A 72,089-nucleotide genomic window follows, 5' to 3' on the forward strand; every position below is an offset into this window, starting at 1 on the left:
TACCTTTATATGCCTTTCAATCATTTTAAGGTTTTTTAAAAACACTAATTCAATGAAGAGTCCTGTAGGACTTGATAAATAGACAACACAATATGTTGATAATTACAGTAACTGAGAAGGCTCTAATAATAGTGTATGTTGGGTTTGATTTTTTTAGATTCAATGTAGTTATAGTAACAGATTATAAATGTTTGTAGAGGAAGGTTCTGCCAGAAGTAGCTACAGTTGCTCATTGAGAACCAGGAGGTCAAAGGATTTGTGTTAAGAGCTGGCGTTCCTTCTTGCAACATGCCCCATCCAGTTCTTGTGCCTTCCTGAAACTTTGAAAGACGCAGAGGCCGTGTGCAGGCACGCATCTTACACCTCTTGAGAATGTGGCCCAGGATCTTAGAATGTGTTTTTTCAGTGGTCACAGTGGAAGCTTAGAAAACTTGCTTTGTTGAGAGGTTGCACAGATTAGAGGTGTGTTCAATGTAGAGCCTGGGCAACAAATGCCAGCCAATAAATAATCTTAGCTTCATTTTGTTCATATTCTCACATTTTATCTCCCTGCCTCTTGACTTCTTCTGCAGGGGGTCTGCTCAAGCATAATTTTCCTACAGACACCTTCCCTCTTGATCACCTATTTAGTTGGACCCGTCAGTACAGACTTTGTAAAGCACTGTATTCCATTTCTTCAGAATGCTTATAATGGTTTGTAGTTATATATTTACTAGGGTGGTTATTTGTTTAGCGTGTGTCTCTCTCCACCAAACATTAAATCCCATAGGATTGGAAGCAGGTCTGATCTATCCCTACGATAGGATATGATCAATATCACTGAGTGAATGAATGAATAAGGAATCCAGAAAGTAGATCCAGGCTCCCTTCTTCCTCCCCTAACAAATACTTGGATGAGCTATAAATAGATTCTTTGCAGATGAGTCAATGTAGGTGAGTCAGAAACCAGAAGACAACATTCTAGAACAGTTAGAAAATATTTATTGAGGTCCCGATGGGAGCTGGGACTCTTCGAGAGAGCTGCAAATCTAGAAGAGGCACTAAGGCATGCAAAAAAAAGCTACAACAAAAAACGGAAGTAATGACAACTACAAGTGAGAAACAGATCATGTGCAATGGGAATTTAGAAGAGGCAAAGTGACTTCCTGTGGAGGTTATCCTGCCTTATTTCATGAACCACCTTTGTTTATAATATTCCTCGTTCCCTCACCCCTCAGTCCCTTTGGTGCATCCATCTGTCAGATGGATGTGCTGTCTGCTGCTTCTGCGGCTGCACTGGGTCAGTGGGCCCTGGTGGCAGATGCCAAGGGGAGGGCAGACATGTGTCACTGTGTATAGGTCATGCACCCAGCTGAGGAAACGAGTGGGGCTAAATTAAAACAAAAACGTCATTATGGACCTAGCAAAAGTCCTGAAGTCCAGCTTGCCGCCCTAAAGCCAGGCCCCAGTGTCACTTGGTATTTCTACTGTTTTCCTGGATTGAATCCTTTCCCCAGTCTTCTCATGGATTATTTCAGAAATTCTTTATTCTCCTCAGGTCTCTCATAGTACCTCCTGCACCAACATTTCCTTCTTTCCTCTCTCAGCAGATGCTTCTGCCTCTTACTCCACAAAGAAGCTGAAGTCAAAGAATTGCCTCTGCTGAGAGAGTCCTCACTCAGGGCAGGGCCCCCTCCTGGGCAGCCCACTTCCAAGGCAGACCCAGGGCTGTAAAGACCTGTCTCCACACCCAGCTAGGAACAAACTGAACGAGCCTCAGAGCTCCCCATGGAGCTGGCCAAGGTCCTCACTGAGCCCACCCTGCTGCCAAGTGCCGCTTCCTGTCACAAGAGCACTCCCTCATACATGTCCCGCGTGCTGGTCTCCACGGCTGAGACTGCTTCCCAGAGCATTCATGGCCTACCAGGTCAGGCCCTCTCACTCAGGAGCCTTCTCTGCACCATCCTCCTTCTCCACCGGCCTCACCGCTCAGTCACTCTGGCCTTCGTGTCTTTGAATATGGACTGCTCGCTCCCTCCACGCGGCCTTTGCCTGCTGCTCTCCGACCCTCTTCACCTAGTTTCCTCAAACCTAACTTTCTCTTGAGGAAAACAGATCGGTTTCCTTTTTCACAACTTCTCATGGGACCCTATTTCTTACCTTGATAGCACTTAAAGCTCTGTGAATCTCTTCTCCCAGAATTCAAGCTCGCTGGCAGGGCTGAGTGTTTTTGCTCACTACCTCATCTTTTGTGTTTTGCACAGTTCCAGTTGGTGTGCAAAAAAGCTGGGCACATTCCCTAGAGGAGCTTACAATCCCCTGAGAGAGACAGTAATATGACAGTTAAAGAATGTACTAGACCTCCGTTTTACTAATGGAGAATCTGAAGCCTGTGACGGGCGAGGTTCCCCAGTCAGTAAGGAGAATTGGCATCAAATGAATGAACTCCAGAAGACTCAGGGAGAAGCGAGGGAGATAGGGAGGGGAGGAGGGAAGAAGGGGGAATTACTACCACCGTTAACTTACAAGTTGTTTCGGTATGGCCTGAAAGAGAGCGTTTCTTGTGAATTACAGAACATTTTCTCTGTGAATTCCTAGTGAGATAGAACTGTACTGCCCTGTGCAGTAGTCACTTGCCACATGTGGCTACTGAGCCCCTGAAACGTGGCTGGTCTGAAGTGAAATGTGCTGTAAGTGTAAAATGTACATCGGATTTCAAAGACTTAGAATGGGGACAAAAATGTGAAATCCCTCATTAATAATGTATACTAATCACATGTTAAAATGCTAATATTTTAGATATATTGGGTTAAGTAAAATGTACTATTAAACTTTTAAAAAATGTAGTAGAAGCCCTCTTACCTGACATTATTTGCACTCATTATTAATTGAGCAAAAACGGTCAATAAACTGGAGAAGTTCTACTAGCCGACGAGCTCTGGGTGAACGGGGAACTTGGAAAGAAAGAATGTGGGTCAATTAGAAGAGTGAATTAAGCAAATGTTGATTAAGAGAATATCAACACTAAATGAACAAGATTAACATATTGTGATATGCAGTTTTTGAGGTGCTCAGTAACCAGTAGACCACATTAGATAGATGAATATTTGGCAACAGGAAATTGGGTTAATATGGAGATTTCAGTGGAGTGGGAGCGAAAGCATGAACTTTGGGGTGAAGGCAAGAGGCTGAGCAAAGGTTCAGAAATGTAATTGTGAAGTATTTATGGGAAACTATCTGGCTAAAGATTTCATACAGTGGAGTAGAATAAACTCACACATAAAATTTGATAAATTAAGTATATGCAGCCCACAGACTATTCACTTATTTCATGTAGGAATTTAGCATAAATTTACTTTACCGGAAGAAATGGGTTCAACATATGCTAGAGAATAATGGTGAGAAGTAAGCATATGAATGCAATAGTTCAAGGAATAATTCGTTATCTTTTGCTCTGGCAGAGCAATTTTATTTTCCTCTTCTATGCAACCTAGGCTTAATTTTAAAAAACTTAGTATTGAAGCATAATATACATACACACAGCAAAGTGCACGTGAGAGTAGAGCTTGAATTTGTAAACTTAAACACATCCATAAAATCAGCACCTAGCAAGGAATGGAGCATTGTAGCACCCCAGAAGCCCCCCTCAAGGCTCCATTCAGCAACGCTCTCACTAGGGTAACCATTATCCTGACTTCTAACAGTGGACATTAGTTTTGCCTGTTTTTGTATTTTAATAGAAGTGGAAGCGAATACTATGTGTTCTTTTGTGCCCTACGCTTAATTTTAAAGACTCAACCCAAGTCTCAGATGACTAAATGAATCCCAGCTCAATTTAGACAAGCTTCTTAACCTAAGCCAGTTTCCATCCATGGAACTGGATTATAACAGTTTGGCTAAAAGAGTTGTTGGAAGGATTAAATGAGATAATGTATGTGACTGGTACGTGGCTGCAGCTGCTACACTGTTCTCAGACTTTTAGTCTGGGAACTTCCTCCTGGGTGGTGCAAGACCCATGGGTGGTGCTACCCCAACCAATTCTCTATAGGAGAAAATCCACACTACCTGGGCAGTGACCAACAATTCCCTTATTCTCAAAGAGCACCTACAAATAAAGTAGAAAACTCGGCTACTTGATCCACCTCACTTGTGGCCAAAGGAGAAGAGGTGCCATTTCTGTTCCATACTTACTCCTCTCTCTTTAGAGGAAAGGCCATGTCCTGTTTACCATAGTATCCCCAAGACCTAGCACCAGGTACTGTAAACACTCAGTTAAGTATTGGTTGCTAGTTGAACAAATAAATACTAACTGTATTGGGGCTTGGGAAATTATGTCAGAATCTGGTCCAATCTTTTGAGCTATGGTTGGCAAAATTACAGTAGTGAAAACCAGAGTAAAGTCGATCTCCCTTCCTCTTTTCCTGTGCTGGCCAGGAAAACTCACTCAAACCTAGCACATTCTGTATTTGGAACTTAAATAAGCACAGCGAGTCTGAGACCTTCAGAAATAAGGACAGTATACTACGCTGCTTTTAATACTGATTTTGCTCAAACTCAACAGCTTTTAATGTACTCATGCTAAGATACTAACAAGTTTTCAAAAACACTCTTCCCAAGACGTCAGCCATGAGTATTTTTTTCCTAGTGCATTATATCTTGGTTTTCTACCAATATATTTCACATATTCTTGACCATATCTTTTTTTTTTTTTAAGCAGGAAATGAGAAAGTGTAATATCCCAATGGAATTTCACTTGGCTCATTTTACCCTCTACTACTTAAAAATAAATTTTCACTTCTCGCCAAGTGAAATACCTCTTCAAAAACTACCATTTGTTTTACATTACAATTAAAGTTCTGATTGGCTGGCAAGCCTATCACTTTATAACTGGATAAATCAAGCAGAAAATTGTATGGTTATAAAATGAGCTAAAAGATTTTAACAAAATAGTTTGCTGACTATAAAGCAAAACTGGTTTCATGAAGATAATAAACCAAAGCTATTTATAATCCATTACATAAAATAAGTATGGGTAATAGTCCTTAAGTCATGACTAATTAAAAACAAATTTTGAATTTAACACTTACTGAGATTTTCTAAATACCATGCTAGACACAGGAGCTATAAATAACAATCCCTATTCTGCAAAACATAAAGTCTAGTGGGAAAGTTTTTGGAAGCACTAGGATAATCAGGAAATGATTCACAGACCTATGCCTTGAAGGCTGAGTAAGATTTTAACAGGTTAGGGAGACAAAGAAATGCAATCATGCAGAGAGCACACCGCAAACAGACATGGAGATGGGAGTGCGCACATGTATGTTCTTGGAAGATCCAAGTCACCAAGTCCAGATTAGAAAGTAAAGAATTATTATTATTTAGGCAAAAGACAACAATGGAAGGTCTTTGAATAGGATAAATATGACAGATGTTTTGTTTCTTTATGCTTAATATAAAGAGAGAACATGACTTGTCCTCTCATCAGTTATATATTTCACACTATAATTTAGTAGATTGGCATTCTAGTTTCATGTGTCAGTCTCACACACTTGATAGAAGCAGTCTACCGAGAAGTAAGCTCATTTCTGGTGGGTTAATCCATTTTACCTTGAACCTAGAAGGCTCGAAGTTAAATCTGGATGGTGATGAATTCACCAAACAATGTAATATTGCATAGACCCTGACTGGGTGACCAGTTGGCCTTGCCCAGATGACACCCTGATGTCACTAAAGTTTCTTAATATTTCTATAGAATGGAGATAGGAGTGATTAGTGCAGTAATCGAAGTAATAGAGGAAGGAATGGAAATAGAGCAGTGGCTTTATGCAGGCCGAGAATTTACAACAGATGTGAGGAGCGAAGGAGGGACAGGAGACTTTTCAGTGAATGATGAAGGGACGGCAACACCACTAAAAGAACAAATGAAGGGCAGGCCATGTTGGGAAAAATAGGACATGTTGCATTTAAGACTTGACAGAAGAGTCATACGGAAATATCTAGAGGCCGTTGAAAATATGACTCTGAATGCGGCTCAAGGGTAAACAGTAACATGTTAAATTGTGTTAACAGATAAAATCACCTGTGAAGGGAGTCTTAAAGGAGAAAAAAAGGGCTAAGAACAGAATGTTGGGTTCAACCAATACCTTAAAACACAAAGCCAAAGTGAAATGAGCAATGCCAAGTCAGCTTGTACACAGATGCTTTATTTTGGATGTTAACAGTCAACATTGTATGCAAGATTCTCTTACAATGGAAAGTTTTCCCATATATCAAAAAATTCAATTTAGTCAGGGTAATGGCTGTATTAATGTGAAAACCTTACAACGAAATGCAGTATTATACATGTGTACTCAGTTTCCATGCAAGTATGGCTGCTACATATATGTCTGGCATTTTTATAACACACTGAAATTCAAATGAACACAACAGTATAACAGTGACTTAAGATGCCTGACATGCTTAAGATTAAAAAACTTGCAAAAAGCAACAAAGCAGTTAACTGAAGGATTCAACCAATACCGACCCCAATATGTACTATGTCCAATAATCCCAGGCTTATCTGCAATATATTACCTTTGGGAAAATTTAATGCTCAAGAAAAATTATGCTTTATATAGCCTTCCAAGGTATTATACTCTGGTGATTGGAGACTATGTACATCCAAACCAGCTAAGGGCTATATAAATTTAAAAAAAAAAAAAGAAAAAAAAGAAAAAAGAACCATTATGTGCTATTAGTTCAAAGTTAACTGAAATTTAAATGATCCAGTATGATTTTACTACAATCATTGGCTTTACAAAGTGAAATTTCTGTGAGAAGTTCACTAATTAGGAAGCAATCAACATACTTAACATGCTAAGGAGATTTAATTGGTTCATCTATTTGTTATCAACAAGGCATAATCTTAATAACACACATTTTCTTCACTTCTCACTACATATAATATGCAAAACGAGCTAGTGAATTTATATAGCTTAAAACCCTTTTAGATCTACTGTTCAAGAGCTAGGCATTAAAATACTTAGTATCTCCATTTCTATTAACATCAGAAAATCTTAAGCTGTTTTTGTTTTTAAGGTAAATATTTTGGTATTTGCAAGAATTTGCCTGGTAATGGTTGATGCCATTAAGTTAACTTGAGAACGTGCCATCATTTGCTTTTTATCTTTTCACACAGTGCAAGCGGTGGTCGCTCTTTCCTTCTCTCATAGCAGCAAGCCGATTCTGCTGTTTTCTATAGCAGCATACTTCAGGGGTGGAGAGGGAGAGAGTGTGTCAGTTATAAATAATTAAAACTACAGTGTACAATTCTATTTAATCCTGTCAGTGTTTAAGTTGACAGCACACCATTATATGTCTCAAAAAAATTACATAAAATCTCTACACAAAAGCAAATACATTCTTTCAAGAAGAAATAAAATAAGTGCAAACACCTAAAACAGGCAACTGAAGCAACTGTTGTAACCTGTAGAGGAACACAAAACATTTATAAAAGGACAAAATATTTTTATAAATAAAAGATAATGTTCTCTACTTCTGAAACACTGAGTAAATATAATAAATTTCTAAGTGCAGACTGTTTTTAGGGACCCAAGTACCATTTTTTTTTAAACAAAATGCAAAAATTTCAAACACATATACAAATCACCAGATTAATTTATATGACCCCCTCCCCATATAATTTAAAAAGAAAATATTAAATTATTATTTAGTACATTTTTAGAACTACTTTATAACCAACATGATTTAAAGGGCATAGTGCAATATTTAGGTAGATGTGACATACAGTATAGTTATTGTATTCTTTGCAGCTATAACTTACTACTTAAAAGTCAAAATTGGTCTTTAATATGTTAGCTGTAATAACAGGAAACAACATTAGCTTCTAGACACTCTATATAGGTACAAATATCTACATTTAAGCTTTAAAAATGAAAATAAATTATAAAAACAGACTTCCTTCCAATTTACAGTTTTTCTGCTCCTACATACTGTACAATACATTCAACAAACTCTCAGTTCTTCTGAGATTTATGAAAATACTGACTCTTTATTAATAAGAAAAAACCCTTTTTCCATGTTTTTTGTTTTTAGTACTATGCTCAAATAAATACATTTAACACTGTAGTTAATTTTATTGTTTTTGAAAAAATACCAAAGATTAGTAGTGCAACTTTCTATCCTTCCTTCGACTTCCTTTACCTTGTGTTTCTTTGTAAATGGTAGTCTAAGTAAATCAGCACACAGGCAAAAGCACTTCATGAAACCATGTGTGCATCTCATACACAGACTCACTTCAGAAATTACATGTACTCATAAACCTAGTGACGTAAAACTGCAGCATTGAGAAGAGCAGCAACATATACCTTCTGAGGAAAATAAGTGAGAATTACTTTTAGAATACCCATGAACATTCTAATACAATTTTCCCATCTTGTTCTTTAAAAACAATTTTTTAAAATCTCTTCTTGTAAAAAATAAATTATGTAATTGTTTCCCTCTTACTTAAGTGGCTTAGCTTTCTGCCTGCCCGGTATAAAAAAAAGAGAGATGCAAACCATTTTAGGGCTGTATTAAAACTTTAAAAACAATTAATTGATAAAAATTTCATTGCAACCTAATTTAGCATAGAATATAATACGGGAGTGGGACATTTCATCAATTTTAATAACAACTACAGTATGAGAGCCCTTGAAGTGCTGCTGGTGGCTGTGTAAGTACTCAGATATCTTCTTGCTTGTTCAGTCATGATGAGTTGGTCTTCCGTCTTCCCGTAAACTACTGTCTCCCATTCACAATTTGACTAGGAAAGAAATATTAATAGTAATGTGAAAATTACTAAAATAATTATCCCTACTACTTGACAATTACACTTTTAAAAGACAATTATCTTAATTGACTGGATATCTGATACATAATTATTGTAAAAATGTTTTGATAATGGCACTGATTCTTTTTAATGATGCTATGTTTCAAAAATACATACTGAAATATCTATGATCAATTTTTTTTGGTCAATTTTTCAGCTATCTATATTGTTTACAGGCCTGTGGAGGCAGTTTAAAAGTTTTGTCTCCACAACTCCTCCCTAAAATCAAATCAGTCTTAATACAGAAAGAAATGTCAGTCTCTATTCCTTCAAAAATTTTACAGAAGATTGAAAGAGAAGATCTAATATCAAGAAATGAGCCGAGAATGCTTTGTCTTACAAATTAGAAAATATGGTCATAGCAAAAAGTCAAGCTTACATTTGTCTCATTTGTTTTCTGCCATTATATAGGTTACTACATTATAAGTATGAACCTGCCATGTAATAGATTTCCCTGCGAAGTTCTGTGTTAAACACTTGGAAATCAAATCATTTAAAATAGATTAAGAGACTGTGCTACATGGCTCTCTGAAGAGCAGTGGCTCAGGACAGAGCTGAGGCAGCCATGTCTGACTGCCGAAGATGTTTTCAAGGAAGGCTTAAATGTCAGGATTGCCAGTCCTGCCATCATTGGAGTGTAAAGAGAACTTTTTCCTCAATGAACTCCAAATTCTCTAGGTTGAATTCTTCAGATAATGTAGCAAAATTATTCCAGCCTTCATTTGCAGCTATAGAATGTTTGCATAGCACCCGAAAAAAGATTGTTTTACAACTTTTGAGGCCAAAAAGTTTACTGGAAATCATTATACCAACAAAATCGAGCCGAAACTGCTTCCAACCACTTACCCTTTCGAGATAGCAATTAGAACTATACTTACTTGTTATATGACAAGAGGTGCCACAAGTGGATTTCAGTATCTTTAGTTTAAACATGAAATAGTGCTTAGAAAATCACCAGGAGGGTCTGGCTACAACTACAGTTGTTTAGTTTACATCTGCCCTGATGAATGAGTCTCTCAAAAATCCATGTCTACTCTGAGTGACAAAATTATGGTGAATGTTTAGTTACTATTATAGTCAATGTCAAATTCAAAAAGAAAAGGCATAATTTGTGATCAGGAAGTCCAAACTGGTAATTGAATAAATAACAAAAATCACTAAAAAAAAATTATAAATTCATACCTGAAGATTCTTTTCCAATGTGACAACTTTGGAAGTGTTGGGGTTTGGTTTCTTTTTATTAAGTGTATATGTTTTGTTGGTTGAATTTGTATCTTGTTTTTCAGGACTCAAGTTGCACCTATTGTCATGTATTTCCAATAATGGTATCATTAATAAAGATGTTGTAAATACATTTTCTGACTAAGAGAGAAAAAAGAAAGAGGAAAATAAAATAACTAATTCAGAAATGGAGACAAATAAAGGGACTACTAAGTGGTAGCAGAAGCCCTGTTCGTTTCCCTCCAAGAAAGCTTTTGGCTCCAGTGAAATTTCTAGTAATGTAGTAAAATTAAATATTGCAGAAATGAACTAAAGATAAATATTGAAATTTAAAGTTTAAGAACTATCATTTTTTGACATCATACATGAGAGCCAACTCCTTTCAAAACAAAACAAATATAAAAAGCAAGGAAATAAACTATTCTCTACAGTTAATAGCTTCTCTCTGAATTAGGCACAATAATACTCAAGTAACTTTCTATGAATCTCTAATGATCCAACCATATAATAAGTATGAAATGAGAACCACAAGGACTTTAAGAAAACAAAATGCTTTACAAACCTGCATGTCTGAAATGTCTTCATTCAATAGCTGAGTACTTGGTTCTTCTTTTTCCCAATTATCTAAAACTAGTGATTTTCTGACTTTCTTCACAGAAGCAGTATGCTAGAATGAATAATTTGCAATAAAAACATTATGGCAAAGTCACTTGGACATGATAAGGCTTTTATTAAAAATATTGTTAAAAGATTACCTCTTGTTTGCAGCTTTTGTAAGCAGGTTCATCTTCCTCTTTGAGAAATATGTCTGTTCCAGTTTCTTCTTTTAAAACTTCCCGAATATCTTCTTCCAAGAAGGCAAGTGGCTGTGACTAAATTGTAAAAGGGTTTTTAATAGCCTTTTATAACAATTCCTTTTCTCTCCATATATAAATCCATTTTTAATATTTTTTCATTATTGGCTTAATTTTCTCCCAGTCCCTATAGATACATAACTCAAATAAATTAACCAACTGATTTATGGCAAAAATCATACTGCACATTGCAAGCACTGAAAGAAGTGTGGTACTGCACAATAAAGCTTTTTGCTGCAAAAAAAAAAAAAAAAGAAAGAAAAAAAAGTGGTACTTTCTTCACTCTAGGCTAGTAAACAAAAATTTTCCTTTTGGGGAACTTATTGTAGCTTATTTAATCAGGACCCTCAGAATGAAAAAGGATTATTTTCCAAGTATTTTTATATAAAAATAGAAAAAAAATTAGAACAGATCAGGACTATACTAGCTTTCCTTGCTCTTTTATTGTACTTACTATACAGTGTGTAATCACCAGTTACCAATATTTCTCTTCCCACAAGATATTTGAGTAACTTAAGAGCAGAGATTGCATCTTTTTCATCTTTGTATACATCTTTTCCATCTAGCCTTAAGCTGAGCACCGAGACAGTGTTTAATAAGTGTGTGTGTGCTGGTTAGAATACAGGAAGGTGTGTCTGTGTGTGGATAGAAGTGTGAGGGAGGAGGGTATGGAAAAAAACTTGAATATAGGCTGAATAATGAAATATTCTCAAAATATTATTCATTTAGTTTTCTAGAAAAAAAAAATTTATTATATCAAACACCTACCAAAACCAAGATGTGCTTAAAAGAAAAAAAAAAAAAGGATGGTAATCAAAGCTCCACTAAGTAAAAGAACAAACTGGCAGCACATAATGACCAGCAGCTTCTGTTCCCAGTCAACATAGGGAGAACAGCATGCATACATAAATGAGATTTCACAGTGTATGTAAAAACTTTAAAAATGGAAACACAGAATTTTAAAAGTGCTCTCAAATACAGCCTAAGACATGCTGGAATTACGTCAGTATTTCCGTGTATTCCTCCAACAGCTTTTGTTTTCAGGATATGTCACAAAAAACACAGATTTTGATGTTCTTAAAAAGAATTCTGGAATATGTGTGGTCTCCAATGAGAATACAAATGTCCTAGAGAAGTAGCTGAGATACTCATGAATTCATTCACTACACAGAATTATTCTCTTAAATTGTCCTAATGTGACAAAGAATTGCTGCATTTAATACTTCTCAGGTTTGATACTACCAAAATTAATGAATTTATATTTAAATGACTTTCTTTTGAGTAATTTTCAGTAATAATGTTTATTAATCAATACTTATTAAGAAGGCAACAGATATTTAAGATGTACCTGATTACAATTCCAAAGCCAATCTCTAAGCAGTGCTCCTGACTCATAGTAAGATACACTAGAAAGTTAAATGGTTAGGGATGGTAAGTACTCAGCAAGTAATTGGAGGAGGAACAGGAGGAGTGAAAAGTCAGCTTGCTGCAAAGAAATGTATGAGCCTTCAGATATGTTAGAAATTTTAACTGCTAAATCATCACTTCTGCTTTTATCTTACATTGCTGATGAAAATGATTTTGGCAATGGATAAATTCTTCCCAAACAAAAAAAAAGTGACAAGGACTTTAGGTGACTTAAAACCTAATTTCTCATGCCCAATTATTGAAATGATAATTTTTATTCAGCTTATATGTTGACCAAATGACTCTGAGGCACTATAGAATTTTTAAATGTCTTCAAATCATTGTTTGTCTAACTCCCAATTAGCCTACTCACCCCTATGAAGGCAAGCAAAAACCATACCTAACAGGTTCAGTATTACATCTCCAAATCCTAATCCAGTGGCTGGCACCTATTAGGCACTCAATGATGAATTTTAAAAATGAACAGCAAAATACTAAAGCAGATTGGTTAAATCAATTAGGTAATTCCATACAATGGAATATTACACAAACATTAAAAATTATGGGCTAAATATATACTATACTAACTTAGTTAAAAAAGGTTACAGAATAGTAAAGTATGATCTCATTTTCATTATGTGTATGCACATAAAGTCTAGAGAGCTCTAAAGAAAATATAATTGTTTACAGCAGTATATGGAGCTAAGTGACAAAAAGACTTGATCAGTCCTATTGACCCTCTAAAACAGTATTTCAAAAAAAAGAAAAAAAGATTTGAGAGTATTGCATGACTTTTGGTAGAAAATGAATTAGATCAAAAAACTAGAATTCATTAATGAATCTACCCCAAATATGACTAAAAATAGAAGACCAAAAAACTAAAGTACCCTAGAAGTGACCAATATTTTTTAAATCATATTTTATTTCTAATGAACTTAATTTGTCAGAAATCTGTATCTGACTAGAAATAGAGTGCCCATGACTCAGCTAAGGTCCTTCAAGATTGACAATATATATGTGAAAGCACAGATAACACTTCCCACCTCTATTCGTTAACTACTATTGCTACTTTAACAGCAACGACTTTAAGTACATACTACTTGAAACTTCGCACTGCCATATTTTTCTTTTCTCTCTTTTACCTTCACAAATAACCATCTGCAGTGTATTTTATGATATCCATTGAAAAGAGGAGGAAACTGAGCCTTAAAGACATATCTTGATCAATTTCAAATATACATACATATATATGTATATATATTATTAGGAAAGTGCTTATGTATATCTAAATAATAAAATCATTTTATTCCACTAAAGGTAACTGCTACTGAAACTACTAAAAGGTTGGTTTCAGTATTAGGAAAAGGGTTCCGCTGACACTTGATTTGCTTTCTCTAGATGATATAATATAAAGAAAGAAAGAATTCAAAACAAGCCAAGCAAGTTTTTATTTACAATTCAAGGAAAAAGATTAACACATACTTACAAACGAAGAGATAAAAATTTTTATCAGTTTCAGTGAATAGCTTTTGCAAAATGTTAAAAAAAAAATCAAGGATAAAAATCAAAATTTGTGTTTTTATTAAATTCAGGAAAATTCTTAAAAATAAAAAGAGTATACGTACCACAATTTTAAGAGGTCCATATTTTTTCTCTTGAGCAGCAAGAGCATTCTTAAAAGGAGTAGGAGTCCTTGGTGTGGTACCCAATATAGATCTTCTAATCGTAGGTGTTCTAAACCTATCCAATCATTTAGATATGTGTGTTAGAGTCAAAATTTGATTTCATACAAGTTAAGGAAGGTAACACCACAATAAGAGCGCACACTAAATTTTTCTTGCACACACATGTTTTATTTAAACATGCCAGGGTTATTTTAAACTATGCCTGCCTAACCCAGCTCTTATTCCAATCTATGATCTTAAAATACAAAAAAGAACTAATGTAGAAAAAAATATTAAAAATGTTTTGTTTGAGTTCAAAGTTTCACACTAAGTTTAGGTGATTTTCAGTCTCCATGGGATTAAACATCAGGGTATGATTTTCTTAAAATTCTAAATCCCATATGGATAGGGATTATGATTTATGGACTAGAAAGCTAACCTACTCTTGAAATTGTGCTTCCCATTTTTGTCTGATACAATTATTTAATACCTACTTACCCTACATTCTCCTTTTGATCTTTGGGGGTTGTTTCCTTATGAAGAGGAGTTGTAATGAGAACTTTCTGCCCACAAATAGGGGTTGATGTAAATGAAGGATTTTCTATATTAATTTGTTCATTTCCAGGGCATGTGTTGAAAAACTAAAAAAGGAAGAGTTTATAGATAATTTCTAGAATGTCAAAATCCCTAAACAGCTATTAAACTGATAAAGTTTTCAAATATTTTCCCATTTCTCTTAGAAAAGATTACCAATAATACTACATTTACATTCCACTCCATGAAAATTAAGCTCCATAAAGGCAGGAACGTTTGCTTTGTTCATCACTGCCTCTCCAGCTCCTAAAGCAGTGTTTAGCACATAATAGGCATTCAGGAAACAGTCGTTTAACAAATATTCAAGTTACAAAACAACACAAAAATTTTAAAACAGTATATTATTAAATACGAATCTACAGAAATCATAAATAGCTGCTGAGTTAAATGTAAGTTTTGTACAACAGTGTAACTGAAAAAGAGTTTTATTGGTTTATTAATAAATGATTTTAAGTGTTCTTTTCTAGGAGAACACTTTGAATTAAGAATATAATAATGCTTTGCTGATAAGAAATACAGCTGTCTGGCAAATTAATTTATTCAGAACACAGCTCAGAACCACTGAGCAGCAAAACTTGCTATCACAGTCCATTTTCCAAATGACACATTTTACTCATTGGATCTTAACTTACATACAGTTGTTAAATACTAATTTATTTTTGTAGCCAACAGATTAGAAGCAGTAGCAGAAAGAACTGGAAACTCCTTTAAGACTACTTATAACTAAAATGAATTTTAGCTCTATCATTTTTGTTTTCTAATGTTTGCAATATACTTAACCCTAAGATTAGCAGCCAAACCCTCTTAAAACTCTGTAGTGATGCCCATAAACCACAGAATAAAATCCAAGCTGTTTGCCATCAAAAATAAAGTCTTTATAATCATGCCTCACCTTCTCAGCCACTTTCCACCTTAGAATTCACATTTCAACAAAAATTGCTAGTTTGGAAAACTCCAAAATAGAAACATGCTAATGTGCCCAAGCCTGGTTCACCTTCCTCAGGAGGCTTTGTAACTGACGGGTGGGATGGGAGTGGGGGGCGCACTATTTCCATGTTGTCTATGTAATGGCATCCCCAGAGAACACAGTGATTATGTACTGCCAGATCCTCATCTTCAAACATCTAAATACCTCTAATAATATCTCAGCAACCTCTAAGTTTATCTGACCATTAAACTGTCTTCTTCTCCCATAAAACTTTATAACCTCTGTCAGGACACTTTCAGCAAAAATCTCTAGTTCTATCTCTTACTAACTGACCTTGGACAAATTGCTTAACTTCTGAATTTCAGTCCACCTACTTTCTAAGTTTTTTGAAAGAAGAGTAACTGAGATGCTGTAAGAAAAGTTTTTAGCACAGCCTGGAATATAGTGTTCATTAAGAGAGCATTATAAAATAAGAGGTCCAGCTTGCCCTAATAAGTATCTGCTACCCAGAATGTAACTATAGGAAAAAGTAGATAGTTCCTGACATCCCTAGAAAATCTTCTGACACATAAAGTTCTTACAGTGAGCATACATACACGGATATATACCTAATATCTATTGAACAGTTAGCAGAAAACTGGATATCAGTCTACCTCTGCCATTAGATAACTTTGGGAAAATCATTTTACCTTTCTGGGCCTATTTCCTGATAAGTCCTATTAAAGATTTGGAATTACATGTCCAAAACATCTCTTTTAGCTCTTAAAAATTGTAAGACACTAGAACCCAAGTCTATACTTTGTGAGATACCTTCTGACTTAGCATGCTCATGTATACATTTAAATACATTATCCATTTTTATATGATATCGAAGCAACGAACTGCTAATAAAGATATTAAAGATGTAATTTAATCTAGCTCATCAACATTTGGAAACAGAAACAACACTACTACCTGTGAAGGAGAAAATGGTAGTGTTTTCACTGGTGTGTGTTTTAGTGCTGTATTACCACCATCATTGAATGTGCCATCACTAAGTTCACTGCCTGGGGACTGACCCACTCGCATTCTTCTCTTCTTTCTGAGAATGGTTGGTGGAGTGCTAAACTTGGCCACACTTGGGGATGTTAAAGAAACAGCCTCACTGTCCGCACCATGACAACCATTTTTTTTCCCTTCAAGTACAAGACTGACGTTAAATTGACATTCCATGGCGCCTTCGTTGTGTTGAATCCGCATTAGTTTAACTGGAGTAGATTTGACAGGAGAAGCAGCCGCATCAGAAAGATCAAAACTGGTAACGTCACTCCATGCTACAGGATCCTGCAAAAAATTAAATTCTTAAAGTTAATGCTATAACCTAATTAAATCTGATCTTCAACACAGGATGATTTCCACAGTTAATTAACTACTCATTTTTATCAGTGGAAATAGGCTTTCTTTGTTCATCTTTTTATTTTTTTATTATGGTAACATTAGTTAACGAAATCCAGTAAGTTTCAGGTGTACAATTCAACAGTAAGGCATATATATGTAAATAGTGTTTATCTTTTTTTAATCAAGACCATTTGAAAAGAAGAGATTACTATGGTTTTACTACAACTCCAATCTGCAACATCTCAAAATAATATTTCCTCTAATTCAGTAGCTGAAGCTTATTGTCAAAGTATTTTAAATAAAAGGAACAAATTATTTTAGGTTATTATCCAAGAAGATAATTCATCATAAAACTTCACACACTATTTTACATCAGAAAAATACTATCAAATTCTATGTAATCATTAGTAATGTGTATGAAACATCTTCAAAATGGTCATATACTTTGATCCAGAAATTCAATTTAACTGAAGGACATAACCATGATTTTGCAGAAAGCTTTACATAATACATTCTGCAATCTGTAATACTGAAAAACTGGACACCACTTAAATAAATGTCCGATAGTTTATTATGTAAATAAATTTTGTTACATTCATATGATAGAATACTATGGAGCCATTAAATTTCAAGTTTAAAAAACAGTTAAGAAAATAGAGAAATGCTCACGATATAATGTGAGGGGAGGGGAATCCACCAACAAAATACATACGTGTATATTTGACTTTAAAAACATATTAATAAGTTTGTTTTATATTCATAGAACACAGCCTGAAAGGAAATACTTCAAATTATTAACTCTGGGTTTATGGTATATTTGTATAACTTGTATAATAAAAAACAAATTGTTAAATTTTTAATTTATAAAAATTCTGTACAAGGTACATACTTGAGAAAGATTTATATGTACCTTTTTTCCAGAAGTCACTGCCAACTATTAGAACAAAATTAAGCATGATGTATAATATAATGCTTGTCAGTGTCCATTAAACTGTGTTTCTGAACATGAAACCATGTCGCTAAAATTGAGCTTTCTAATAATCTCGCAATTTCAAACTTACAGATTCAATAAGTTCTAGAGTTTCTGCAAATTCCGGGATGGTCTGTAGAGAGGACAGCACAGCATTTGCCTCTACGGCCAGGAACTTTGTGGGTGAATTCTGCTGAGCGGACATAGTCTGATTTTCATCCATACTGTAAAACTCACTAGTGTGTTCCTCGAGGCTATTTAGAGTATTAGCCATGCTATCATCCATGAGGAAACTACCAGACCAGCTAGAAAAGCTTCCAGGCTGCTAAAAGTTACAAAAGAAATTTGAATATTATTTGTCATTCTCAACTTAAACATAAATTTGGATTTTAAGAGTTTTTTCTAGAACAACATACTTCACAACATTTCAGCTAAAAATATAGTAGCAAATATACTCTTTCCTCAAAATTGATATATTTTCCATTAAACTTCGTATCTTGACTATATTTCTTTATTCTAACTAAATTTGTTTTTAAATTTATAAAATCATAGTAAGAGTAAATAAGTAGAATATACAACATAAAGCCCAAACTCCTCGAATCCCGCCTGTACCTTTCAAATTTCATCTCCCAGCACTTCCTCCTCCCAGGGAATACCCACACCCAACCACACAGTACTTGCAATTCTCTGATGAGCTGTCTTTACCCTGAAGTGCCTCCGCACAGGCTGCTGCTCCCCCTATCTAGAGTGCAACCCAACATACTGACCAGGGAAAACTCCTATTCCTCATTTAAGACACAGTTCAAACACTGGAAAATACTCCGTCTGACTATACACTTTTACTTGTTCCATTTATAATAATGAACTTTACTAATATATAATCATAGCCTGTCTTTCAAGACTGAGCTCAAATGGAAAATCTTCTAGAAACCCTTCCCTGACTACTTAAATCCCAATTAGGCACCTCTTACATTCTCCCATAAAACTTTCTGTCTTGTTTTTATCACACTATATCCCATTTCTTGTTCCTGTTTACATTGAAAAGTAAATCCTTTGAAGTTGAGAGCTGTGTCATTTTCCTTTCTCCCTCTAGAGATATACTCTGGGCAATTTACTTATCTTTTGAACTAGTTTCCTGGTGTCTCACAAAAAACAAGAAAAGAGACCCTGAAGATCATGATTAAGAAACAAAATGTAATTGAAATCGTTAAGAGAGTAGATTCTGAGAGTTATCACAAGGAAAAAAAATATTTTCTTTTTCTTTTTTTTTTGTACCTATATGAAATGAGAGATGTTAACTAAACTTAAGTGGTAATCATTTCACAACATACGTAAGTCAAATCATTATGCTATATACTTTAATAAACATATACAGTACTGTATGTTAATTATATCTCAATAACACTGAGGGGAAAAATAAAAAAAATAATATATAAAGTGTATAGCACTATGCAAAAGATCTTTCAGAGGTGATAAAAATGTTCAACATCTGAAGCTGCTCAATATGAAAGCCACTAACCATATGAGCAACCAAAATGTAGCTATTACAAATGAATTTTTAAATCTTATTTAAAATTAAATGTGACTAGTAACTACCGTATTTTAGAGAGCACATTACCCCAGTCTATAGGAAGCATTCAATAAATGGTACCTACTACTATTAAACATAAAAATTGCTAGAATGTACTAGAGTCATAATAACAAAATGTTAAGTTTCAAGTAAGGTGAAAAAAAACAAGTTGTCAACATTGTTGCAAAAGCAAGTTCCACCTGTTTTAAAATTTCCTGAAAATAAAAGAAATTAAAGCAATCTTATTTCATTAGCGTAGAGTTTACAATCAATTCCTGGAAAAAGCTTTCAAACTATATGCATTTCAACTGAGATTGCAGGTAGGAAAATGATTCAAAAAGAGAGATCACTGGGCCCACTGGAAAATCCACAGGTTGCAATCATACACACCTGAATCTTAATCCCTAATGACAAACCACCTACTTCACAGAGATAATGTAAGGATTACCATGAATTCATATAACACATCTACAGTAGTAGAACGTAATGAGCATTCACTAAAATGGTAGTCAATTACATAATAGTTAAGAATAAATACTTTTTATGTGTATAGAGTCTACTCTGTTGGGTGAAGCACCTTCCCTCTAGAATCCAGACTCTCCAGTCTCTTGATTCAACCAGTTCTTTATGGGAGTGGATTTTAGACAACAAATTCTAAAAATAAAATAAAACACTAATAAAACACTAATACCTTCCTCTTTTTTTAATGCAAAATGCCAATTCTTTTAGCTAGTTATATTTTATTGTAGCTTCTTAATAAAACCAAAATTAACTTTAAGATAAGTACACTTCTGGTCTTCCTATCTGCCCATGGTTTTTGCAGTTTCAAAACAAAACTACTTTTCCTATGGTGTGTATCTCACCTATTACAATTAACAAATTTTTATTAATTCTCTCTGAATGGTATAAAGACATCAGTTGCCTTTATTTCAAGATCTCAGGTTTTTCTATTTAGTAATTTTGTATTAGTTCCCAGTCCCTCTAAATGTTCCCTCATTCAGCCCCAAACCAAGAAATACTCTTTCTAAATGCAAAAAGTCTCAGGTTATTAAACTTTTACAACTGTCATTTAGTATAAACTTTTTTTCTTTTAATCCATCTAACTAGAATGATTACCATTTATCCTAATTTAATACTCCTAATTCTGATAAACTAAATCTCAGACAATAGTTTTCACACCTGGTAACCCAAACCCAATATCCTTATAAAAATTTCTTTAGAGCGCATAAATTCTAAATATTCCTTTTCTCCATATTTTTAATGTTATTACTTTTTTCAATTTACTGAATTCACATTCTAAATACAGTGAATAGGGAAAAAATTTCAAAGGCACAATAAAAACAATTTTAGAGCACACAAATCTCTACACATGTATTTATTTTTCAAGCTTTTTTTCTATTAAAGCCATTATTACATGGAATGTATAAAATAAAACCAAAGCCCACTCTAAAAAACATATTATTTTCGCAAGTATATGTAATGAAGATCATACCTTTAGTCTGCTTGACATTTATGACTGGAGAAGCATCTTGATACAGAACATTGTAAAATATGCTCAGAGATGCATATCAAAATCAAACAACCTCAAAGTTGCAAATTAGCATATTTTTAGTCCATATGAAAATCCGAAGTCATACTGAATATTCTTTCCACTTATTTACATACAAAAGTCAATGCTGATGAAAACTAGAAAAGCATGTGACATATAGGTTCTCACAATCAAATTTAAATACTTATTTCTTACCGATGGAACTCGCTTTCTTCTAACTTCATTCTCAGCTGACATAAGAAGCAACTCAAGTTCCTTAATTTTTTTTTCCTTATCAGGATCTTCATCAACAAAGGGTTGCTAAAACGAGTTTAATAAGAGAGAAAACAGACCACCTACATAATTGCTTATTATTAGTGTTCTAATTTTTATTTTCTTCTACACAATATGAAATCTATTTTTTCTAATAAAGCTTAATATTACTAAATCCCAAATATCAAACATCACAACCCCTCTGGTATCTAAAGAGGTGCTGATAAGTATTTTCAATTTTTAACTGAAAAGATTTGGAAAATATAAATGTATTTTTAAAAACTTACATTGCATCATCTATATCAATTAAAAAATTTATGTCTGGAGTATGTTTTACTTAATTGAATCTAAATACATATTTTCTATCCAAGTTAGCAAAAAATATGTCCATTCACAACCTGCATGCCTTAAGCTGGAAGAATGAAACCACCAACTTACTTACGTTGTCATCAATCACCTTGCATTTGTACAGTTCATGCTTCTCAAACCCACTCAACGAACTTTCTCCTTTAATGTTATAATACTCAAACAGGACAGCCAGTACTGTTTTTGTCTTGGTTTTATAGATGAGGAAAGAGGCACTATTAGACTTTCAAAAACATGTTTGAAAGCGTTTCCTCTGTTTTATTATAAATAAAAAGTTACCTGAATAAAAGCAGAAGAAGTCTGTACATGTTCTACACAATTGCCTTCAGGTGACACATACTGATAGCCTGGGATCTAAAAAGTAATTCAATCATTAATGTCGTACAAATAACACTATATAAATATTAAAATTTGAGGCAAAGCACAAACTCTTGAAATATTAACATTAAAAACTTAGAAGTATCTGTTAACTTTGAATATTCCTACAATAGTTTCTTATCTAATGACTATATCTCTGTTCTTAGAATCTACTGATTAAAAGTCAACACTTACAACACTTAGGAAAGACCTATCTTCTCTTGGTTGAAATATGAGAATTACTTGGCCTAGATTTTTCAGCCAATCACTCTATCTGTTAACCACAACATCCACCAAATATTTTTTAAGTCTGCTAGTAGGATTGCTCTATCTCCTGGAGAAGACAAAGTAACTGTATTGCTATCTTTCAAAGGTAGCGGTTAGTCCATATGAAGCACTCACAAGGATGAAGACTAAAGCAAATTTTTCAACATTCATCTCTCCTACTCCTACCACCACTCTATTGCCATCTTTGGGTAGAAAGATATGAAAATAGAGTCGTCTTCTATTACTTGTCTTAGAAAAACATCAGAATCACTCATGTACTTTTTAATACTCTGACAATAGACTAAGAATTATTCTGCTTCTTTTTCTAAAGTATCTGTAGTAAGAATTTTGAGTATTTTTATATGCAAATTTAGTGTGCAGTGACAGAAATATGAGACGCTATGTTTAAAAACCTTAAAATTTAATAAATATATTGTATGTTTTCCATAATGGCCTATCTAAATCACTATCTAATGCAGAATCATATTTCTAACACAGTTCTTAATTTTCACAATACTTGATTAGCATCAGTTATCACTGAACTTGGTAATGCCAATGGATTAGAAATGTACTTTTTTCAAATTTTTCATTAAAATCTGTGACAGTATTTCAAACCAATCCATTTTTTCTTTCAAGTCAAAATTAGAATGATTTTTTAATAGTTTAAATGAATTGAAATATGAATACATAGTTCAGGAATTAAGTAATTCTTAAAGTACAATACCCTTATCTTTCCAATATATTCTGATTGAGACAAACATTCACTTCCTTGGCCTCAAATAATTTCTAAAATTATCTTTCTAAAGTATCTTTTAGAAAAGTATCTTTCTATGCTACTGAAATCTAAGACTAATGCAAATGTAAAGACAGATAATAAAAACTTTAAGGTACTGAATATTGGCAGATAACTGTCTTCTTCACATGTTTCTTTACATTGTATGTGACAAGAACCAACATGAAAAATGGCATGTCAGATAGCCAGACAGAGAAATATAAAACAAACCCTGTGAAAATTCCTAAACTAATTTCTTATAGGTAGGAGAACACACTGTAAGGAAAATAGAGCTTGTTGCCCTATTACGAAATTGAGTAATCTCTACTCTCATGAATATTTCTAAACAAAAATTGAAGTCATTCATCTGGTTGGGGGAAAAGCAAAGTTGAATGCCATAGAAAACCAATTATTTACCACATCTTCCAAAATGATGGCTTGATGTTTTACTTTTTTTTTCCTTTAAACTGTTTTATATACTTATATCTTAGAAATAAGGAATAAAAGTTTTTTTAAAAACTATAATCGTTAAAACACAGATGACCATTAGCTTTGAATCATAAATGAAGATTCAAAGAGTAGTATTTGAAAATGTACATACCAAGGTTTTTAACCAGATAACGTAAAAATTACATACAAAAGAAACATTAGTTTGTTCCCAAAATATTTATCGAGATAAAACCTCCACTAATTAACAGCTAAGTATGAAATATTTTTTCAGCTTGAAAATTCAAATGTCTATTCTCCTCAATACACGTTGTATTTGTCCTATTAAGAAACTCAAAGACCATATAGCAACTAAAGAAATTTTAAAAGTAATTAAAAATATATGCCTGAACAGGTATGTAAAACTGATTCTGGGTTTGCAAATGGTCCATTGTCGCACAAGGTTTATGTTGAAGCTTAGATGAAGATCGTTCTGATTTTATTCCATCTTGTAAGTAGCCTTCCTGTTCCACTTTTCTTCGCATAGTAGAATTCCAATGGTTTTTGATAGAATTATCAGTCCTACGAAATGAAAGTGTCTAATTTTAAAAGAAAAAGAAGATTCCACAAATTCTAATACTGTATAAAATGTACAAAGTACTTAAAACAAAGTTTACGACTGGTGAAATTAGATACTTTTCTTAAATTAAAAAGATAAACTCTATGTCTGTATGTCAGGCAGTTTTAAGCACTGGAGATAAAGCAGTGAACAAGAAAAAGAAACTCCCTCTCTCATAGAACTTACATTCTCATTGGAAATATGGCAGCAGGGAAGGAGAAAAGAATAGGAAAACAAAAAAATATGTAGTAAGAAAACTATCAGTGCAATGTAGATCATTAAAGTAGAACAAGAAATATGAGTTACTAAGGTAAATTTGGTTAGGTGTTCCAGGAAGCGCTCTGTGAGGTGACAGTGAAACTAGGATCTGAGTAACAAGGTTGAACCAGATGTACAAGAACAGAAAAAAGGGCATTCCAGAGTAAGGGTATAGAGAGGATCAAAACCTTGAAGCCAGCAACAACAAACATGGTCATGAAAAGCAACTCACAAATTAATTACAAAATCTCAATATTCTTCTTCACTTCTTAGAACAAAATACTTATGAAAGAGTTCACTAGCTCCCTTTTTACCTAAGTTCCTTTCATATAAATGTAAATCTTCAAACTACATCTACTTCATAAAATATACAAACATTTCCTGAGAAGCTAATTTATGTTAAGGCACTAAGCTAGGTTCTATGGACGGAAAAAAGATGTACGAGATTAAAAATATCAAGTTCCTAGACTAGGTTCAGTAACTGGGATAAAAATGAACATTGTGTTTTAATTTTCTTATCTATGAAGACAGCAATGTTTGCTCTGCATATTTCACAAGTATATAAAAATTAAGGAAGTATGTAAAAGCATTTTATAAACTATGAAGTACTCTACAGATAGAGATTACAACAATAAAAACAATGTGTATCTTCTAAGTGAGGTATGGATTTTCCCAAGGTTGTTGGTCTACTTACTGTACTATTAGAAAACATTTGAACTAGTGCAACATATAGTATATATAGCACATCCCCGAGGGAAATTCTGTATTTTAGCCACATGGCTATATATACTACTCCCATGATCTGAATCATACCATAATTAATTAAGAATTGAATTTTCTCTAATATGCTTCCATAGCAGTTATTTCAGCTGGTGTATCTGTTATTCTCTGGACTTAGGCATAGAATCTGATACAGAAGAAATCTCTGATTTAGATTCCATTCCAACAGAGTTTATATAAAGAAGGTCTGCCTGGCTGGCACTGATATGTAAACATAATTTTGGAAGGCAGTAAATTTTCATAATCCAAAGGTCTATCATTTTATTGCACAAATTACTACTATAAAATATTTCATTAAAAAAGTAAGTATATCTCTTACCACAGAATATATTGTAAATAGTCCCAAAAGGTCACTTATAATATACAGTGTACATTTTCATTATAAATAAAATTAAAGTCTTGGAGTGGTTGCAAATATATTTAATAGTAACATAATAAAGGTCAAGTTTAAGTACAGAAAAATGTATATACATTTCTATAAGCACCTTCCAGGAAGTAGTTTGGCAATTTCTGCCCAACGATTTCCCAACCGTTTATGTGCTTCATAAATGATCCTGTCCTCCTCTTCTGTCCAGGAAGATTTCTTGACCTCAGGATTCAGATGATTATGCCATCTTTCTCTACACTGCTTGCCTATTCTTCCTTTTAAATGTTTTGCAATTAAAGACCATCTTTTTGGCCCATACTTCTGAACTAGTTCAATAACCTAAGAAACAGAAAAAACAAAGTTTAAAAAAGTATTACCCTGACGACCCTGATGGACGTTAAAACAAAACTCGAGAATACTACTTTTTTAATGCATTAAATCCAAGCCACAACTACAACTTAAAAAAACAATTTTACCAATAAATACTATTTCAGTATTTGCCAAGTTCAGAAATTGATCTCGAACTTATCTAAATTACAAGGTGCTAATTAAAGTGACTTGTAAGTTAAACTGTTTTCATATAAAATTAATTTAAAATAACAGTAAAAATGTTGAGACTTAGGCATTTTCTATTTCTTACATCCTAAAAACAAAAAAACGCTTTGGCTGAAAGCCAAATAAATCAGTTTGGAAGCAGGAAGGATCTACAGTTACTGTCTTTTCATTTCTTTCTTTCTCAAAGTAAAAAGATATAGATCACACATTTTAAAACCTATCATTAGTCATCTAGTAAATCAACTCAGTTCTCAACTTAATGAAGTAACTTTTTTTTTGAGTGACAATAAGAATACCCTAATTCCACAATTATATTAACAAGTTTTATGCCATAAAGGACATGAACGAAAGGGCAATTCTAAGTGGACAATAGAAACTCTTCCATTCTTCTCAGACTTTTATAACACAAAATATTATCTTGATTTTTAAATCATCCAACCCTTCAGAAACATGATGTTCTGACACCTACCTCATTTGGGGGCTTATTATAGGTCAAGGGGTAATGTCAAGAATGACTTCCTTAGATATGTTATCGGATAAAATAAAAATTAAATTGTTTTTAAAATGTTTACACAATTTTCAAAAAGAAACTATACCCTAAATGTTGCTAACCTAAACGCTAAACAAGGTGACTAAACTAATAGTATTTTTTCCTTCTGCAGACCAAACTCTCAGAAAGAAAAAGCTATACAGATGTGGTTTGATTTAATTCATTAAAAACTACATCTCAAGACACTCAACTTCCAATTCTTATGCAAGCAGCACCCGGAGAACAAAATCATAGTGCTTTAAACATATACTTTATCTTCCAAAACAATGCGCTAGGAAGAAAAAAAACTAATCCACCTACACAGTGAAAATAAAAAAGAATATGATGAACATTTTACCCTCTGATCTTCTTCTTTAGTCCAGGGACCCTTTATCAATTCTGGATTTAAAACTTTCTGCCACCGATGCTGGCACTGAAAATCAGAACGATTCTAAAAGAATTTAGATGATTTTGTTATTGAACAATTGTCTTCCAGAAAGCAAGTCAGCCTCAACTTATGGTTCACAATCTTAAGAATGAAGTCTTCAAAAATAATGCATTCAACAGCATTCTTTAAACATGTAATATTTATTTTACATGTCTGTGACCCAATTCTTTTTTTTATTAAAGTTGTTGGCAGGGCTTAGAATACAAATAAAAACAAGATATATTTGAAGTTAAAGTATTTGTCTCCATGCTGTGCCCTATAAAATAGCAAGAGCAAAGCTATAACACAAATACTGCCCATAAAAAATGTCTATAAGGTTGAGAAATAAAAGGAAATAAATAGAAAACTATACAGAGCAAATAAAAGAACTCAAACAGCACAACAGTCTAGATTCATCTAACATAGCGGTACATCACTCTACAAAAAACTGTAAAGGCATTACTAGACTATTGCATGGTATTTAAAGGATGGTTACAAATGATAACCCAAAAATTATCAACAAAAAACTAAACACAATATACAGAAGATGTGTATTAAATATCAGTTAAATTATTTAACTGTTGAAGCTTAAAAGAAACATGAATTTACCAGAATAAGAAAACCTTATGTAGAAACATCTCAAACTCCAAAAATGACTAATAAACAAAGCCTTATTTTAGTCAGTCAATTCGTGACCTAGTAACTCCGATGATAACAATAATAATAGTAACTTTTCATTAGTGACTTACAGTTTACAAAGATATTAATTCATATACAGGGTTACAAATAATTTAAAAAGATATAAAAGGATAGATACAAATATTTTGTTTGCTAATAGCTCTATCTTTGTGCCTAATGAACTTCAAATTATTTTTATTCAAACTGAGCTTCTTCATTTACGACTTCTATACATCAATGCTGATCCATTTTAAGGTTATCACTTTCTTCAAAATAATCAGGTTGATCCTGTATGTTCTTATAGTATTTCTGTTTAGGTCTCTAGATAAACTAATTTGCTGTTATACCTCTTAAGTTAAACTAATACAGCTAATGTAAATAACTTTTCTAATTTAGTGTCCATTTATTGAACATCTGCAAAATGTCAGGAACTGTGCCAAACATCCTATATGTCATTTCTAATTCTCACAAAAATACTACGAAAATGAGTGTTAGTATAGATAAGAAAGCTGAAGATCAAAGAGGTTAAAACTTTTCTAAAACCAAACAGAGCTGACATTTGGACACAATTCAAACTGACTCCAAAACTTATGCTCTTTTCATTATTTGGTCTCAATTTTCAGGTTTTGTTGAAAGGCATAACAATATAGAAAGAACATAGGTAACGTGGTTTCTGAAACCCAAAGTAGTTAGTACAGAAATTCAAATATGAGTATTTTGACTCGCTACCCACAGTGTAGTAAGAGACAAATAACAGTATATGGAAAATATTTTGTAAAAATCACATGCTAATGAATAGAATATGAATAGTAGTATGGTGAACAGCAAGTATAATTTTTTTAAAAAAAGAATTAACACTTTATAAGGTAAGCATTTTATGACAAACTTTTCAACAGAGCCTTTTCTGATTGTATTGCTATTAAATATTTCAATATATTTAACTTCTTTTAAAATGTTTTAACATTTATCAGAAAATATTTATAAAGCTCTACCCAAACTTTGTATCGTTTGTTTTAGATTAGCAATCTTTTTAGGCCTCTGGATAAACTAATTACTAGAAAATCAGACTTCCTAAATCATTGATAACTATAAGAGGACCAGAAGGAGAGATGTTTTTAGGAAGGAAATCTAAATCTAAAATGTAGATTTTAGATGTTTTTAGGAAAGAAATCTAAATCTAAATGTAGAGACATTTTTTAAAAACAGCAAGTTAAACCCAGTGACTTAAATCATCCATTACATATAGAAATATGTTTTACTTACTTGAAGATGACTAGCAATTAAAGTCCAATCATCAGTTCCATGTTGTTCAACCAACTTCTTTAACTTATCATCCTATTAAAACAGGTATGATTAAAAAGCTTTCCCCCACCCTATTCCTTTAGCCCTGAATATAGATAACTCTCCACTTCTTTCATGTCTTTTCTGGTGGCCATTTTTAGAAGGACTGAAGCCACTATAATACAACTTCTCTCATTTACTACACTGTTTCTGTCAGTCTCAACATCAATACACTATTCATGTCTCTTGTTGAAGAAAAATAATGTGCAAGTTAGTCAACTTTTCTCATGTTTTGTGTTTAAATATGTTTCATATCTATAATACTAATAATACAAATATGAAATTGGTAAATCTTATCAGATAATCACCTCATCTCTTGTCCATTTTACTCTGTTCCAGAGTTTCTTCAACCCTTTTTGTTGTGGTACTTCATAATCATGATCAGCATACTGAAGGTCATCATCCTCATCCTCACTAAAAAAAACAAACAAAAAACCACAATTGTGAAACCAAGAATTTTATTTAAATTTGTAAATTCAATAATTGAACCTGTGTATAAATATATGACCGAAGCCACTCAGATTAAAGAACATCCAATCATATTGTCAAAGTACAAAAATATTTAAGAGACATGCAATGGAGAGGAGCTATAGTTCTTACGGACACTAGAGAGATGAAGGTGGATATCCCACCAGGGTCCAAGTGATGACCTTTGTAACATGGTAAGGAGTTTGGCCTTTGTTCTTTTGACCTTTATCCTAAAGAGTTAAAGGACTTTAAGAGAGTAAAAAATAAATATCTTGTGTTTCAGATAAATCACTGGCAGGAGTGCACAGAAATGGAGGAAAGAAGACCAACTAGTACGCGTTTACAATAATCCAAGAAAGAAATTATTAGGGCTTGACAATGGTAATGGTAAAATACAAAATACAGTAGTGAAAAGACACAATGGAATAAATGACCCATTAATAATACCAACAACAAAAAAATAAAAATATGTAGAAATAAGTACAAGATCAAAGTATAGTAGGCAATAAAACACTATTTTTAGACACAGAAGACTTGAACAAATGGAAAACATCCAGATCACATTCTTGGATAGGAAAAGAAACAGATGTCCATTCTCCCTAAATTAATATCAAAATATACTGTAGAAAAACAATAAAACAGAATAGCACTGGCACAAGACTTGATATATAAATCAATGGAACGGAATAAGACATTCAGAAAAAAACAAAACCCATATGGGAATTTGGTAAATTATAACAGTAACATATCAAATCAGTGGGGTAAAGATGGAGTTTTCAATAAATAGTAAGACACTGAATAGCCATTTTTTTAAAATAAAGCTCAAGTCCTACTTTCAAATTTAAAAATTCAGATGAAGCAATATTTTATATCTTTTTAATAAAACCATAATAGTACTATGAGAAAATAAGGTAGAATTCCATTTTTTATATTATTGAATAAAAGAGATCTAAATGTGACAAAAATCAAGAAGCCATAAAAGAACAAATTGACTTTTTTCAGGTAATAATAGTGACAATGGGAAGAAGTACATGAAATTGAGAAATACTAAACAGAACAAAAAGACTACAACTGATGGATATGAGAGACATGGGAGAAGGAAGAACCAAGGTTGATTCCAAAATTTCTGGCTTTGGGAGAATAAATAGAACTATTCACTGAGATAAGGAATAGAGAAGGAGAAACAGAACTTTGGGAGAGAGAAGGCAATGGGGAGAGTAAGCAGTTTTGGACTGATTTCAATGCACTTGAGAAATATACAGGTGTATATATATAAAACAGTACTGTCCAAAGAAATATAATGCAAGCCACATATGTAAGCCACATTAAAAAGACAGAAACAGGTGAAATTAATTTTAATATTATTTAACCCAATATATTTGAAAAATTATAATTTCAACACATAATCAACATAATCATCAAATATTTTACATTCCTTTTTTCTTATTAGTCTTCAAAATCTGGTGTGTATTTTATAGTTACAGGACATTGCAACTCAGACAAGCCACATTTCAAGAGCTCAACAGCCACATGTGGCTAGTGGCTTTCCTATTGGGCAAAGCACATCTAGAAGGCAACTGAGCACATGGATCTTCTGCTCAGGTAAGAAATCTAGGGTAGACACACAGTTTTGGCAACTACTAGCACATGGAGAATAATTAAAGCCATTTTAAGTAGCCAGAGGACTAAATAAAGTTATGAGCATCTGAAAATAAAAGGAGTGAATATTTATTTAAACTTTCTAAGTACTAGACATTGTGGTAGTCTATAAAATTTCTCTCCTAAAACCCTACAACAATCCTACAAAGGAAATATTATTATTATTTCCATTTTACAGAATAGAAAACTGACTTAGAAAATTAACTTCTTGCCCACAGTTACACCAAGTATAGCATGGCCGAACTCCAAAACCCACTACTTAACCACTATATTTACCATACTGGAAAAATAGGAAAGAGGATACCAAGAAACTAGACTATATTAAAGATGAAACTCAAGTGCCTTTTGAAATCAGAACAAGGTTCTAGTTCTAACTTAATTACTCATTTTGTATATGTGAACATATTAACCTTTCAGAGCTTTAGTTTACCTGTTTGTAAAGTGAAGATACCATCTACCTTATAATACTGCTTTAAGGATAATGGAAAAATATATAAACACCTCATAAAGCACGTGGCACAGAGAGGTAACTTAACATTATTATGTGCAGTCTATGGCCATGCTACTCTGAACAAGCCCGATCCCGTCTGATCTCAGAAACTAAGCAGGGTCAGGCCTGGTTAGTACTTGGATGGGAGACCACCTTGGAAGACTAGGTGCTGTAGGCATAAAAAATTAAAAAATAAGGGATTGTAAGCAGTCAACCAAGGGTTGCCTCGTCTTAAAAAATACACACACACACACCCCCACACACCCACATATACATACATATATTATTATGTGCATAGGCTAATTGCCTAACAACATTCAAAATTATTTTTGCTTTACTAGAGTCAACTCTTTTCCAAAAATTCATTTTGATGTCAAATAGCAAAAGTTCAATGACTTAACTTCACTATAATATACTTAAAAACATGTAGGAAGTTCCTAATATTTACATTCGGTTACAAAACAGAAAAATGAAAGCCTAGATTTCATATCTATAAATCCTTTGCAGGAACTTCTCATTTCCCTTGATTTGTCAATTCCATAGGACCAAAATTCATATATGACCAATCAAGACACCAAGAGCCCCTATTTCCCTACCTATATTTATTTAGCTGCTTCTTTAGTTCAACACGCTCTAATACCCAAATGCTCTCTCCTTCAAGCCAATGTCTATTTGTAATAATAATCTGCCAGTCCTACTTCCATATACACCACCTTGTTTTATTAAACTATGCCAAAAATAAAAACACAGGTTTAATTAAAGAAAATACCTGCTGTTTGCAGCCACTTTCAGATATCAGAAATATCACCTGATTGTTAAATTAAAGATGGGTCATAAATTTCTAAGGTGGTTACAATCATATAAAACACCATACTGAACCTTTCTGTCCAATTTCTATATACTTAGGGCATCTACCCTTCCTTCTTAATGCTCATCACACCTACCAACCTTCCCAACCAAATAGTAAGCTCTGGAGTTCAAAGACCATGTCTAATATGTTCACCCCTCAGCACCAAGCACAGTACCTGCCATTCAAATATGTATGTGTAAAATTAATGAATGTACTTACTCTTTCACCTCCTCCAAGTACTTTATATTCCAAAACTACCTCACCCCCCCTCCAACCTAATCAAAACTTTCACCTCCCTCAAGATGGCTGATCTAAAGTGGACACGAGAAAACACTTTTTAACAAATGAAAATACCTTTAGGAGGTGAAGGGCATTCCCATTTGTTAAAAAGGACTTTCAAAATCCAAATGCACATCCAAGTGGTAGACTATAAGAAGCAGAACCTGCTGAAACAAACATTACAAAAATATTCAGTATAGCAGAAAGGGTTCTTTGGGGTATCTAATGTTGCCTAACCTTTCCTAAAACTGTTTCCAGCAACCTTTCCACTTCCTGCCATCCCAAACAGTTGTACTTTTCACAGGTTTCCCTCTTCCTCTCTCCCCTCAGATCCCAACAGCTTCCACAACAGCATTTTGAGACTGCTTTAAAAATTAGGTTATTTACAGAGCAAAACAATTTTTAACTTAGGGACTTGCCCATATAAATCTTGAGTATTCAAAAAATATCTACCTCATATCTAATCTGTACAAAATTCACCTTTAGGATCTTATCAAAATATTTTAAGTAAGGATATGAGTCCAAAAATATTACTAGTTCCAAGGGGTAATTTTCCTGAAAGCTTGTTCACTTTAACTTTAAAATTCTCCCTTATTTTTTAACCACATATTTGGTCACTGAGAAATTTCTATTTCTACATGAGGTTTCATTCTCTGTTTTGCATCAGTATGGTCATCAACTTCGGGCAGAGTTTAACAGCCTGTCAGTGTTCAGGAAGCTGGGTTTTTTGAGTGGGTGACTGTGAGAAAGGATTAAAGCAGAATTCTTAGAATTGTATATATACTGGGACTTTCCTAGAGTCTATCTACCTTGCTGCTTCTTAGTTTTAGTATTGTTATTTCTATATTATTTAAGTGATTGTTGAAAGGATGTGATTTTTAAATAACTGTGACACAAAAAGATCCTAGAAACTTATCAACATCACTAGCTGCAACAGAAAAATGCCTGAGAATGCCTACAATTTGCCACGAAAAAAGGGAAAGGATAAAATCTCACCAAAAAACCTCACCAATATTCCACTTTCACCATTAACAATGAAAAAGTCCCACTGCTTAATAATCTGCTCACTTTTCTGTTTATATCATCTTTTAGTATTTCTGTATTATAGCAATTAATGATGGTAATACATATTAAAATCAACTTCCTACTGTGTAGATAAATAAACCATTTCTAGCCTAGGGTGACTAATCTAGAAGACAGCAAAAATAGGTGACATTATTTCTACAGTCACAAAGCAACAATAGAAGAGAAATTTTGTTGGTCTCTGAACCTCCATCCAGGACATGGTTTCTAGAAGCATTGTGAGTTTTATTTTTTAAGTCAAAAAAATATGTATGCTATAATTGTCAATACATTACCTAAGTACTATATCAAATGAAGGGGTTTTGTAGATTATGAATGAACAAAATGATTAGGGTGATTACGAAACAGCAAAATGAATCACTCACACACACACACAAATATTATGACTCATTAAGCAAGGAAAATGGTTAAGAATAACTTCACAGTTATCTTTTGCCTGTGAAATAATACACAAACTATTCACAGAACATATTAAAACAGAAGTTCTATTTTAAACTGCACCAATTAATACCACCCAAAGAGTAAAATGAGGCAGGCAAAGGGAGAATTTGATAATTATTTTAAAATTTATTTTTATTTGAGAAGAAACTACTGGTTTGAAATTGGGAAAAAAAATCAGTAGTTTTATAAAATCTGCTCTAATAAAATAACTTCAACTTGATCATATTTTAAATCAAACTGCATCGTCTGAAATTTTTACCATAATCAAAAAATACATCTTAATTATACTGTCTTGACATGATAACTGCATGTTTTAAAGTCCAATCAAATTCAAGGTATGAAAATTTACCAGGTTAATTTAATATAGTGAAATCAGGCCACCCAGTGGTTAACATGATGTACTGCATACCTGAATATTTTTTCCAAATCTGGACTGCAAACTAGCATATTGTAGTAAGACAAATTTGACTTCATTTGACCATTATTAATAACAATACTGAAACAGAGTTTTATATAGCTACCTATAAACAAAAACAAAGTGAGAACATTTCTATTTTTGTCCATTAGTGTGTATATATTTTTAAATGAGAAAAGATTATTACAAAAGGGTTCAAAATAGGACAGATATTAAATTATAAGTTATCTTACAGACCATAAGACTCAAACTCCTTATAATAACAGATGAAAAACTGGGATGCAGAATTTATTTGCGTTCCCAAAAACAATATTGCTAGTTAATGGCAAAGATGATTTAAAAAATTAGTTCTCATATATCAGTATTCTTTCACCCGTAACAGCCATTTGCTGGAGACAACATAGTAAAATTACTTCCTACACACACACTCCCCACTGAAAAACATCTTCCAATTCAAGAGCTGGCTTTTATCTTTTCAGTTTAGTGTAGTTACAGGTCATCTCAAGTGTAAATACCTTAATCTTACTACTGAAATAGCCTTTTGGCTTCTAAATGACATTTTTTAAAGTTTATTTTTAAAAGTAGAACTGGCTTTCAAAACTAAAATTAATTACTTAATATATATATGTTTAAAAATCAAATACATGTTAATAACATATATCATTTTTGGTACTGCCTGCAAATTATGTCATTAAAACTCCCAGTGGGATCTAAAACTAAAGTCACAACACTAAATGAGCCCTTTCCCTTATGTAAATACAGATCAGATACTACAGTTATCTTAAAGATCAAAAAAGCTAACATTCTTCACCTGTTTCACACCTGAGATAAGTTTTACTTTTTTTTTCAGATCATACAGAAGTGTATTACAGAATTTATGCCTACAGTCTTATGCAAAACTTTTATACAGCAAAGTATAATCTTCACTCAAATAGTTAAATGATTGTCTAGTAGAGATCCTAGTGACTGAATTATTTCCTTTATCTTTCAATTATAAATTAGGTTCATACTTAATATTAAGATATTGAGCCAAAAGAGACTAGACTTTGCCCCATAGATTTTCTCCTTCAAAACATTTCACATTCTATTACCTCCTATGATAAATAAGTCACATTTACATATACGAGAAATGCAATTTAGAACATAAAACATTCAAGCATGAAGACCCTAAGAAATACACCATTCAGAGATGATAATTTCTCACCACATCCTCTACCTGAATACTGCCATAGGGAGTGTAACTTCACTCCACTAAGTTTAATTACTCCAGACTTGACTCTTTAAATCATTCTATGTTTCAACTAATTTATATAGTGAACAGGAATAAAAGTCAATAGTACAGTTAATGTTTAGATCTTCAAGCTCAAAGTATTGTCAATAAAAGGAAACTTATACAGGCAAATTAATCATTAAACCAATTCTTCTTTCTTAGCCTATTATTATGACGTACATACAAACTATGAAACAGACAGAAAATCAATTGGAGAAGGCAGATTTGGACATTCAAGCATCCATGTCTAACCATAACTAAATACTGACGACAGCATTAGCCAAGAAACTATTCTGAATAAGATTAACATCAATACTGATAAGTACATAATGCCACTTACAGTCACTCACCACGTTACTTAATGAAGTTTATTTTAAAAATTTTGTATATTCAAAAGGAAAGGCCTAAACCAGTACCTCAGTAACTATAATTACAGGAGCTTTTAAGATCTTTTCTGAAGTTAGAGAGATTAACTGGGTCCTTGACATTCCAGAGCAGTGATTTTCACCTGGGTATTTTTGCCCCCCCCAATAGACATTTGGTAATGTTTGGAGAGATCTTTGATTGTCAGGAGTAGGTGAAATGAGGTGTTACCGGCATCTCCTGTGTAGAAGCCAGGGATGCTACTAACCATCCTACAAAGTATAGGACAGCCCCCCACTACAAAGAATTATGTGATCCAAAATATCAATAGTGCCAAGGCTGAAAACTCTGTTCTAGAGATGTGGGTTTATGTGTGTGCATGTACATTTGTTGCACCTCAAGCCCTGACCTACACTGGAGTCGCTACAAAATAATAAGCTAACAGAGACTTAAATACATTTTATGCTTTCTGCAAAAACATCTTACATACAGGAGATGCTTAATAAATGAATAAAGTGACAAATATTATGTGTATTATTGCCAATTTTAATAGAAATCTGCAATTGATAAATCCTGATACTAAATTTCAACTTATATACATCTCTAATTAAGACTTTGAGGCTGTGGATCTAGAAATAAAACCATTTGGAAATTGTGCCAAACATCTTTTCAGTTTTATTAATAACACAATTAAAAGACACCCCAGTTTTTAGAGTAGCTACTATAGTGACATAAATAAAATTCAAGGCGCATAAATTCATCCTAGCAAGTTTTCCGACAAAAAAATATGCCCCACCTCTGTGCAACACTTAGGTAACAATCAAAATCAAACATGATACTCAAATTATTAAGTGAATGAAACACACTGTTTCATTTTAAGATCAAGCTACTAGTGTGACATCTTCCCAATAGAAGATGTATACATAATATATACATATATGTATACACAAACCTGAGAACATGAGTACGGTAGCTACAGAAAACATCAAAAAGGTCCTCTTTCGGCTATTCCTCAGTAGATTTTCCATAACTTTCAGGCAGCAAGGATGGCAGAGGTGTCCCCGCCCAGATTTATCTCGGAGTTTCTATTTTAACTGGTACAGTAATTCAGAAAAAATGAGTCCCTTTGAACACCATTTTCAAGTTACCCAGGCAGAACTCTACCACTTTTCTCTGCGTAGCGTATTCGCCAAAGCGCACAGACTTACCTGGCAAGACACTCCCACCAAGAAGTGACTGTAAGAGATTATGGGGAGAATCAATTCGAAGGAGCAACCTGGGCATGTTACTCACTTTCTGTCTTAAACACCGGTCTTAAACATACCGGTCCCCAACTCTGCGCACGTCACGGCTGCGCTCCGGCCAGCCAGACCGAGTTGGCTGTGGAGCAGCGGGAAAGAAAACCTCTGCCCCGGCCGGGGAAGGCCCGGCTGGGAAGCAGTGGGAAAGGAAAGAGAATCTGAGCCGAGACGGTGCCGACCGGCCTGGGAGGAAGGAATGTCACCCACCTGCGCGACCTCTTCGCCATCCTTCAAGTACCGCATAGGCGCGGGCTGGGCGGGGACGCAGTTCAGCCTCCTCCAGCCTCAGGCGAAAGCTCCTTCTCCCCAACCCTCCCGCCGGTTCTCTCGTTCCCTCTACGAGGCGACCGAAGCGAAACGCAAGTTCCTGGCAGGGCAGGACTGAGGGACAGCGGGGCAGATCGCGACCCGCCCCCGGCCCGCAGCGCCGCTCTTAGCCCCGGCCCGGCCCGGCCCGGGATGCCCCCAACATGTCAGCAGGCGCGCTCCCGCCCTCGGCCGGCCCCTCCCGCCGCCTCTCAGCTTCCTCGCCGCGGGCGCCGACCCCCGCCCTCTCCCCGCAGCGAGCAACTCTGCAGGGATCGCGGACTCCTGCAGGGTTTTGTCCGCACCGCCGAATCTCGCGCCTAGCCTCCCTCAAGAGCCGCCGTTTGAATCTGCGCACGCGGCCCCGAACCTCATTGGCTGCGGCGGCCGCACGCGGGGGGTCGGGGGCGGGGCGGAGAGAGCGCGCGCGGCCGGGGGCGGGGCTGGGGAGATGGAAGCCGGGACTGGAACTCGCGGGACTCCGGGAAGGAGCTGGGAGACAGGGGGTGGGGCCGCAGGCGGGGCTCGCGGGTCCGGCTGTGACAGGCCCCGGAGCGCGCGGAGCCGCGCACTGAGAGGAGGCGGGGTGCCAAAGGCCGCGCGGGGCCTGCTGGGAAAACGAGTTCCAGCCTCGCGCTAGGCGCGTCCGGAAGCAGCGACCCGAGCCCAAACTTCCCCGGGCTTCACGGGCCGTGTCCCTGAGCAACTGGGCAGTCTCACCGGAGAACGGCCTTACATGCTCATCTCCGCCACAGCCCCTCACTCTTCGGGTGTACCCCGCCTCACTAGTTGGGAGGCGCTGTCTGCGGAGACAAATCTAGCCATCATATTTGGGCGGCCGTTATTGTTTAAGCAAAAACGTGAGCTATTTTTGCCCAGACAGCGTAACTACTGGAGTAGCGAAAACTCTGTGGCAGGAAACTGAATATCAAGAACGAGCAGGAGTGTGACAGGTGAAAAGTTCTTAGCTAGAGACGAGTTTAGAACGGAAAAGGGAAATAATCCAGGTCTTCAGATGCTTAAGCTCCTATCCTACCTCGCTCTGCGGGAAGTAACTGAGGTGCTCGGGGAAGGAGCCCTGATGCAGGAGCTGACTGGGAATTTCGCCCAGGTAAATGAGGACTGTAGTCAACTGTAGAAGGTGACCTTCCTTCCTAGGAGAGAGGGGAAACTGTACCGGAGGAGCTTTTAGCAGTTGCAGATACTTGAGAGGTTTCAAATCTAATAACTACGAACTTCTCAATTCAAGTTACATTAAAGTGGATTACATGAACCATTAGAAATGATAAAGGATCCAGATTTTCAAGGTAACATGCTCTACTGCATAGAGAAGTAAACCACACGCTAATATTTTAACAGACTTACATTTTGCTATTTTGAAATTTTACGCATCAACTTTTGCAAATCAGAGATGCAGGTGCAAATGTGACTTAGCGGAGCTTGTATGCACTACTTTGAAAACAGCTGCCTTTTTATAGTTCCTTGTTCTCAAGGTACGGCTTCTGGGCAGGTAGACGGCTTTCAAATCATTCCTTACTATGTGGCTGGTTCACTGTAAAACAAAATCTAAATTAGAAAGTAATGTCATTTGAAAACTTTTCTTATTTACTCCTGGGTCATGGAATACTCCGCTTATTTAGTATCCTAACAGGAAGCAGAGTTTCTGCTATATTTTAGGCTCAGTTTTACATAGAGTACCTTTTTAGAGATTGAAGGCAGGTATTTTAGATTTTTGACAATAAACTACCCTTCATTTTAGAGATAAACATAATTCCTCAGAAAGATAACATTGCAAATTTAGGTAATTATAAAAAGTGTGGAGTTAAAATGGTTCACAGTCGTTTGAATACACATACTCAAATATATCAATGTCTGCGATTTGAGCTATTTTTAGTAAAACATTTAATAAAGAATTTTTAATCAGTATATACAGAACCCTCAAAACTCACTGAGGAAAAAAAGCAAAAAAGGGCAAACGATTAGAACAGAGACTTCACCAAAAAAGATATACAAATGGCAAATAAGCCATATGAAAACATGCTCCACAGCACTAGTCATTAGAGAAATGCAAATTAAAACCACAGATACTACTACATATCTCTTAAAATGAGGGGGAAAAAAGGCATACAATGTTGGGAAAGATGAAGATGCTGAGCAAATATAACTTTCTTATGTTGCTGGTAGGATTGCAAATATTTATAGTGGCTTTATTTGTAATCACCAAAAACTGAAAACACTTAAAGGGACATTCTTCTCAAAGCCAGAGTTATTTTGAATATTCTGTTATTGCTTCTCAAGTTTTTCCACTGAAGTATAGAAGATTGAATACCAAGGGGAAACAGGTTGGGGACAAGTGTTGGAAATTTCTTTGAAAACCATTTTTTTTAAACCCATGTAACATTTCTTTTGTACTCCATGATGAATGTATTCATGTTTTTTTAATTATAAAACTGAATTTTAAATTATGTACTAATTTACTTGTTTGCTCCAAATCTTTAGGTAAATTGCTTCATTATTAGTAAATAGACGAACAAGAAGGTACACCTTGCTCATCCTTCCCATGACTGCACCTACTTATCCTCCTGCAAAAGCCAAATACTCCCAAGGTTTGTCCGAAAAGCTTATGCTAGTTTAATATGGTACCTATTACTAAGAGTCTATACTTTTAATAGAGCTGTATCAACCATTCCTATAAGTAGATATTTGTCTATTTATTGCTAGACTAAATAGTCCCTAGAATAGTGATACACCCAGATGTTCAATACATAGAATAACTGTAGATGAATGAAAAAAGACAAATAATAAACAAGTACATAAGTAAATATTTACGCTCACAAGGACCAAAAAGTACAAGCTAAAATAGATTTGAAATACCATTTTATGACTGCTAAGGTAGCAAATTTTTCTAAACCCTGACAACAATGTTAGCATCGAAACTGGTATAATCCTTTTGGAAAGCAATATGAGCAAAAGCCATAAATATGTGTGTAACCCTTGACATTTTATTTTAAGATATATCTTTTAAGAATATAATTCAGTACAAGTAAAAAAAAAAATGTGCTTGAATGCTTAACTTATTCTGTTCAAACCCGTTTGGAAGCATTCACATCTTGAGACCAGTTTAAATGGTTCATCAGCAGGAAAGAACAATTACACAGCCAGTAAAAATAGTATAATATTAAGGAAATGCTATTAAATAGCTGTTACACTGCTAGGCCCTTCTAGGCGCTTTGCATGCATTCAACTTAAATAATATTTACAACTTCTATAATTGTAACAACCCAAGGAGGTAGGTACTATTATTTTCATCAACTTTATAAATGAGGAAAATTGGTACCAAAAGTTTAACTTGTCTGGTGGCCTACAATGGCAGAACCTAGATTAGAATTAGAACCCAAGCTCCCAATCACTCTTCTACCTTAATATCTATGGGCATTCAACTCTATGTTTGGCATATATGTATAGAGATAGCATGGTGTAGTACAAAGAGCTAGTAGCGGAATTGTATGGTTAGTATGATGTCATTTATAAAAACTCAGGGTGTATTTGTATGTGGGTGTCTAACATTCTAGAAAATGTTCTATGGAATATACACCAAACTGTTTAACAGTTTTTTGTTTTGGAGAAAGGAATGAGATGGAAACAGGGCAGACTTTAACTTTTTACCCTGTGTACTTTTGTATTATTTGACTTTTTTTATAGCACAAATTCATGTTTATTTTTTAACTTAAAAAGATGAGCTGATGCTAAACTCCAAAAATTGCTGAAAATTCTAGAAGGAAATAGCACATTATGGTATATAAAACTTGGCCAACATCAAAAATGCTACATAAATATTCCTTTGGCAGAAATGATGAAATAATGTATATTCAATCTGAAAACAAAAATAGGTTTAAAACTATATCCGGGAAACATAAATGCTTGCTCTAATCTCTCCCCTACACCAATATATTTTGCTAATCTCTACTTTGCATTTAGGGTGTTATTTTAATTTGATGAAAATTATAAATAGAAATCATACTGTCTAATATAAGCAACTATAGAATTCTTAGTTTGGCTTTTAAAGGTGAAAATAAGAGTGAACTGCAAGAAAAAGAACTGCGAGAGAAAAAAAGTTTCAAAGTGTACCTATTTCAACCCAATGTTCCTTGTTGTACCCTTTTGTGGTAGATAGAATAATGGCCCCCAAAGATGTCCATGTCCTAATCCCCAGAATCTGTGAATATACTACCTTAATGGCAAAAAGGATTTTGCAGATGTGATTAAGTTGAGGCTCTTGACATGAGGAGAGCAGCTTGGATTATCCAGGTGGACCTAGTGTAATCACAGGAGTCCTTAAGAGTGGAAGAGGGATTTGAGGATGCTGCCCTGTTACCTTTAAAAATGTAAGAAAGCCATAAGGCAAGGAATGCAGGAAGCCTCTAAAAGGAGCTAGATAAGTCAAGGAAACGAATTCTCCTCTAGAGACTCCAGAAAGAAAACAGCCCTGCTGATACCTTTGATTTTTAAAATGTTTACCCTAGGGAGATACTTTTTTGCACTTCAGACCTCCAGAACCTTAAGAAATTAAGTTTCTATTGTTTTAAGTCACGATGTGCTAATTTGTTATAGCAGCAATAGGAAACTACCGTAACTTCTCTGAAATGTTCAATATTTTTGGCCTGTTATAATAAAAGTAGTGCTTTCCCTTTAAAAAGTGATCTTTAGTGTTGAAAATTTAGCCTTTTTTTTTTTTTTTTTTACAACAAATGAGCCTACTAACTGAGGGTTCAAAATGAAAAATAGAAACTCCAAGTTAGGAGAGAGAGGACTCAGGACATTAAAAAAGAGAATTGACCAGCATACTACAAAATCCTTAAAACGGGATTATCATTCATCTGTGAGAAACGTAATATCCTCCAAGATATGAATGTGTGTGCTGCTTCTCTTAAATTTTAAACTTTCTACTATCAGTTTTATCACCTTTCACTTTTTCAGGGACAGTAATCTCTCTTGCCCTTTTTTCAGCCTCCCCTTCTGGCCTAGCATGTCCAGGCATTCCCAAAGGGAAAAGTGAATTTGGGAAATTTCAGGGGAATTTGTGGTTATTGAAGGCTGTGTACTGGCATTCAGTATGCCAGTTCTAGGAACCTAAGACTCTGGCGATGTTTGAGACAGTCCTGCACAAGGCAAAATTCTCCTGAGTGCCATTCAGTGTTCAGCCAGACAGTAAAGTAAGTGAAAAACCTGATTAATTTATTTAAGCCCAGAACCAATTCCCTTTTACATATGAATACAGTGCACAAGTTTTTTTTTTTTTTTCCCTCAGTTTTAAAACATACTATTTCCAAGCATGTGACTGCTCCATAAACCAGGGGAAACTTGTATTTTATTTTTTTCAGACTTAATCAAAAGTTGTTTCTCTATTTTAGAAAACTCAAACCACTGAAGGTAACACTGCTCAAGGTTTTAAGACAACCCACCGATATCTGACTGTATTTGTAGCTACTGAGTCCAAAATGATTCTACATATATGTCAGCTGGGTAACTTGTTCCTGAGAGTGGCTTTATTATAAATCTCTTCTGTTTCTCCTCCATAGTATAGGTAGAGCATTAAATTGATTTTTTAATTGTTTGTAAGTTATCTATGAATTTCATTTTAGTAGAGTCTAGGAAGTAGAATATATTGTTATAAAAAGAGGATATTGGCTCCAGTAGGGTTGAAAATATTGATCTAAATATATCCATCCATCCATCCATCCATCCCTCCCATAATGCTATTATCTGCTAACTTCCCTTCTTCCCTTTCAATCAAACTTTTTCAAAGGTATAATGATTTCACTACACAATCAGTTTTAAGTCCTCTCATGATCTAACTTTTACCATCACCATGCCATTGAAATTGTGGCTGCAAAAGTCATCAAACCCTGTTAAATCCAATGGACATTTGAAGAAAGAAATCAGTCTTCATTTTACCTGAACTTCTTACAGCATTTGACTTCATTACTCCCTTTTATTTGAAACTTTTATACTTTGTTTTCTGTGACAACAAATCCAGGATTTCCGTCCCTCAAACTCTTTTACAAGCCTGCTCCTTAAATGTTGACACTCCCCAGTATTGCATTTTTAGCTCTCCTCACACTCTACATTCTCTTCCTGCACAAACTCATCCACTCCTATGATTTTAGTTTTCTGTGATTCACAGATCTTTACTTCCAGTTCTAGCCCCTCTCTTGAATTTCATCTCTCTCCATCTGAAAGCACTTAACACCCAAAATTCAACATGTCCCCAAATGAAGCTCACTTCCTACCCACCAATCTGGAATTACATCTGGATCCTCTTCTAAATTCATAGCACCGCCACCCAGCCTCTCAAGTCAGAACCTGAGGATCTAGATCGACTGTTTTACTCTTTCTCCATCCCCACTGCCAGTGGGTCATTTTAGGCTCTCATCTCTCACCCAGTTATAGCAAGTCTTTTAACTGTCTCTGGTCCTCTAGTCTTGTCCAATCCAATATATTCTCCACTTGGCCACCTGAGAGATCTTTAAAACATAAATCTGTTTAAATTACAATATCTGCCTTGGGAAAGATTCAACTTCTAGTTGGCGTCTCAGAAAAAAAGCCCTTCTTACTTGGCATTTGAGGTCACCTCAGCGTTTAGCAGTTTAGTGAAACTATAGAACTTTTAAAGCAATTACTGCTACAGAATGTATTTTGAATATCACAAACCTTGATGATGTAAAAGTAGTAGTATAGCTAATAAAAGTTAGGAAGTACCATAAGACGATAAAGGATATTAGGAAATATATAATTCCTCATTTTATATGTGAGTTAAGACAATGTTTAAAATTGATGGCTGAATAAACAAATATATAAAGTTATAAAGATAACCTAAGAAGGGCAAGGGAACTCATTTCATAATGGAGAAATCAAATACTGTCTAAAGTTGATAAATCAAGAGGTTAGATCTATAAGCATCTTATTTAAGTTATGGAAGTAACCATCAAAAGAGAAATGGTTGGTTTAACAATTGAAATAAGGGAGCTGGTTGTCTTTCTATAGTTGAATTTTTTAAACCACACATGCATTGCTTTGAAAATAACTTTTAAAAAGGAAAACAAGGCCTATTTCAGTGAAAACTTTAGACTTTTTCAGAATTTTCTTTAATTTTTCTAATCACTTCATTGTACCAAAAATAAATTTATTTTTCAAGTGACTTAAATTTTTTCCAAAAATTAATTTAATAGCATTGTAAAGTTTACTATACTGAAGAAAAAAGCAAATCACTTGCCATTAGAAAGATTATGAAATGATCATTTTAACTTGAAAATCAATATTGTAAGCACAACTTAAGGTATACATTGGTTACTAGCCACTTAGGCAGTGCTTCTACTTAACGGAAACAGAGAAGGTGACAGATACTGGAACAGGGCCATAAGAAGCTAGAAGAAATGTAACTAGTCATTCTATCATCCTGGTAATGTTGAAAGAATTCAGAATAATTGAGAGATTCTAGCTCCTAATTTGAATCTTCTTTTACTATTTTGCTTACATTTTTGTTATATATCTATGCATCTAATTTATACTGGTTATATTCAGTGGCAGAAATACCTTTTATTTTCAAAAGATAAGCTCATGTTTCTGAACTTGGTTTGATACACTGAATTAAATTCATTTACAGTTGGCTTCTCTTTCCTTAACAACCCTATTTGCACAATCTTTTTAAACCTTTTTCATCCTTACCCATTCAACTGGATCATCAGTCTCTTAACAGGAAAGACTTGGGGTCTACAGTGTGGCAAACATAAGCATCCTGCTTAGTTTTGATGGGCTGGCCTAGTAAATAAAATGTTTTTGAAGGTGCTTGATCTTGCCAATTTGATTTTTAAATGTCCTATGAATTCTTTGGGTCTTAGCAAAGTACTTGACACATGATGCCATAGAAATAAGTTTTCTAGGTGATATGCATGTAGCCCATGAATGATACTTGGAGAAACTCATCACATTTAGGGAACCTTCCCACCAAAGCAACAGGCCCACGTAGTAAATGACAATAATTATTCCAGGTTTTTGAAATAAGACAAATTGACTTTTACCTAACCAATGATTATCAAATTTACCCAGTTTAATCATTTAAGACATTCTGAAAACCTTCCTAAAGCACCTCCAAATTGGGAGGAAGCAAGAAAAACCCAAGGAGGGAAGAACTTGTGGTACAGGACTGGGGTTCAGGAAGGAAACTTGTAGGAAGTGAAATTAAAGGTAGGTACTCTACATTGAAGTCAGTTCAAATGAGGTTAGTGTATCTGAAAACGAGATAGATTTAACAGTAGATGTTTGTGAAGACTTATGTGACCAGCAAATTTTACTCCTTTGCTAATGAGTAAAATGTAGCACTGAGGTTAAGAGCATAGGCTATAGAGTTATAAACTTCTTTAGGTTTAAATCCCAGCTCTGCCACCTATTAACTCCAGGACCTTGGGTAAACTTATCTAACCTACCTAAGCCTGTTTCCTAAAAGATGAAGACAGTGATGGTACCCAAGCACAAAGAATTGTTTGAGAGTTAAACTAATTATTGCATGTCCTGTTTTGCCTATTGCCTAGATATGAGGAAAGGGTCACCAAATGATAGTTATTATGAATGTGATTATTGCTTGTCCCCATCGTTGGGATTTAAATCAAATGTCATAATTTTACAGGTATACCTCATACTGTTTCTCTCTATACATGGAACTGACAAACAGAAATAATCCCCCGATTCTCACACAATTTATGATTTTAGATAAAGAATTATGTGGTATGACAAATGAACCAAAGGCAGGTTTAGTTCCAACAAGAGTACAAGTTCAGAAGCCCATAAGTTTTTCACCTCAGAATACCATATAGTTTAGAAAATCAATTGAAAACCTACTTCAAGTTTTCTATATATATTTTTAATGATTAGAAACAACTATGTACTCAGAATTACAGTTACTGGAGTTTGAAAAAACTAGTCAATAAAATAAAATCCATACTGAATTGACATAAGTAGAATGTTCATCTTACTTTATTCATTGAAGAGTTTTTGAGAGCTCTGAATTATATGGTGTGTACCAATGGCATGCACATACAAGACCTCAAGTCCAAGTTTGGAACAAGTGTAGCCAAAACATAAAGCAAAGCTACTTAATTTTTAGTTTTCTTGGGTCTCACACCCATGCCACTGGTTCCATCAGCACTATGCTGTCAGCAAGTCAGACCATGATGACATGATCAAAGCAAAACAAGAGGGTAACAATTGCAGAACCACACGGTTATAGTAGAAATGGAGGCCTTGGAAGGCTCCATGACTTGCCTTAGGTCACAGAACAAGTTAGTCACAGAGCACAGACCGTCAGTTCTCCACATTTTCAGTTTTGCATGTGGTCAGAAAGCTCTTGTGTATTTGTACATACAACCATTCAGTTTTCAGTTCATTAATTATATACCATAAGTAAAATTTTAATGTAGTGAAACAATTTAAATAACGTGTGCCCTATATATGAAGATTTATCCCACTTAAATGGTAACTAAATTTCATAATTCCATGGAATTATTTTGATATATAATGTCAACAATATTAAACATTTGAATGTTTACTATGTTTCAGGCACTGTTCTAATCATCTGATATGTATTCATTCATTTAATCTCACAACCCCAGGAGTAATGTCATTATCACCCTCCCAGAGAGGAAACTGAAGTACAGACAAGTCACACAGTTAGTGGTGTGCCAGGACTCAGATCTAGTTAAGTCTGATGTCTGAGGCTGTGCTCTAACTACTAAGTTAAACATCTAATAAAATGGGTATAAATATATATATTAAACCTTAAAAGTAAATATGACATGTTGATTGCTGAACTATGCAAATGTAATTTAGTACTATTTTCTGTATTTCTCTTTATCTCATTATCTCTAACCAGTATTTTTAAAAAACTAGCACAAAAACAAGTTATTAGAACATGTCTTTGTCTTTAAATACTCAATACACATTACATGGCCCTATTATGTAATATGTCTAAAAAAATTTTGCTTACTCTTTTCTAATTGGGTCCATTTCATTTGCATTGAAATCTGCATAATGGGGAGAAATTACTGTCCCTATATGGTATGCCCCTGAAGTAAGTTTTTTTAAAAAGTTTATTATACTAAGAATTTCTTTATAAAACTAAACTATATTTTCATGCAATATAACATTAAGGTGTAATTCCAGGAAACTAAAGAATAAAAAATATTATTTTAAAAAGCTAATGTGGAGAAGTTGAGGGGAAAATCAATATGTATTATTTTTATTTTATTATTGATATAAAAGAAAATTTCAAATACTGTACAGTGAGGTGTATTGTAGAACACTATACAGTTATAATACACTATTACCAATTATTTTTTACTCAAATGTAGTATATACAGCAATCACAAAATCAGAAAATAAAGGGTAACAGCCAGTGCCTTAGGGATGATGTAACATCTATACTATTTTATTGAGCAGTTAAAGCACTTGATATTTTTTTCCAAATATTTACACTATTACCACTTATTTTTACATATTCTAAATAGCATTTCCCTCCAAAAAGTAGACTCTCCAGCTCTTGGCACTAATTTTTAAAGTCAAATAAACCTGAAAATATTGATAACCTTTTCAGTCTTTTATTGCTCTACCACAGGCATAAAGGCTCAGGAAGGAACTTGTGCATTCTAAAGAAAAGTATGCAAGACCTTAAAATTTTAAATACTAAGTAATTGATACAAGCAGATAACATCAACTAAAACTTTTTTTTAGTAGTTTGCCTTTCTTTTACAAGAGAATAATTGTATTAATATTATACTACAAAAGCATGTAGACTCCATAATTTAAAAAACTGAATGTCAGATATACAAGTAATGGCATTTTCTCCAATAATTCACAATTTTTACAATTTCTGCTATTTTGGAACAAACGTTAAAATTCCCACGATTTAAGTATTAATAATATGAACTGAAACACTTAGCATCTCAAAGAATTATTAGAAATGGCAGAACTTACAATTAACTATAAACCTTACATTGGTGATATAGCTCCCCTTTGTTATTTCTTAAGTAAACATTCAACTATATAGTATGTTTTCAAGTGAATAGTTCTGGTTTGAAAAATAATTTTTATGTTACTTATAAAGAGCCTTGAAGTTGTGCAATTTTGTTAAATTATATGATAACCTTGAAATGTAGGGACATGTCTACCTAACTTACTTAGAGCATGTATCTCACTACTACTATTATTAAAAGTCATTTTAAATCTATATTGAGTGGAGTTTAATCTGATTTTGCAAAGGCTTTTATGAACATTTTAATATGGAAACCTTGTTTTGTGAACCATGAAATTCAAAATCTGCTTTGTAGTATTTTAAGTATGGGCCAATTAAAATTTCTGTTAAAAAATGAAGACAAAACTGTACTGATAGTCTGAAATAAACATTTTATGATATTGTCATTATATTGACCAAAGCATAATGACAGAAGTTACAAGTTTATTTCATATTGAAAGATTAGTTATTAGTGAGGTCTAAATTTTTAGAGAAATGTTCACTAGCAGCATTACTAGGTAACTACTTAAAATACTTTTATAAACTTTGCATTGTAGCTAACAGGTGATGTCAGTACAATTTTCAAAAACCTGTCATTAGTAGTACATGAGTTGCTAGCAAGTGATCTTCCCTGAGGTAAGAGACCATATGCAAGAAAGTCTACTCACTTCTAATGAAGTTACTCAAAAATAATGGCACTAAGGACCTGTAGCTGGGAATCAAAGATGCATTTCAGATTGGTATCTTAATTGTAAGAAGCTTGATTGTAAAACCAAACTAAATATCATAAGATATAAAGCAAAGTTTAATCAATAGCATTCACTAAATTTCTCAGGTCATTATCTTATTTTCCAATAAAATATCTGAAACCGTCAAAGAGGGGAAAATGGGCCTTAGGCTTGCTTTGTAACTAGTTTTTGTGTAACCATTCCGTTTGAGTTCATCATATTCTAGCTCATATTTGGCAGTTGTCTTGCTTTTCTTCAGTTCCAACAAGTTTCTCATTACCAGTATTCTAGATAGACACCATCTTCAATTCTACCTGGACTTTGGATCATCAATTCAAATTTGGTATGATTAACTTTAAAATGGATTAATGAAGAAAAAAATTTACAGTTTTACTTAGATTTTCAGTGAAATCCTGCAAACAGAATTATAGGATTGAATTATGTTACATCTAGGGCTAAAAATATTTTGACTTATTTATGATCTCTAGCTTGAACTCAAAGTTGTGGTGATCACAAACAGTAGTACTAAAAAACAATCATTGTTTAGTCCTACATTTGATTATGATAACCACATGGAAGGGCAAATGATATTTAAGAACTTAAATTCTGTTCTAAAACTTCTTCATAAAGATGATACCTGGCCTACCTCTCAAAAACCATTAATTACCCCAACGAAATTTCAGCAGCTTTAAAATAATTTCAAGGAATCTGATCATTCTCAGAATCAAGCCTTTTATTCTTTATCATGGAAAAACCTAAACAATTATATAACATTCACACCTAACTAGCCCCTAAATAGCATTGCTGCTGTGAGAGACGTTAATGGTGCTGTCAGAGATGAAGCCCTTCTTCTAAATGTCCACAGGTACATTCTAAGTTGACTAAATGAGAGTATTTAATGTAACAGGGTGATAAAATTTGTTCCTGATATTTTTTCTTTATTCTATGAGAGTTAATTTGTCAGTTATTAACAAAACATACCAAGCCACAGGTGAAGAAAATATTTGCTAATGAAAAGGTGATTATATCTTTTACCTGGAAGCAGTGCATTTGTTTGTTAAGATTTTCTTGTATTTAAACTAAAAAAAAGGCGGGGGGGGGGAGGGGCAGATAGAGACATTGAAACCAATGGCTGAAAAAGCCAAAAATAGTTATAGTGGTTAGTGATATTTGCAATTTTTAGTTTAATACACAAAAGTCACCTATACTAACTAAATGGGAAATATTTGGTAGCTGCAGTTTTTTATGCAAAACTAGTGCACAATATAAAAGTTCTACATTTCCTTGCTATTTAGCTATAAAGATACTTGAAATTTAGAAGAATGGAGATAAAATATGGTTTAAAAAATGTGATGTGATAAAACCCAAATATATATCTTGCTCAGATATCACCTGCAAATGTCTAGATTTTCCATTCTTTCCTTATTCAAAATGGACTAGTTCCATTTAGTAAGTGGATTCAGTGGGAGATACTTTCATAGAAAGAAAACCAAAACCTCCCTTCTTTGGAAACACAAGTTAAAGTACTGTCTATATTCCTTATAAATCAACAGGTTGAGATTTTTAAACACCTGATAATACACTTGCTAATGTACATTTTCTTAGAATGCAAACACAGTTCTGTATCTGTTACATGTGCAAACAGAGACAGCCAGGCTTTGAATGCTCTAGATAAGAGATTGTATTAACATACATTTTGTCTTTCATCCATCCAATTCAACTTAATTTCAGTGAACAGAGGAAAAGATGAATTGAAATGTACATTTCAGAATACAGATTTGCAGAATAGGATAAAATAGTGCAATACCAATCTCAGATAAACATTCTTTGTCTTTAAGGAATAAGCATGAAAGCTGCTTTTTGAGAAAACTGGCACTAAAGATTTGATGAATACACTATTTAAGCAAATGCCCAGTTGATCAGGGAATGATGCAGTAAAATTCGCATCGAAATCCAAGTGAAGCCAACAAATAAAGAAAATCTTATAGACTCAAGGGGAAAAAAAGGAGTTTTGGTTCAAAGGGGGTCAAAGACACTTAGCATATATAAGCTTAAATACCATTGATCAAAATCGTAGAACAATGTAACTCAAGGATAAATTCTTCTTTATAAATTCTCTGAATCTGACAAACTTTGAAAATTAGAGATTAACTACTGCTACCATTATTTTTATATTTTCTACCACACTTTGCAATCGACTTTTCTGCAAGATTAAAGAAAAAAATTTGGTGGTACTTAACCAGGCCAGGATTCAAAAAATAATGGTAACATATTATCAACAACAGAGCACACAATTGGCTGTGTTGGCTCAGACAGCAACATTACTCAATCACATTGACTTTATCATTCTAGAATAGATATTTTCCCCCTAACCTTGCTCAAGTCAGCAAAATGTTTTATCATTTCCACTCTATTGTCAAGATACTTTCACCAAGAATACATCTCTCTATGAATGTTTACATTCACAGAAATGTCAGGATCCCAGTGTCTAATAAATCCTTTTATGAATTTTAAGATACAATTTAGTTTAGATAACCTTCGAATTATATAAATCTATGACACTCTAGTAAATATGTGGGATGGTTACCTTGAAGACATCAACAGTAGCAAAATCTCATTCCCTCCCAGTACTAGCCTTTCAGAAGTCAAACATATTTAGCAAGAGATTTTTCATGTTTGAAACATTAAGACTTTCATGGAATTAAAATTACAAAGAACTTCCAATGAACCACATATATGGAAGAAACTCATCTCAGAGGATCTAATAACTAATTTATAGGAATTCAGAGCCAGCCTGGGCAGCAGTATATTAAAAGCTATTGCCAATCACACACTTGCTATCATGCACTGAATAACAAGATATAATCTTTGAATTATATACGTACAAGATTTTTAATGACTAATCAAGTTATGTGGCCCAGCCAACAAATATTACATATTCACAATAAACATTCTGCCTTTATTAGCCTCTAATTAAATCAAGAGTGATCCATTGGCTCAGTCGTGTTTGTCATCTCAGCATCTTGACTATCCATCTCTTCAGGCTCCTCCACAGAATTTCCCTTTTGTGCTTTTGACCTTGTGGCAAATGCTGCTCCCAGTGCCTCTGCCATACAGCTATCAGTTGTTTCTGTATTCAAATTTTCAGTGCCACCAGTTAAAGAAAAAGATTCAGGTAGGCAAGTCTGAAGAGTCCCAGACTTCATAGAACTCACGACTTCTCCCTTCCTTTGAGGAAGATCAGATGGTGACTGCTCTGTGCTTTGATCCCGCAAGTGCTTGTCCATTGAAGCCTGAATAGAAGAAACCATTTCCTGCAATTTTTTTCGCTGGGCCTCAACCAAATCAGGATCAATCTGCCTGCTGTCTCTCATTGTAACTACTCCAGGAGCCATTCGAATAAGCTCACTGTTACTAGGAGCAGCTGTGAATATAGAAGGCTCTGTTTTAGTGGAACTATTACTAAAGTCTGTCCCTGTGTTATGCTTCCGTACAACTGGAGTATCCCTAGCTCTTGGATCAAAGTGTGGGTTACTGGATGCACTTCCTAGAGAATGCCCTTTTCCCTGAAAGGCAGTTACATTATGAAGCTGCTCAGATTTCTTTTTCACTACTCCACCACTTCCTAGTTTTAATAGCCCATGTGAGGGACTTGATTCCCTACTTCTTGTGGTAGACTCTGCTCGAACCTGACTTACAGCCTCTTTAACTAAGTCTTCGACATCAGGACCGATGGGGAAATGTCCTGCAGCATCCACACACAACTCCAGTCTATCTTCAGAAGCATTATAGACAAAGGTTTTGCCAGGCAGATGTGGAAAAGTACAATGCTTGCCATCAGCCATACCTAAAGAAGGGGAAAAGATATTTAACATATTAAAATCTTACTTGAAAAGTATAGTAAAGATAATGATAGGTAAAATAGTGAATTTTCAATAATAATTTATAGATAACTTTCAAAACAAAATTAGAAAATAACTTATTTACTTACTAATAAAATTTAATACTATTATAAAAAAGAAACATCACTATAGACCATAAAGTAGTTCCACAGGGGATATTTAAAAATATATCATTTTGCATTGGGAGAATGTCCTTGTTTTTGAAAGACATTTGTTGAATGTTTATAAAGCAAAATGTCATGATACTTTCAATTAATCCTAAAATGGCTCAGCAAAATACATACATGTATTACCTATGTATTTGTATAGACATAAAGTAAATATGGCTAAATGATAAAATATATATATATATCACTAACTTATCCCAAAGTTAGGAAAGGAGCTTGAAACATGAGCTATAAGGAAAACATTAGCAGTAGTGTTAGTATAGCAATTGCTTATAGTAAAGCAGTAAGAAAATACACTTTCATTTACTAAAATTCAAATCATAAACTTTGCAAAACATACCTATTAGGGTAAAGTGTTACACAAACATGTTGCATAGTGTGTTGAATTCATAAGTTATTCTACTGAATTACAGAATACCAATAAATAAAAGTAAATAAATAAAAGTTGTTTTCTCAGCGTGCCATAGGTATGTATTTTTCAAAAATATAAAAAACATGTACTTTCAAAATAAGATATTCTATAGTTAAAGTAGTGGTTATGGAGGCACATGTAGAAAAGCTAAGATTAATACACTGTGACTTCAGGATAATTATGAAAAGCTAAGATTAATACACTGTGACTTCAAGATAATTATAAGAGCTGACACTTGGTCACAATAAATTAAAAAGATCTTATTCAATGCCTTTGAAATAGCTGTCTTTCGTGTTACTACTTATTCCCCTCTGATAGGTCAGAACCACCAAAATAGGCCTGAGTTATGGATGCTCCTCAAATGACCTAGTGAAATTAACTTCTACTTCTCGTAGCAGTAGAGGACAGAACTTTAAAGCAGGCTTTCCTTTATTTTCTAGTTGAGCAGTAGAGGACAGAACTTTAAAGCAGGCTTTCCTTTATTTTCTAGTTGAGCAGTTTGTTCTTACTACATGGTATTTCAAAATTTTACAACTTTTGCAGCCTGGGTATAAAAAAATTGTGTGTTTTAAGCTATCCAATATCCTTACTTTTTAACTTTGTCACTCTAAGTATAGTCTAAGTATGCAAAAATAAGGGTTTTCAATTTTTATGAAACCACAAATTTTCTGTTAAAAAAATGAAGTAGAAAACTTTTACTATTATATGGTACATATGTGTATGTTTATGGCAAAATATAAAGGCAAAAGCAAGCTAGTTAAAAATGAATGAAACTGTCAATAAGTGCTACACACATTCAGAGTTGGGGAGGATGGACAGACTCTGGAATGCTTTGTGGCCATTTAGGTTGTCTCCAGTTTTGTAGATTATTAAGAATAGTTCCTCCTTCCTCTGAAAAAAGCTAGAGTGGTTCTAATGTATCTTACTGTGAATATTCCAAATAACCAGAGAAAAGAACTAAACTGCAAGTGAATAAGCAACATGCAGTAGTTTCAAATAAATAAATAAAGTATCAACTAATAAAAATCCAACTAGAATTTCCTCTTGGCACATTTTTGACAGAGATAACTAGCAAAAACAGACATACAAAAATTAAAGTCAGAAATGTGGTCTAAATAGCACCTTTTAGGGCACAACCCTGAAGTCAGTTTACTGTCTACTAATTCCCTACCTCAGAGGTCTGTAAACCATGGCTCAGGAAACCAAGGTAGCAAAGAGAATTTTGAATATAGTAAGGTCAGGGATCCACTTAGGCAAAGCTTTTAAACATTCATTTTAATAGAGAACACCCACTGACACTATGTGCCAGGAACTAAAATAAACTCTGAAGATTCAAAAATAAGATGTAATTCTTAGGAGACCGAAACAAATCATTATAATTCAATCAGGTAAGTGTAATGATGGGTATATTATTCATTTCACTATTATTTGAGGATTAAATCAGAAAACATGCAAAGCACATACCACAATGCCTAATATAAATCAGGCAATCAATAGTTAATTCCTCTATTAGATCAAGAAGCGTTTGTAATTGTTTCCAGGCTGCTTAGATGCTTTCCCTTGGCTACCCCTGGAAAGAATCATAGTCCCACGCATGTTCATCACAGTATTATTTACAGCAAAACACTGGAAACACTCTAAGCTTTCAACAAGAGAATGGTTAAGAAAATTATGGTATATTTACCCGATGGAAGTAATATTCAGCTATTAATACTAATATAAATAAGAGACCTAGCATGCCTCACATATACAGTAAAATGTACATGATGGTAAAATAGCAAGAAAAAAATCTACTCTAATTACAATCATGCCAAAAAAAGTAGGTATAAGACAAATATTTTAAAGTTACAGGTATTGTTTCCCACTTCTACAGTTTGTAGACTTTTTACATTATTTAAAAATTTTAAAATACATATTAAAAATCAACACAAATACTTTAAGTGTGATCTCTTTAAGCATAATCACCTAGGTTTTATATAATTTGTATAGTCCTTCGAATTTTAAGAATCAAGATGTATTAAACCTTCTATATCACATATCAAAAATTCCATTACACATATACATCAAAAGACATCTATACTAATATTTATAGCTACATTCTTCATTATATCAAAAACCAGGAAACTACTCAAAAGTACATCGGGAGAACAATGAATGAATTATATTAAAAACACACAATAGAATACTTACTATGCAGCAGTGAAAATGAACAAACTATAGTTGAACCCTCAACATGAATTTGAAAAATTACTGCATAAAAGAACCAAGTCACTGGGAATGTATACAGCATTACATTTTTGTAAAGTTCAAATGCAAGCAAAACTAAACACTGTAAGTTAAAGGATATCTGTGCAACTGTTAAAACTAAATTTGCCATTCATCTTCTGTATTTATCTTTGTATAAGAACCTGAAAGGAAACTTACTACATTTTAAGCAAATTAATTTTAAAATACCTTTTGAAATATAAATAGGAATATTAATAATCTACTTTAGTTATATTGGGCAATAGTTCTGTTCAAATGTAGACATAACTATCTGTTAGAATGGATTTGAACGAAGTACAAGAAGTATGTTTTTATTCCAATTTTTGGAGGGTATCAGTTTGTGTTTGGGAGTGAGGAAGACTTGATATGCTTTGGTCCTTTAACCACAGGATTATAATAATCATTTGCCACATGAATCTGCCCTAAACAGATAAAAAATTTTCCACAAATATTAGAAGAAATTATATTTTGAAAGATAAAATAATTTTCTGATGCTGATTCGTTTCAAATGGCTGTTACAGTCAACAGAATTTTATAAAATTCTGGAAGTAACATTTAGAATTCTAATTATAACAACGAACATTAGCTAAGTCTTTATTTAGTACCAGGCACTTTGCTAACTGCTTTATCTGCACAATCTCATCTGATCCTAACAGCAAAATTGAGATTACCATACCCACTTCACAAATAAAAAAACTAATAAGTTCACACAGGGCATAAGTGGTAGAACCAAAATTTGATCTCAGATGTTCTTACTCCAAAGCTCTAAACTACCTAATAAGGATAAATACCATAGGTAACATTAAAATATATATGTATATATTGGTTCTATTAAGATATAAATCACATATAATTCACCCATTTTAAGGGTACAATTGAATGGTTTTTAGCATAGTCACAGAGTTGTGCACCCATCACCACAATCATTTCTAGAACATTTTCATCACCCCCAAAAGCAATCCAAATCCATTAGCAATCACTTCCACTTCCTCTCTCCATCCCACTCAAAGCTGTAGGCAACCACTGGTTTACTCTGTGTCTCTCCAGGTGTGCCTATTCTGTGATATTTCATATAAATGGTCTGTTGTGACTGGCTTGTTTCATGTAGCATATTTTCAAGGTTCATACATGAAGTAGCATGTACCAATACTTCATTCCTTTTTTTGCCAAATAATATTTCATTGTATAAATATACCACATCTTATTTATCCAATCACCAGTTGACGGTAATTTGGGTTCTCTTTTGACTATCATGAACAATGCTATTATGAACATTTGTATACAAGTTTTGTATGCACATGTTTTCATTTCTCTTGGAGATACAGCTATGAATAGAGTTGCTGGGTTGTACAGTTACTCTATGTTAATTCTTTTGAGGAATTGCCAGACTTTTTCCAAGCAGCTGCACCATTTTACATTCCCATCAGCAGTGTATGAGGATTCTAACTTCTCTATGTCCTTCCTCACAGTTTTTATTATAGTTATTCCAGAAGTGTGATTTTGGTTTTGACTTGCATTGTGGTTTTGACTTGCATTTCCTAATGGTTAATGATGTTGAGTATCAGTTCATGTGCTTATTGGCTATTTATATATTTTCTTTGCAGAAATGTCTATTCAGATCCTTTGCCCATTTTTAATAGGGTTATTTGCCATTTTATTGCTGACTTATTTATGTTTTAGATACAAATCTATTATGAGATATATAATTTGCAAAAAATTGCTCCCATTCTGTGGGTTGTCTTTTCACTTTTTTGATGGTGTCCTTTGTAACACAAGAGTTTGCTTTTTATTTAACTATTTTTTTTCTTTTGTTGCTTATACTTCTCGTATATAATGTTTTGCCTAATCCAGTCAAGAAGTTTTATGCCTATGTTTTCTTCTAAAAGTTTTCTAGTTTTAGCGTTTATATTTAGGTTTTTGCTAGTTTGAGTTAACTTTTTATTTGGTGTGAGGTAGAGGTCAAACTTCATTCTTTTGCATGTGGATATACAGTTGTCCCAGCACGGTTTGTTGAAAAAATTGTTCTTTCCCCCATTATTATAATCAATCCTAATCAAATGCTAACTTTTAAAAAACCATTAATTGGTATCAATATATTTCAGAAGGTAGAATGAAGTTAAAGATGGAATATTAAAATAAAAGGGATGTAAAAAAGAGGAGTGTCAGAGATAAATGTATAGCTTTAAATGCTTGTATTAGAAAACAAAATTTTATAATCAATAATCTAAGTTACTACTTCAAGAAACTAGAAAGAAAAGTGCAAATTAAACCCAAAGCAAGAAGCGGGAAGTAAAAAATAAAGATAAGAACAGAAATCAATGAAACTGAAATCAGAAAAACAATAGAGAAAACCTATGAAACCAAAGTTGTTTCTTTGAAAAGATCAATAAAACTGATAAACCATTAACTGGAAGGGTCAGCAAAACAAGAGAGGCACAAAACAAGAGAGGTACAATATCAGAAATGAAAGAGCTATAGACCTAACGGACATTAAAAGGTCAGCAAGGGAATATTATAAATAATTTTAGGACAATAAAATTGATGACTTGTATGAAATGGGCGGATTTCTTCAAAGACAAAATTAACAGCTTCCTCAAGAAGAAGGGGATAACTCTATTACAAAATTAAATTTGTGGTTAAAAACTGTCCAACAAAAAAACTCCAAGCACAGATGGCTTTACTGGTGAATTCTACTAAACATTTAAGAAAAAAATATTAAAACTATTACAAAATCTACTAGAAAACAGAAGAGAAATGAACACTTCTCAACTCTATTTTATGAAGCCAACACCACCATATTAAACCATCATTACAAGAAAACTACATGCTATTATCCCTCATGAAAATGAACATATACAAAATGAACATATACAAAATGAACATATACAAAAACACTCAAACGAGATATGAGCAATTTGAATCCACCAAGCAAAGTTGGTTCAACATTCAAAAAACTCAATCAATTAATAGTTACAAGGATGTAAATTAGTATAGCATAAAGAATATAGTCAATAATGTTGTAAAAACTGCATAGTGTCAAGAGGGTACTAGACTATCGGGGGGATTACTTTGTAAGTTATATAAATGTTTAACCGCTGTGCTGTACACCTGAAACAAATATAATATTGAATGTCAAATGTAATTGAAAAATTAAAAAATTGATAAAAAGGTAAAACAAAACAAAACAAAAAATCAATCAATGCATTCAATCCTATCAACAAATTAAAGAGAAAAACCATAAGATCATTTCAATAGATGCAGGAAAAGAGCACCTGATAAAATTCAACATCCATTCACAATATAAACTTTATCAGTAAACTAGGAATAGAAGGGAATGTCCTAAACCTGATAAAGAGCCTTTCTAAAGGACCTGCAGGCTGAATGCTTTACTCTTAAGATCAGGAACAAGTCAAAGATGTCCACTCTCACCACTCCTAGTCAGTGCTACAAGGCAAGAGAAAGAAATAAAAGATGTACAGATTGAAAAGGAAGAAATAAAACTGTATTTGTAAAAGATATGATGACCTATGTAGACAATCCCAAAGAATTTGCTGAAAAACTATTAGAAATAATATGTGAGTTTGGCAAGGCCAGAGACTACAAGGTCAAAGCATAAAAACAATTATTTCTGCGCATAAGTAATGAACAATAAACTGGAATTTTTAAAAAGCCTCTTTTACAATAGTATCCCAAAACATGAAATATTTAGGGACAAATCTAACAAAAGATGTGCAATAATTATAAACTGAAAAGTACAAAATTTTGGTAAGAAAAAGACTTACATAAATGAAATACTATGTTTTCAAGAATTGGAAGATTTGATGTTGTCAAATATCAGTTGTCCTCAATTTGGTCTATATATTCAACAAAACACAATAAAAGTCCCAGCAGACTTTTTTTGTAGAAATTGACAAGTTGATTCTAAAATGTATACAGACAAGCAAAAGCATCTAGAATATCCAAAACAATTTTTGAAAAGATTCTAGAAATAGGCCCATATGTATATGGTAAATTGATTTTTAAAAAATAACTTTATTGACATTTTACATATAATTCACCATTCTCAAGTGTGTAATTCATGATTAACTGATTTTGAAAAAGGTATCAAAGTAATTCAATGGAGAAAGTATAGCTTCTTCAACAAATGGAGCTAGAACAATTGGACATCTGCACATAAAATAAAAACCTCAACTCATACCTTGCAGTATACAAAAAAATCAATTTGAAATGCATCATAAACCTAAAAGTAAAACCTAAAACTATAAAACTACTAGAAGAAAATATAGAAGAAAAATTTTGTGACCTCGGATTAGGCAAAGATTTCTTGGATAGAACAAAAAAGTATAAATCATAAAAGAAAAAAACTGTTAAACTGGTTATCAAAATTAGAAACCTCTGCTCTTCCAAAGGTATTGTTAAGAGAATAAACCGATAAGTTATAAACTGGGAGAAAATACTTGCAAAACACTTATCTAATAAATAATGTGTGCCACATTACATAAAAAAACTCTCAATTTGAAAAAATTCTAACCAATTTTAAAATGGGGGGAAAAAAGAGCAAATAAGTACATGAAAAGATTCTCAACATCATTAGTTATTAGGGAAATGCAAATTAAAACCACTATGAAATAGTGCTATAAACGTATTTTAATAGTTTTAAAAACAAAAACTGATACTACCAAGTTCTGACAAGGATACAGAGCAACTGGAACGCTAATACAGTGCTAGAAAGAATACAAACTGGTCCATCCACTTTAGAAAATGGTTTGGCAGTTTCTTAAAAAGATAAGCATATACTTGTCATATGACTCAGCAATCCCAATCCTAAGTATATGCCGAAGTAAAAACATATGTCCACACAAAGACTTGTAATGAATGTTTTTGGTGGCTTTATTTATAGCAGCCAAAAACTAAAAAAAAGAAAAAAACAAAAAAACACAAAAGTTCTTCAACTGGTTATAGATTTTTAAAAATGTGATACATACAATAGACTACTACTCAGCAATAAAAAGGAATAAACTACTAATACATGGAACCAGACAGATGAATCACAAAAGCACTAGGCTAAAAACAGAAATTGGCGATTTTTTTCTGTAAAGGGGCAAGATGGTAATATTTTAGGTTTTGTAGACCATAAAGCCTCTGTCACAACTATTCAATTCTGCCACTGTTGTGGCAAAACAATCAGACAATTGTAACATAAGTGTGGCTGTGCTCCCATAAAACTATATCAACAGGCAGTGGGCCTGATATAGCCCAGGGGCAATAATTTGCCAATCCCTGTGCTAAATCAAAGGAGCCAGACACAAAAGTTTACACACACATAATTTCATTTATATGGTGATATGAAAAAGGCAAACACAAAAACGGAAATCAAATCTAGGGGTCAGGATAAGGGATTAGTTAGAAAGGGGCACAGGGAAACTTTCTGGAATAATGGAAATATTCTCTATCTCGATTGTGGTGGTGGTGGTTACATGACTGTATATTTGTCAAAAGTGATATACCAATATACCCAAAAGGATGAATTTTAATGTATGCAATTTATGCTTCACTAATTCTCAGAAAGAAAGGAAGGAAGGGAAGGGAGGAGAAAAGCAGGGAAGGAAGGAGGGAAGGAGAAAGCAAGCCATTCTTTCTTTGGTCTCTGATTCAAAAACACCAAGGGAAAAAAAATTTTGAGAGAATCAAATATCAAAGAAATTTAAACACTGACTAGATATTTCGTGATAATTAAAAATTTATTATTTGTATTTTTTAAATGTGATAATGGTATCGTAGTTATTTTTTAAAAAGAAAAAAGATATACATAATTAAGTTCTTACAGATGACATTATCTCTGGGATTTATTTAAAAATAGTCCAGTTGAAAAGGAGGTAGAAATGTAATGATAATTGTTGAAGCTGGAGGGTGGATAAATAAGGGTTCATTATATTACTCTTGCAACTTTTATGTATGTTTGAGCATTTCTACAATAGCCAAGTTGGGGGCAGGTGTTAAAGAATGAAAAAAGGTGAGGAAGAGATGATGTACTTAATGTACACTGAGGTCAGGTAAGTGAAGTGAGATAAGCCAGAGTGACTGACTCTTAAGACCAAAAGCATTCACATCGAATCCTTCAAAAAATACACGTGAGTTCCAAACACACACACTGGCATCCTCTCTCTTAAAACCTTAAAATTATGAAGATAAACATCCACACATATCTTTGTAAACAATGCACATGTGATGTGAAAATAAATGTAAAATGAGCTGTTTTCTAAAATCCAGAAAGCAGTGAGGTATATAATAATCATAGCCAAAACACAACAATAAAAATACTGGGATAGTCACTAGCATTATAAAAAGTTCTGGGATAGTCACTAGCATTATAACCAAATCTGCTTCTAATTTCACAATTTGTCTTCAATTGTTAAGAATCATATACATAATTTAAATGAAAAAATAGCAGCAAGAAAATGATAGGGGATTTTTAGTAATATTATAGCAGAAAACATAGCTGACCATATCAGGATAATAATCCATTTTAACTAAGCAGACTGCTAAAGAAGAATATATACTGAAAATTAACATTGGGAATAGTTTTAGAAGAATACTATCTGAACTTTCTTAAACCTGTAACAGCTTCAGTAAAGACAGTATCTAAGAATAAAATTAGAAATTAACTATACCCATGGTTTTCTTCATAATGTTGTAGAATACACCACCTTGCTGGAACATATGAGGAAGCCCCTTTGCATAAGACCATACGTCTTCTCCTGTAAGATGAAAACAGACACAGTATTAGCAACAAAGGAGTTCAACCCAGGGTTGCTTTAATATGGATTAAACTTTAGTAGAGATTGCAAGGCACATCTCCTAAATGAGTGATGCTGCCTGGTATAACATATAGGGAGATGATATGGAGTGATGGGGTTATGGCACACTAGAAAATGCATGGCCCATCGAAAGGTGACAGCGACTACCAAGTGCTCTCATGGAAAAGTACAGGCCAATGTTTAAGACCATATGGCTTTTCAAGAGAAGCCAGAAGTATGGGTTTTTAATGTGAATTCTCCCAATTTTTAAATGTAGGAACGAATTCAGAAATGTCTTTAAAACTACATGAGTCAATGCTGGACGTATTAAACACAGTAGATCTGAAAACTCAGTATAGCTCCAAGAAAACTAGTTTGCAACCTTGGACTAGAACAACAGAAAAGGTTATAGAAAGATAATTTTTAAAAGTAGAAAATTGTTATTTTCTATATTTATATTAAAACCAAATAAAAACAGATGGAGGGGCTAGAGAGAAAAGCAAACAGGTAGGCTGAAGATAAGTAATTAATGTTGTATTTTGTTGTTCCAAAAGAGTCTTTTTTAAAATAGAAATTTAAGGGGAAAATAACTTGTAGAAGATTTAGAATAACCTTTAGACAAACCACTATTCCACAAAAACATATTTTAAGAACATTCTTTGATAGTGTCTATTTCAATGCGAACTTTCAAAGAAAAAATTAAAAATGATAACCACTATTGAAGAAGTCAATAAAGAATGGAAGGAACAGAAAAGCCACTTTTGGTTTGAGATTGGTGTCTTTATACTTTCATCGTTTCTAATTTGATAATATACAGTACTACTTTTATAATCGGGACTTTATTTAAAGTTAATTTTAACAGGAAAAAGTTAACTTTTATCTTTCCTACTAGAAGATTATACTATCAGATCTGAGCTTTGAATGGAGATTACTGATGATGTGAAATTAATCACTACATACCTATAATCTCACAGAGCTTCAGCCCCTTTTCACATTCATAAACAATATGAATTTTCATGGCAGTTGGCTAAACTTATTGAGTATAGCAGATTAAAGTATATAAATTTTAAAAACCCTGGCACTTAGTTTCAGTTAACTACAACATTTATTTACACATAGACACTTCATTCACTAACGAGACAGTACTACTAGAATATGGCTATATTTAAGTTTAACAAACTTACTAAACTTCATTTGGATAAATTATTTCTATAATGACAACTTTTCAGTTATTATCAATTACCTTATTATTTATTATTATCTTAAATGTCCTTAGTATTTTATAAATACTCTAGGATATCATTTACTTGAAAAATATATCAAAAAATTATATGGTAACACTTATATATTTTTTTTTTGGTAAAAATCTGAACAGGTACCAAAATAGTAAATTCTTCAGAACTGACCACCTAAATACAAGTAAGAAAATGACATTTCTTAGTATTTTACATACCTAAAACAGATAGAGCTCTAAAAATAAGAACTCTTATTGGAGTGTTTATCAATCTTGTTTTCATTATCTCTCCCTAAGAATCCTTTTTAGATATTGTTCCTAGTCTACCCTCCCCCATGACATTTGAATACTAGAGATATACTGTTTATCTGTTTCAGTACTATATGTATATCTGAGCTGTATTCATTAAACGGAGTAAGATTTTTTTCACCCTCTCCCTTCCCCAAGAACCAGTTTTCACCCACTTCGGGGCAATAGAGGCCCCACTGATAGTGCATGCTCTATTGCCATCCAACCCTGCATCTATTATCTACCCAGCTCTAAGCAGGCACTGTAGAGTTTCGTTTTCTCATCACAACTAAGCCCTATTTTGCAGACAAGGAAACAAGCCCAGAGAGCTTAAGTAATTCTCTCTAGATCAAAGTACTAGTAAGTGGCAGAGCCAGGATTTGAATCCTGTATATCCCTCAGAAGCTTATACCCTTTCCAGTAATACTAAACCTCTACTAGAGGCCAAATTGTGTTACAACAAATTTGACAGAACTATTCATGGTCTTTTTTCACATAAATCCATGGCATCAACAACTGGTAGAGAGAAAAAAAAATTGGCAAATTACTTCCTTTGGTATTCACATACTTCCCACTGAAGTCATGTCTGTTGGTAATAGAACCAAGGAAAGGAATTAGAGATTAGGAAGCAGGGATTACGATACTGCCCAATTCCCCTATCAGTCTCATACAGCTTTCCACTGCCCATATCCTACCTGAATTACTGCCTCCACCTCAAAACTAGTCTTCCCTCTGATCTTGTGATAAATCCTTCCTCCATACAGCCTTCAGAAGAGTTTAATGGTTACCCAAAACCACTTTGTAAAGTCCAAGCTCCTTTTTTCACAGCATGAAAGGCACTCTAAGAGCCTTTGTCCTCTATCCTAGCTCACATTTCTCATCATAGCCCAACATGATTCTCATAAAGCAACACACTGCTCCCTAAAGGCTATATATTCCTTAATTTGAAAATATATACATATCCCTATGTTCACTGCAGCATTATTTACAAAAGACAAGATATGAAAACAATCTAAGTGTCCATCAACAGATGAATAAATACCGAAGACATGGTATATATACACAATGGAATACTAACTACTCGGCCATTTAAAAAGATGAAATATTGCCATTTGTGACAACATGGATCTTGAAGTTATTATGCAAAGTGAAATAAGTCAGATGAAAAAAAACCATATTATTTTACTCATATGGGAAATAAAAAAAGTGAAATAATAAAACCAAACTGATAGATACCTACAATGGAATGGTGGTTACCAGAAAGGAAGAGGGAGAGGGACAGGGCAAGTCGGGTAAAGAGGGTCAAATATATGATAACAAAAGGAAACTAGTCTTTTGGTAGTAAGCATGCAATAAAGTATACAGATATCAAATTATAATGTTGTACACCTGAAAATTATATAGTTATTTTCCCCCAAATTTGTTTATTTACTTTAGTTTCAAGTATACAGTACTTTGGTTAGACATCTATATAGTTCATAAGATGATCTCCCCATTTGTTCCCTCCCTCCCCTGGCCCTTCATCTAGCCATCATATTAATACTAACTGCATTCCCTCTGCTGTGCTCCCCATCCCCATGACCAGCTATCAACTACTAATTTGTACTTCTTTAACTCTTCACCCCATTCTCCTAGGCCCCCAACCTCCCTCCCTTCTATCACCAAATTGTCCACTACATTTGTGAATCTGTTTTTGATTAGTTAAAATTATATAATGTTATTAACCAATGTTACCTCAATAAATTTTAAGTAAATGAATGAATGAAACTCAACTTAGGTGTCTTCCTCTAGGATTCTTCAGAGTGATGGTTAGGTAGGTACCTTCCTTGCTGCACACTGCAGGTTACTTTTCTGTTCCCCTTCTAGACTAGATGCTTTTCAGTCACGAAAAGGTCAGTGGCCTATCTGACTTTCTATTCCCAGGGCCTGGCACAGTGCTGGACAGTAGCCACTCTTACCATTTGGTGAATAAATGTATATAACTAGTATGAATGAGGTTTTTCCTTTTAACAATGTGTGAATAAAGTCCTGAAAAAACTTAATTGAAGCAGCACAATGAAAACTGTTCTTCAATGTTATGGATAAAATATAAGTAATGGTACTATCCGTATTTCTTCGTGAATCTAGTAAAACAAAATCATAGCAAAAACAAAGGGAAAGACTTTTGGGTACAACCTTCCAGTTATAAAATAAATAAGTCATAGGGATGTAATGTTCAGCATGTTGACTATAGTTAATTACACTGTATTCATATTTGAAAGTTGCTAAGATAGTAGATCTTAAAAACAAGTGGGAGAATTATTTTTCTGCCATTTCATTAAAAAACAATCTCTTAGAGAATAGGAATAGTTGGTTAAAGCATATAGCAAGAATTCTATTAATTCACATTTTTATGTTAGCCTCCAATTAATTTTACTTTATAATTCAACTGTTTCTTCATTGTACAATTGTAAAATACTTATATCCAACATATTGTGCACATATAAATGTAGAAAAAATCTACACCACCACCATGCAGAATCTCTGTTCACATCTTGTCTTCCACAAATCCTTCCTCTGTAAATGACCATAAAATAAACTGAACAAAATGTAAATAGTAGTCCCAGAAACATGAGACTACTTCTACTAGAAAGAATCCTAAAGGTATTCATTAGCTGAAAGAACTGTTGCCACCTCTCCACCCTTCCTACAGATCCTCCCATCCAAAAATGCATCACCTTATCAACAGCCAAAACCATTTCTAAAAAAAGGTATGTTTGTTTCTCTCCTTTTACTCAATCCCTTAAGTGTATCCAGCTCATACAGCTTTTGGCATCATCGTCAGCATTAAAAGATGTATTTACCATTCACATATATGCACACAAACCTGTGTGTAAATGTGTATGCCACACACAGAGAATCTGATTCTTTCTGGGGTGTGCAAATGTTAAAGAAAATTATCATGTTTTATTTTATGCATACTTGAATTCTTTGAATTTTTAAAAATATTATCTTGGAAAAAAAAGAAGGAAAATAAAAGCTATCAAAGTAGCTGAGTACAGAAAGGAACAGAATCAATGTTTAACTTAATCTTCAAAGTATGACAGTATAAAATCACCACTCATTACACATTTATCTTAAGATATATCTATATGAATTATTTTAAAATCAACTTTATGACTGCTCCATTACAAATATGCTGTATATAAATAAATTAGAAGGGCTATCAGATGGCATGTAAAGAATAATAATATGCATTAAATACTATCTAGATTTGAAACTGTCCTCCACCCAACATTTGAAGAAAATAATCAAGGTACAATACGATATTATCGATGTCATCTAAAACAAGTGTTGAATCCCAAGTGTAATTATGGAAAATCCTAAGACAGTTATAACATCAAGAGGCATTATGAAATTACAAAATATTGTGCACTTCAAAAAATGTATATTAAAAATCCATAAAGTTTTTCCAAGAAACAGAAAGTATACAAAAATCAAACAAGTTTCTCAACTCCTGAGAGGTCGCTAAACTTTGTAGTGAATGGGGTAAATACCACAAGTAGCTTAATTCCATTAAAGCAAGTCCAAACTAGCAAATTCTGTTTTTTACACATCTGTCTTTACCTCTTGAAGAAGAAAATTAACTAGAAACTTAGTAGACTAGAATACTAAGAACAAATAAATTAGCCTAGTATTTATGGTAATCGAGGTACCATCTATCATATCTCCAAAAGAAAATCCACAAAAAAAGGTTTACAATAAAATTTAATAACACATTTTGTAATACCAGAGTTACAGTCACTCCAATACTATATAAATAATGAAGATTATAGTCTGCAAAAGTTGTTCAATTGTTAATTGTTCAATAACCCCCCAGTGGTCTGGATAAGGCAGATTAAAATGTGAAATATTATAGGTAAAACATTGTTATTTCATTTTAAAACTACCACAAGATTCAAAGTGACTAGTTCCATAAATGGTTCATGCCAAGCAAAAGACTGATGCATTCATTTAATGTCTTGTTGACATAAATACATAATAAATGTAAATTCTATTTAATATTATTCTACTTAAAAACAATGATTAAAAAGCACATATCCTTGACTATCGAGTAGTCAGCCTATTTAATGAAGATATACAATCCTCTATTTTTACATAGTTTTTACAATTTTTATATATAGAGAAAAGAAAGCTGGAGATCTTTTGATGAAAGCAATAAAAGTATGGGAAGCCCTCAGTTGGGATCTGGCAGGTAAGTTTATGGAGGGCAAGGACTGTGCCTCATTCATCTTTGTACCTCCAGCAGTCTCTAACTCATAGCAGACATTCAATTTGCTGAAATAATCTGCATTCATTCATTCGACGATCATTTACTTGACACCTAATAAGTGTCAGGCCCTGTACTAAGTGACAGGATTTTCATTGGCGAATCAAACAGGCTACTATCTCTGCCTTTTTGGAGTTTATAATACAGTGAAGGAGGTGAATGAATAAGTAGGTCAACAAATAAGATAATGAAAACTTGTAATAAGTGCTATGAGAGAAATTAAGAGGATAAAATGATAGAGGAGACCGACTTAGAATGGTTAGCAAAGATCTCTCAAACCCTTAGATAAGGTGATCAGGAGAAATCCTCTCTTAAAAAAGGTAGTATTTAAAATCCTAAAAAAAACCTAAACCTAAATCAGGAGCCAAATATTTGAACAGCATCAGGCTTGATGGGCTATTTTCTAAACTAACACATCAGCAACTTAACTTATACTTGTTAATTCATAAAGTAATTTCTGCATTTTGAAACTTGTAATTTTCTAAGTAAGCCATCCTTTTTTATTTTCTAACCCACTCCAATCTAAACATCAATCATTTCTCAGCACTCTTTACTTAAGGTTGTATATATATATAACTTTCCCCAAGTTGACATTTTTACAAACACACCACTTTTTATTAAGAATATCTTCTACAGATTGAATTCAAATGCAGTTATAAGAGAATTAGTGGTAGAAAACTAATATTTATGTAGGAACTTATACAGGAGAGGCACTGTCTTAGTACTTGAAAGCAAAAAGTCTCAATTGCTACCACTATAAAATTAGCAAAATTCTCTTTTTATGCTCAAATTTTGTGTCTGGAAGGGAAGATTTAAAGAAATTTGCAGCTTGTAAGGGCAGCAATGCAAATGTTGGAGGTGAAGAGGGATGGGGGTCATAACAGAAAGACACTGTCCTGAACTCACTGTAGTCCACAGTCTAGTATAGTATACTCAGATGTTCAGGTACAGAAACCTCCAACCAAAATCAAAAGTGACTAATTATAAATCAGAATTATATTGTACTAATTTTTGTTATGAAATACATTATCATGCCAACCAGACTTTTAGACTACTGATCATAAGCTCACCTGTGCCAATTTATTAATCTACAGTGGAGAACACAGCCTTCCAAGTGAACATAACCCTCATTTTTACTCTCACCTACACATCAATATTTATATCATCGAGTTAAATGAGTAATCAGAATAGATGCTTGATGAATACAGAATAAGTAAAGGGATACAGACCTTTCAGCCAAGCCATGGCAAGGACTGATCACATATTCCTGCCCTCAATAGAGATTACCTTCCTAGTTACCAGAATTTTCATGAACCCCAGATGATACATCTTTTCCCTTTGTACAGCAGTGTATAAACAGTGCCAAATTCTGCTTTTCAACTCTTTTTCAATGTTCAATGCTGACCATTCCATTCCATTTCTGCTGACACAGTCTTTGTTTAGACGTGTTAATGTCACCTATTCAATTCAATCAAAAACATTTTAAAGTGCCTACTACCTATTGGGCACTGTACTAGGTACTGAGCATCCAAGGTTAGTTATGATATGATCCACATCCTCAAAAGTTCATCTTCTATTGAAGACCTTCTCTTTCCTGTTTTTGACCTCTAAGACTGCCAGTTTTTTAAAGTGCATTCTGTATATATCTAATTTTATACATTCTGTGATGTTATTTAATTTTCAGAAATCTAGGAGTATTATACTGTTGCCCTGTATACCAACTACAAGGGGTGTTTTGTATAGAGGAGGCAACTGGAATATTGAGGAGTTAAGCAGCTTACCTGAAATCACTAAGTTAATAAGTAGTGGAGCCGAGATTCAAAGTCTAGGTCTTTCTGACTCCAAAGATCACACAAACTTTCCTCTATTCCATGCAGTATCTAAGAAACTAAAAACTCTGAGATAGAAATATATAAAGTGCCTAGTAAATTTCTTGACATACCCCCCCCAAATTCAATGACTATGTCTGCCAAAATAAAATCAGCAATATCAAGTATAAATTTGTAGAGGGCATTTAGATCTCCTATGGACTATTAGGCCCTCCAAATTTAACAAGTCAGGATTAAATAATCTTCATTTTGGAAGGTCAAGGCCCAATCCACTGATATTTAGTACTCTTAGAAAACAGAACCAAAACTTAGATCACTTTTCAAGTTGAAAACTCTAATCTCAGCAACAATAAGGTCCTTCTAATATGTAATATATTTAAATTTTACTTCTACTTTAAGCCTTATTATATAAAGCATATTAACATTGATTTAAAAACATAGATTGAGTAAATGAAAATAATGTAAAAAGTGCACCACTGGATCATATGTCAAATCATCTAAAGCTTTAAATCACATATTCTGCTGACATTTCCCTTTATGATGAATAATTTTTAAAAATGTTTCTTAAGCAACCCATTAACATCTACCTCTGTTCTTCATGTTTCTCATAAGTTACAACAGTTCATTACAATTGATGGCAAACAATCACTAAGCAAGGAAATTACTTAAACACAAATCTTAATGTACAAATAAGAAAAATGTGATGAACAGGGGGAGGGGAGAACAGGAAATGGAGGAGAAAGACTATTAGGTGGGAGGGCAGGGAGAATACGAAACCAGAAACTGCAATTCATCAAACAGGAAGTCCTGAAATCACATGACATGCAAGAAAATAAAATTTAAAAATAAATGAAAAGGGGAAAGGTGGGAAGGTTCAATAGAGCCAAGGGAGGAGGTGAATGAAAAAGGCTTTAAATAGCTATATTACAAGCCTACTAAAAAAATTAGAATAAGTTATATTTAAATAATCTGGGGATGGTTGTGACTACTTTCACTTTCTTATGTTTTCTTAATATTTACTCAGTAGAGAAACACACTAATATCCATTAACTGTCAAAAAGCTAAAGAAAATAATTTTCTCCTAAAATATTTATCAAAGTTTTTAATGACCATAGATTTTTTTTTCACAAAGACAACAGAATTCAGTGTATTAAATTCACGATTAAGAATATCATGTTAAATTGATCTTACCCAT

The 72,089-nt window shown here is 33.7% G+C and overlaps 2 protein-coding genes and 1 pseudogene across 6 annotated transcripts in view; 1 reads left to right on the forward strand and 2 right to left on the reverse strand.

The window, feature by feature from the left end:
* Window positions 1–6,161: 6,161 nt before the first annotated feature.
* On the reverse strand, window positions 6,162–38,209 carry MYBL1 (MYB proto-oncogene like 1). 5 transcript variants are annotated; one of them, XM_039841774.1, is made up of 16 exons: window positions 37,803–38,206; window positions 29,285–29,390; window positions 28,899–28,970; window positions 26,889–26,981; window positions 25,565–25,785; window positions 23,830–24,004; window positions 21,880–21,954; window positions 21,178–21,282; window positions 17,955–18,188; window positions 16,471–16,839; window positions 14,493–14,635; window positions 13,956–14,070; window positions 10,825–10,941; window positions 10,632–10,736; window positions 10,031–10,210; window positions 6,162–8,782 (listed from the first exon to the last, which is right to left on the reverse strand). In XM_039841774.1, the coding sequence occupies exons 1-16, from the start codon at window positions 37,820–37,822 to the stop codon at window positions 8,654–8,656; spliced, it is 2,259 nt and encodes a 752-aa protein (XP_039697708.1). In that variant the 5' UTR covers window positions 37,823–38,206; the 3' UTR covers window positions 6,162–8,653. The 5 variants fall into 5 exon arrangements, with proteins under 5 accessions (XP_039697708.1, XP_039697709.1, XP_039697713.1 ...); XM_039841775.1 differs by having other exon boundaries at window positions 17,955–18,185; window positions 37,803–38,042; XM_039841779.1 differs by having other exon boundaries at window positions 16,711–16,839; window positions 37,803–38,041.
* Window positions 31,653–31,771, forward strand: LOC120585649 (uncharacterized; annotated as a pseudogene).
* Window positions 38,210–48,164: 9,955 nt separating the features above from the next.
* VCPIP1 (valosin containing protein interacting protein 1) overlaps window positions 48,165–72,089 on the reverse strand; it is a 26,816-nt gene continuing 2,891 nt past the window's right edge. Inside the window, exons 1-3 of the mRNA XM_039841773.1 lie at window positions 72,086–72,089; window positions 63,109–63,195; window positions 48,165–53,538 (exon numbers count right to left, since the gene is read on the reverse strand). The exon at window positions 72,086–72,089 is cut by the window's right edge and continues 2,891 nt beyond it. Of these exons, the coding sequence (XP_039697707.1) occupies window positions 52,670–53,538; window positions 63,109–63,195; window positions 72,086–72,089 (960 nt within the window). The 3' untranslated portion in view covers window positions 48,165–52,669. The remainder of the gene's footprint in view (window positions 53,539–63,108; window positions 63,196–72,085) is intronic.

The sequence above is a fragment of the Pteropus medius genome, unplaced genomic scaffold (assembly GCF_902729225.1).
Source record: "Pteropus medius unplaced genomic scaffold, Ma_sr-lr_union100, whole genome shotgun sequence".
Lineage (NCBI taxonomy): Eukaryota > Metazoa > Chordata > Mammalia > Chiroptera > Pteropodidae > Pteropus > Pteropus medius.

Bases quoted from the DNA above. Each gene is read 5' to 3' on its own strand.
- MYBL1 (XM_039841774.1), bottom strand. From the start codon at position 37,822: ATGGCGAAGAGGTCGCGCAG. The intron at 29,391-37,802 runs GTGGGTGACATT...TGTTTTTTTTAG, and splicing joins ATGGCGAAGAGGTCGCGCAG to TGAGGATGAGGATGATGACC. The intron at 10,211-10,631 runs GTTTGTAAAGCA...TTTCTCTCTTAG, and splicing joins AAGACATTTCAGACATGCAG to TCAGAAAATGTATTTACAAC.